The sequence below is a fragment of the Oreochromis niloticus genome, linkage group LG23, assembly GCF_001858045.2.
Source record: "Oreochromis niloticus isolate F11D_XX linkage group LG23, O_niloticus_UMD_NMBU, whole genome shotgun sequence".
In the NCBI taxonomy this organism is placed as follows: Eukaryota; Metazoa; Chordata; class Actinopteri; order Cichliformes; family Cichlidae; genus Oreochromis; species Oreochromis niloticus.
In genome coordinates, this window is record NC_031986.2 from 8,899,525 (window position 1) to 8,971,613 (window position 72,089).

The 72,089-nt window shown below is 39.9% G+C and overlaps 1 protein-coding gene and 1 long non-coding RNA gene across 4 annotated transcripts; one reads left to right on the forward strand and one right to left on the reverse strand.

The window, feature by feature from the left end:
• Positions 1 to 586: 586 nt before the first annotated feature.
• On the forward strand, positions 587 to 18,127 carry LOC102081312 (uncharacterized). 3 transcript variants are annotated; one of them, XR_001223972.3, is made up of 5 exons: positions 587 to 740; positions 831 to 1,066; positions 2,242 to 2,367; positions 17,401 to 17,553; positions 17,632 to 18,127. It is a non-coding gene; the product is annotated as an uncharacterized LOC102081312 (long non-coding RNA). The 3 variants fall into 3 exon arrangements; XR_002058117.2 differs by lacking the exons at positions 17,401 to 17,553; positions 17,632 to 18,127 and adding exons at positions 3,420 to 3,583; positions 3,692 to 4,378; XR_003216189.1 differs by lacking the exons at positions 17,401 to 17,553; positions 17,632 to 18,127 and adding an exon at positions 3,692 to 4,378.
• Positions 18,128 to 33,309: 15,182 nt separating this feature from the next.
• slitrk6 (SLIT and NTRK-like family, member 6) lies at positions 33,310 to 54,341 on the reverse strand. The gene is made up of 2 exons (XM_005450006.4): positions 53,754 to 54,341; positions 33,310 to 37,521 (listed from the first exon to the last, which is right to left on the reverse strand). The coding sequence occupies exon 2, from the start codon at positions 37,504 to 37,506 to the stop codon at positions 34,969 to 34,971; it is 2,538 nt and encodes an 845-aa protein (XP_005450063.1). The 5' UTR covers positions 37,507 to 37,521; positions 53,754 to 54,341; the 3' UTR covers positions 33,310 to 34,968.
• Positions 54,342 to 72,089: the final 17,748 nt, after the last annotated feature.

A 72,089-nucleotide genomic window follows, 5' to 3' on the forward strand; every position in this document is an offset into this window, starting at 1 on the left:
ACCTTACAAGCTATCTTGGAATCAGATTCAGAATAGAAACCACCTTAAGCCAAAGACTGCGTATAAAAGATGGATGCAGGCATTTTGGTCATTTTATTTCATATATCTATAATTTTGGCAGGACAAAAAAACAGGAAAGCATAGAAAATTAAAAACTAAAATTTTGATGTAAAGCAGTGATTGCATCATAACCAGTCCCAAATGTCCTGCAGCAGCTTTAGTCAAAGCCACCAGTCCGTAGACAGCATCCACCTGTTAATGGAACCCAATGCAGCATTCTTCTACATATTAGATCTTGAGAATCAGACAAAATTTTATTTTACATCAGTGCTTGTATATGAGTAAAAGACGATGAAGCTGGAAGCAAACTATAATGGGCCCTTTAGTCTCACATCATTAGCTTTTTCCAGGTCCAGATGATTCCTCAGTTCCTTCAATTAAAGAAATAGAATGTAGTTTAGCTAGCAAGTTGGCATTCAATTCAAATTACTTTATTTATATAGCACCGAATCAGGGCACTTATATTGGAAGGTAAAGACAGAAACCTCCAACAATCAGACGACCCCCTATGAGCAAGCACTTGACAACAGTGGGAAACTCTTTGTGTGAGTGTGGGTGTGAATGGCCGGTAACCAATCACTTCCAGTTGTGATCATGGCCTCAAGAAACTTCAGGCAGGCACAGCTGTCATTAATCTACAATCAGCGCAGTATTCTTCACATGGTTGACCTGGACATGTGGTATAGTTGCTCAGGCCTTTTGATGCTCATCTGTTCATTTGAGCTTAGCTCTGCTTTTAACTTACTCGATTCTCTTCCCCTTCTCCTCAGAGAACCAGCTGGAAAGCCTGCCCGCAACTTGCTCGCTCACCTTCTTTGCCCACTCTCACCCCACATGCTGGAACGCTTACCTGCCTCACACAGCCAAGTGCTGCCACCATTAATCCTGTGGAGAGAAGGAGAAAGTGTTTGGTCTGGAAACTGGGCAATTTAGAAGTGGTTTCCAGAAGGAGCAGATCGGATTCTTTGTGAGCGGGAAAACAGAATCTTGTACTTGTTGTATACAGGTGAGAATTTAAAGAAAAGATATATGCAATTTGGAACATGTATCATTGTTAGCTATTTACACTGATTATCATACATAACTTTTCTGTCATTTGTAAACTCTGATCTATCTATAAATCATAAGCCTAAAAAGCTTAATTCTTGCTAAATTACTTACTACTACAGTCACCTCCACAGATTCAAACATACAGAGATCAAACATACAGTCATACATATGCTATGACCATCATAGTGTGATGAAGATGGTGATGATGACGTACATGATTTAAGATGACTAAGATGAGCCCATGCTCAAAGAGATTATTCATTTACATGTTGCTATGTGGTTGGGATTATGGCAAGAGCAAAAGCTAAATTCCTATATGAAAATCTTCCTTTGGTCTGAGGGTGATTATGTTCTGAATTATTAAAATATTTGGTGTGAAAGATACCAAAAACCCATGACCCTTTAATGATCATCAATCATTTTCAAACACTTAGCATTAATAAGAGGCTGAAGAGGCCTTAAATGACGAGTAATTCCAGTGAGAAATGAGAGGATCGACCCAGAATTGGGGTCGTTATGCAATCACTTAACAAATAGGTTAGGTCACTTGTACTAGCAAAGACAACTGCTAATTAGCACTAGTTAGTACCATTAAACAACACAGTTTCATTCAGTAAAACTTACAATGTACAATGAACTGCACACCAGCCTCTATTAGTTGTTAGATAACTGCATTAGAAGAGTCACCAGCATCACTAAGTCCAGAGTTCAGCGTTTTGAATTAGCTATCATGAACCCAGTCAAAGCTAGCATACAGCTGTAACTGCTGGCTGTCCCTAAGACGCCATAACTAAGTACCAGAGTGTAAATATTTTACAACAGTCACCTAAAGGTGCTTTATCCTGTAAGCAAAATATTATAATAAACTTAAAACTTAAAAAAATAAAGCTACAGCACGTCACTTTGGAATAAAGTAATTTCCCCAACAAAACATACAAGCTACTCTGTTGACTTTCATGTTGGACGTTAATAATTCCAGCTGCGGGAACTTGCCGGATTCTTTGAGCCAGTGTGTGCATATGTGCTTCCGCTCCATTAACACACAGCCTCCACCCGAGATACTGAGAGATTACGAAGGAGGACACCGTCCTGAAATATTTAATGAATTGCTCCTTTTGTTCCCTGTCTCAGACTTATAGGAAAGGACAGGGAGCTTTAGTCGGCCTTCCCGAGCAGCCGTGACTAAACTGGAAAAGAAACAGTGGAGGAAGACAAAATGCTCCCTCCCACCTCCGTAACCCGCTGTTCAGCCGAAAGGTACACAGTGTGAATAAGTCTTAAAATGGATTATGCACAGTGGACCTAGGAGCGGTTAAAGTTGGGAGTCAAAAACAAAATTATGTGCTTCCTTTGATCTGAGGCACATTTAGCAGGCAAAACGGATGTGTCACCCAGAATGTATTTCTACATTACAGTTGGTTGCTGCTCGCTTGCATGATCAAGCGACGACATCAAAGGAAATACAGAGGGCTACTGAAACCCCCTTTTTACCCCCGTTAGTTGCTATTTTATGGTCCAGAGCTGTTACACTGGAACTAATCCTAATTTTAACTTATGAAGTTGGAGAATTAACCCTCAGCACCACATCACTGGTGGTTATGTGAAGCAATCTGTGACAAAATCGTTAGGAAAGTGGAAACTGACAACGGGTTCAACCCCCCCACCCCCTTTACTTTATGCTAGTCTCCTCTTTATTCCTCTTGATCAGTGAAGCGGGAAATAGATCCCACAGAATCAGTGATGTAACTGAGTTATCTAATAGGCAACTGAAAATGGTCCAATTTACATCAAGCACAACTAGATGTAAATGACCTTCTCCATGGCACGCTCACCGCCGTCAAACATCCTGTTAGCGATACTGCCGCAATCAGCTCTGCACTTGGCCGTGTCACATTGATATGGCTCGCCACGTCTGAGGAAATCATGCGCGCGCACATACATGTACAAACACAATTCGTGCCACTCAGACCAAGGGTTGTGACAAGGTGTCGAGACAGCGCTACTTGGCCGATGGCTCTCTGGTCCTCTGGGGATGACTGGGGGAAAATACTGTCACCGATGGTGTGTATGTGTGTGCGCGTGTACACATGTGTGTCCTTAACTTGTGAGAGACGGTGGCTTGAGGACCATTACTGATATAACCCGTGACAGCCATGTAACAACACAAGGTCATTATATCCAAAATGCAGGCTTAATGATAGCTGCGCGTACAGTAGAAGGAGTGAGGATGATAATAATGAGCTCTTTTAGAGTGTTATTTCACTACTTGAGCTTTTTTTCGTGTGTGCGTGTGTTTTTCTTTTTTTCAGAGATCCTGAGTCATTAGTGGTTCGCCTCCAATGATAATTCAGTTCAGTTCAGCCAGATAATTTTGATTTAGATGAAAGCAATGAGCTGACAGAGGGCTCCTTTTTCCCCCCTGGTCTTGTATGTGTTCAAAAGGAAAAGAAAGCAAAAGAAATGAACCTCTAAGGTAGCTATAGCAATGCCCCATTTCTTTTCTTTTTTTGGTCTTTTTTTTGGTTCTCATCAAGAAAAGTTCTCAAATGAAGTTGTTGCTGTTTTCTCTGGCAACATCCAGATGATGGTGATGCAAAGGATCGGGTAATTGTTGGAGCCGTGTGGAGCTGCTGATGACAAAGGAAATGAAAATACAGGAGTTGTTTTCACACTGTAGACTGTACATAAAAGATGGATGCAACCACTCTAACATCACCCAGTGGATTCTGTCAGTAGTTGCTGATTGCTTAAAATCGGTTAACAGCATTGCACTTTATGGATACAGATTGTTAACTAATCTTGCTAGTGTTAGCACTTCCATCGAGGACTGTATATTAAAGATGGACATACCCACTATGACATCACCTGTTGGTTTCTTGAAAGGCCCAGTGTCAGCATTTTGGTTGTCAAAAGCCAGAAGTAACAATGTAGAGGCTGAAATGGTCCATCAATAAATCCAAAAATATTTCCTAATTAGCGCTAAATAACAGATAAAAACTATATTTAATAAGACAGCAGTCGGAATTTCCAAGTTCCCAGTCAGTCAGTTTAATCTGGAACAACCCATCAACTCAAATTTCCCTCTCAGAAAATCAGAGCAGCACCAGCAACTCCCGAGTTAACATGCCGTCCATGATGACTACTGCACTGAATGTAAACAGTAGTAAAACTGTAAAACCTTTTATCTGTACTGCCACTGTTGTGTATTTGTGACTCACTAAATAAGCCATACACAAAGCACCAGGCTATGCTGCAGCTGTGTTTTTAAGGATTTTTAAGTTATTATGCTGTATTGCTAGTGACACACAAATGTTTCTACCTTGCTAAGAACCCAAACAAATCCTGCTTTTCCTCGCTTTTCCGGAACGCTCTGATGTTGGAACTAAGGGTTGACGTCACTCCCAACTTACGAAATCTGAGTGAAAATATTAAGTTTAGACAACTTTGTCTTGTCATTTACATCCGAGTTCAGAGGTATCTGGAACGTGGCAAAGAGACACGAGGAGTTCTTGAAACCTCATCCTGACCATTTTCACCATCTCCATCTTTGCTCATTGACCGAGATTAATGAGAACCATAACTTAGAAAATTATGTTCACTTGAAACTAGCAAATGAGCCCATTAGGAAAGCGTTAATTGTAGAATTAAAGCAAGGGTGCAGAGAGATCATTTTCCCATAGACTTCTAGACAACTAGAAGTGGTTTTGCAGCTGCAAAAGTTGATTGTGGGGTGCTGGGCATTTGAAAGACAAGTCAAAGGAAAGTCTATTTGGTAGTGGCCAGCTAGCAGTCTGGATGATTGGCAGTAGAATTTCCACTTATGGTACAATGACTTCAACAACTTCTGGTATGATCTAAATAGAGGATCTTGGCTGTTTTATCGTTCAGACTGTTTTATTTATGTTCACCGGATATAACTGAACTACCCAAGTTTGCAGGAATGCCATTTAGTGTGTTTAGTTAAAGAATGGATTTAGTATGTAGCTGTGGGCCTACTAACAGCTTGAGAGTTGTTTTTTAAACAAGATGTACATGAACTCTGCACGGCAGCCCTCATCGCCCACATTTCTTCCCTTTCCCCCGAGGCTGTATTACTCTCTGCTCTGCACCGTACAGCAGATTGTATGAATCACATGTTAACGGTCCACGGCCTGAGTCCGCACAATTCACACTTGCTTTCTCCCACTCATGAGAGAAATCTTTAAAAATCAGTTGAGAAGTGACACATCATTGCTATGATGCCATGGAACTTTCCTTTTTCCTTTTTGACTGTGCGTGGCACTCAGTACAAACTGTTAAGTCACAATTGGTTCACTGCAATGAAAAGATACATTTTAAAGTTTCACTGTTGAAACGATCACAGATTTTTAAACACACACCCACACACATATATAATATGATTGTTAGCTAAAACATTATACATATATATACAGTTTTAGCTAACAACCAAAAGCTTTGCTGCTGCAAGGTGTTACACTCGGTTACATGATGATGTTAAATCCTGATGCAGTTGGGGGGGGGTATAGTAAAATCATACTTTCCATCTGCAAGAATAGTTCAAAAAGGAAGAAAATGTCACAGGTGTTCAATATTTCCCACATATTTCAGTTTTTCTCATTGAAATATTAAGTTCAAAGTGTGAACAGAAGGTCACTTGCACGAGGCAGATGTGAAATTGGTCAGATCAGTATCCCTTACAATGCACATATGCGCTGATAATGACTTATCAGCCACAGGAGAATAATCTAGGGTATGCTCAGTGACCGAATTTAACTGTGAAAAGTGTGAAGTAAATGACAAGATAAAGTTGTGTGAAATTCACACAACTTTATCTTGTGATTTTGTAGCCTTTGAAAAAGTGGAGGCAATAATGTTAGGGATGGAGTCTGAAAAAATTAAATAATTAATTTTTTAAGCAAAATTTTTTAAGCACTTTGGCAACACTGGGAAGGAAAAACTCCCTTTTAACAGGAAGAGACCTCTGGCAGAACCAGGCTCAGGGAGGGGCGGGGCCATCTGCCATGACCAGTTGGAGTGAGAGAAGGAAGACAGGATAAAAGACATGCTGTGGAAGAGAGAGAAGTCTATTAACATATAGTGAGTGAGAAAGGTGGCTGAAGAAGAAATACAATCACAACAACAGTCACCTCAAGGTGCTTTATTTATATCGTAAGACAAAGACCCTAAAATAATACAGAGAAAACTACAACAATCAGACAACCCCAATGAGCAAGTTCTTGGTGACAGTGGGAAGGAAAAACTCCCTTTTAACAGGAAGACACCTCTGGCAGAACCAGGCTAAGGGAGTGATGCCATCTTCCATTGACCAGTATAGGGTGCGGGGAGGGACACATGCATTCACGTGTACTCACATGTGTCACAGTCACACTAGGGAAGCCAGTGGTCACAGACTAAAAGTACTGCAATTATGTGTCATGAACTTGCGATTTCATAGCCTTTGAAACAGTGGATGCAATAATGTTAGGGATGGAGTCTGACTGCAAGTGGTCATAAAGTAGCTTTTTTGCTTTAAGATGGCAAAAAATTGTGATAAGACAGAGTCAGTATGCTATTAGTCTGCTATTAGTTTACAGTTGCTCAAGCTGGCAGTTATATAAATCTGTTAGTGATAATATAGCAAATAAGTTTTCCAACATGCCCACTCTGCAATATAATTGAGAGCATATCAAGATAATATGAGACACGGAATAGAAATTTATACTGAAAATTATTTGTTTCACTTGATGAAATTGATTATTATTATTATTATTTAAAATATGACAATTTTGCAGATTAAGTACACACTACTTGAATTTTTCAATTGTGACAGTTTTTAAGTTGATTTGGAAAAATAAAAGTTTACACTGGTTGATCTGTTGAATTACTTTTGCACATCTCTTCAAAAATACAATATTTTAATACAACTTTAATTCCTTGTTGTATTTCCCATGATTTCTCACTTTCTACCTGGTAAACATGAAATAAATGTCTATTTAAAACTGAACCAGAACCTGAAAACCTGTTAGAGCAGCTGGCAGGATACCCCTAGCCATTATGGCAGATGGGAAGCTACCAAACACTGTTATCTGTGAGGGCTGATCAATTCCTACAAATAAATGTTTACTTCAGAATTTTAAGCCTTTCAGAACTCATTGTTACGAGACAAAAAAATCCCAGTTTTACTTGTTCTTTACCAAAGTTTCTGTTCAGGAGTGATTTTATTGTTTGTGTTCATTAAAGGCTAACACAATGTTGGTCATGCCAAGCATGTTCTGAGCTCCGGTGAAGATATTTATCACCTAACTGCTCCCATGAGGTTACTTTATCTATTTGTTGCCTTGTTATCAACAGATCTTTTTCAAATCAAGAATCCCCCTCCAGGGAGATCACTCAGATCACGTTGTGTGGAGGGGGTTGGGTGTCCTCAGAAAACCCTCGCTGGGTTCTTCACAAGTCTTTTAGGTAAATCTCGAGAGCAAAACTGATCTCTAACAAAGACGCTTGCTCACCATAAATGGTTCTTCTCCGTGAGGTCTTGATTCAAAGGGTAATCGTCCTCTAACTACCTACATTTAATCTCGAGGACGTCATTTAGGAGCCCATTAATAAATTTACCCTCCTTTTTGTTTACTTTAACAATATTTTTCCAGATTCAAAACTGTAAGCCCATGATTGTGGGACAGAGTCACTCTGAGTTGCAAAGCATGGAATTAATAACAAAAAAATAAAAAAAATCAATCATGGAGTTTGCAGGCTTAAAGGATTTTTCCCCTCCAGATATCCAGGTTTGTTTTCTTCCCTTCAGAATAAGCTATTTGCTGCCACTCAGTTCTTTACTCGAAACAACTTGAAAATTGCCTTGAAAATCCATCAAAGTAAACATAAAGCCTTCATTTCTGTTTTGTCAGTTTGTTTAATCGGTGTTTCATTGTGCCACGGCTGAGTGTCTTCATATCAGTGCTGCATTACGTTACACTCTGCTTACTGCCAATCACCTGACACCAATGGGAAGGGATGAACGAACGTGTAAGGGAATAATCCAGAAAAATGTGTCAGCATGGTCACATCCAGGTTTTTCTATGGAAAATCTCTTTTAAAGCCAGGACAGCATTTCATTTGATCATAAATTGGGGAGGGATAATTAAATGAGATCTTTGCACAGCGGTTTTGCACAACAACCACCAGCATAAAGCAGACTTGGACTGTGACAAACTGCACCTAAACACTGTGGTGCAGTTGTTCAGTGTTGCAGTACTTTAGATGATCTGTTCATGGGTTTGTTACAAATACTTTGTATTTCAGCCAGATAGCTTTGAACATCTTTTTTCCTCTAAAGAATACATGCTGTAATTATTCTTTAAAATCCATACAGGCAATTTGCAAGACTTGGACAAATATTCATGTTGCTGCACATGCAGGATCACATGGATAGATTTACAGCCCTACCACTTTTAAATTTTCTAGCAAGGCTGCAAGTTTTTATTAGAACATTTCAAAGAAATCTAACATAGATTGCAGCTATATTACAATGCCAAAAGTACTGGAAGTGAATCAGATGATGAAGCCATACAAAATACAATTTAGAAACTAATGAGCAAGAAATGACACAAATAACAAAATAACTTTGCAGCACAAATAAGGTTTGGTAAAAAAACAAAAACCCAATCACATGAGGCATGTCATATGATAAAAATTTTTGATTTACATTTATTGTTGGATTATTTATTTATTTATTTTTTATATTTTGCTCCAGTAGGAACTAAGCTGTGATAAGAAGAAACAAGCAATAGAGCAAAAGCTGTGACAATTATATATATTCCACATATTTCATATCTTGCAATCTGTTTTTAAATCCTGGTCCCTACAAGTTTAAGAACTTATATAACAAAGACCTACAGTAAAAGAAAACATTCAAAATTGGTTTCTGTTGATAAGTTTCTTTATTCTGTTTATTGATTTGAAGCCTCGACATTTTTGCTGCAGCCAGAAGAGCTGAAGTACCAGAACTACTGATATGTGGACAGGAGGGTGAAGATATCAGCTAATGTTAACAGCGTTGATTGCTGCATCTGTACACAGTAGTGGAGAAACGTGCAGAAACAGATTCTTGCAAATTAGGGTTATGCAAAAGGTGATTAAAATAGAAGAATTTAACTCACCAGATTTCGTGAGATGATGGGTGGTGTCCTGGGGGATCTCCTCCAGTTCTGGACCAGGGCATTACTGAGCTCCTGGACCGTCTGATCCTCCTCCAGGAACTGGAACAGGTGGTCAGGCATTGTCATGCACCAAGAAGACACCAGGACCCACTGCACCAGTTGAGTCTGACAGTGGGTCCAAGGATTTCCAATACCTAATGACAGTCAGGGTGCAGTTGCCTAGCCTGTAGAGGTCTAGTCATCCTTGTGGATTTGTCTCCCCAAACCATCACTGATCCACCACCAAACCGTTAATGCTGGACGATGTTGCAGGCAGTACAACAATCTCCATGCTTCTCAGACCCTTTCACACCTGTCACATGTGCTCAGGGCGAACCTGCTCTCATCTGTGAAAAGCACAGTGATACATCTGGCATTCGCCATAGAATACAAAAATTGCCAATCAGGCTCCACAGTGCTCATCCTGTTCCTCCTCACACAAAGGAGAAGATACCGGTTATGCTGATGGGTTTAGGGCCTTATATGGTAAATGGCCTGTATTTATATAGCGCTTTTATGGTCCCTAAGGACCCCAAAGCGCTTTACATATCCAGTCATTCACCCATTCACGCACACATTCACACACTGGTGATGGCAAGCTACGTTGTAGCCACAGCCACCCTGGGGCGCACTGACAGAGGCTGATTAGCTCTCCTAGAGTAACTTCCTGTCTCTTGGAATCTCCTCCATGCTCTTGAGACTGTGTTGGGAGACCCAGCAAACCTTCTGGCAATGAAACGTATTGATGCACCATCCTGGAAGAGTTGGACTACCTGTGCAACCTCTGTAGGGTCCAGGTATCGCCTCATGCTACCAGCAGTGACACAGACATTAGCCAAATGCAAAACTAGTGAAAAAGCAGACAGAAGAGATGAGAAGGAGGGAAAAATTCCAGTGGCCTCCAACTGTAAAACCGTTCCTGTTTTGGGAGGTGTCTCATTGTTGCCCCACTAGTGCTCCTGCTCATTAACACCAAAGCAGCTGAAACAGATTAACAACCCCCTCTGCTGCTTAGCTGACCAGATCAATATCCCACAAATTGAACTGATTTGACGCTGTACTCTGATTAAAAAGCGTTCCATTCATTTTTTTTGAACAACTTCTAAATCTTTTGAACCAAATTCTTGCAATAAAACTGCTGAAGTATAGCAGGCATCTGGATCCACACATTCTTTTAGAAGCCAAAAGTAGTACAGCAGTGACTGAACTGCTCCAAACGCCTGTTCAGGCAGATTTTTATTTAAAATGGCAGCCAGCTAAGGTGTCACAACCTCAGAGGCTGAACATTACAGCCCCTTCTTAGGACACCGTGGTTCACACGCTTCCCAATTCCATTCAATCTTTCATTTTACATTTTGGCACAGAACACTGAAGCTCTTAATTGTATATTACAGTGCAGCTGGCTTCCCTCTCCCCTCATCTCACTGACTAACTGTGTACTGAGTGCACAGCAAGGGAACCTGGTAACACCAATATTTCATTCATTTGTCTCTAATTGACAGCTGACATTTTCACGCACTGGCACAAAGTTTTATAGCCCTTGAAAGACGAACCAGAGAGTCACCTTAAGCACGGCCTTATAACCCAGCTTTCTTTATGAAGTCAGAATAATAGGAAAACACCCTCTGTGTTATTAAAGTAATCCTATGCATAACCTTGCAGTGCCTCATTATCTTGACACAAAAGGGAATGGGGCTCGTCACTGTACCGTTCCATTTTATCCATGATTTAGCACAAAGCCACCTAGAAGTCACAGTGACTGCTCTTTACCTGTAGCTTGTGTTCTTGTGTAATAAACTTTAAATGATGTAATCCTCCACGTGCCTTTGTGACAGTGACAATGTCTCAATGACAGAGTCCTTGAGAAGCATGATAAAGGAGAAAAAAGTAGCAACTAAGCTCATTTTTGCATGTTCTGAACTGCACTTGAAAATAGCCATTAAGAGGGAATCTTCCCTTCCTCAAAGCCATTACCCACAGACAACTTTTTTATAGGCAATATCTCTGTTATTGGGATGTAATGCCGGCCATTTTTATGAGATTCTCCTTCAGTTTTGTCCACAATCAAAGCCCCTAAAGAAGCATTTTGCTGATTCATTTTAAGTCTGGTGGGCTTTTTGATGAGGTAGCCTCAGCCACGACAGTTTAAAACCTCTAATAATTTACAATTTGACATGATTGAAATGGTAAACAAATCGACAGAGAGCCATTACACAATGTTAGGTAGGTTACTTTTGAAATACAAGCTCCACCTATATTTAAATGTGCAACATTAATTAAGATTGTTTCAGTACAAATTTCACATCATCGGTGTAATGTGACTTCATTTGATAACTGTTCCGACAAATGCCTCATGTTTCAAAAGGAAATTATTGTTGGATTTCTCGCACTGAAAGGTGTTTTTGTCCAACGACATGGCCACCCACTTCGGCACTGTCGGCTGGTCGCAGGCCTGGCAGACTCCATGCATTAATTAGGCTGGTAGAGAGAGGCAGTGCACGCTGCCAAATGAATGGAGCCTGTCTAGAGACAGCTCCTTGTAAGCTATTCTACCCTTGATAGTGTTGCACTCAAATTTGTCTCAGTGGCTTCGCTGACCTGGGTTGTCCAGAAACTGTCGCCAAATGAAAGACGCAAAAAGCAACAGAATCAATGTTGCATTCTAGATGTAAGCTTTTTATATTGAGATAAAAATAAGAAGAAGAAGATGTGACCTTTTTGCAATCAGAATTTTCATTTTTAGCTTTAATTCAATAACCCTTTTCCTCTTACTAATTACAAATAAGCATATTTTCATAACCTAATATGATTTTACTTTCTACCTTAATATTCTGAATAGAAGTAGCATGTGCATCATTACAATTAGCCATTACCATGTTGAAGATTGTTTGCTACCATTGCACTTATGGATCGAAACATGGACAGATTATCATGAATATGGGCTCTGGTCATAAACTTGCATGTACGGCACAACATGATATGGTCAATAATAGACATCGTCAAGAAACCCATTGAGGGTCAAAGTGAGCATCAGAATGGGAAAGAAAGGTGATTTAAGTGACTTTGGCACAGTTGTTGGTGTCATACAGGCTTGTTGGGTAATTCACAATCTTCTGATCTGCTGGGATTTTCTTTAGTGTTTACAGAGAACAGCCCAAGGAAGAGAAGATGACCAAGCCAAGTCCACTCTCGTCAAATAAGAACAGGAAAAGGAGGCTACCTAACTGGACAAAATAAGACTGGATGAACAATGCCTTGTCTGATGACCATCTGGACCATCTAAATATCTGCAGTAACATTTAGAGGGGAAGGTCAGATTTTGTCATAAACATTAAAGCATGTCAAACTATGATTCATCCTGCCTTGGATCAACAGTTCAGGCTGCTGCTGGTAGTGTAAATTTCTTCTTGGCATACCTTTCTCCCTCAGTGGTATTTAAACACTACAGACTACCTGAGTGTTGTTGCTGACCATGTTGCTGACCATATCCCTTATGACCACAGTGCACCCATTTCCTGGCTTCCACCAGGATGATGATTTGAGCTTTGTGACAAACTGGAATGTCAACTTATGGCAATGAGTCCACTGTACTCAAAAGGCCACCCCTGTCATCAGATCACAGTCCAATAGAGCACCTTTGGGATGTTGTAGAACAAGAGATTCACATCATGGATGTGCAGCTGATTAATCTGCAGCAAGTGCACAATACTATCATGTCATTATGGACCAAAATCTCTGGGGACCAGAAAGTTCTGCCTGTTGTAGAAAAGTTATCAATCAGTTGAAATTAAAACGCAATTAATAACTTGTTTCCCTCATAGGAAATATAATTAGGTGCAGAAAACCTCCCTTACCAAACTGTGCACTGTCAGTGTAAGTTGTTTCAGTGCTGAAGTCCTTTTGTGGACCTGACCTAGCAGGATTAGTACATCTATGAAGTCTACAGGAAGCAGGACTTTAGCACTAGTACTGCTAGCAAGTCAGCAAAGAATAAATAAACAATTTTTTTTAGACTTTCTGCTTTCTCCAAGTTGAATATCTGATTGTTTACTTGTAGACTGAGTCAAAATGAGGCGGCAAGTAAATCTAAAACAAATTTAGCAATGCTTACCACTGAAAAGTGCTACATGTTAGGCTAGCATATCATTAGCAAGGAGTACCATTTCCATCAAGATCATATGTCGATATTAGCATTGTTCTTGCACATGCTAGCATATTAGTTATTAGACTGGTCTCCAATTTTAGTATTTTTTTCTTTGCATGATTAAATTTACATACTGAAGTTTATCATTTACAAACTATTGTATGTTACTTTTTTAACAGTATATACAGATTTGTGTATGTTAGCAAAAAAACCATTTTGTCTTACTTTTGAGAAACACTGCTATACCACCTTTAGAAACCCCAAGCAGGCTTGAACCAGTTTTATTCCTACTTTTTACATCACTGGGCAATTATTTTCTTTTATCCCCAACAACAGAAGTCAACAATCGTCTGTTGGGCAGGCCTCAACCAAGATGCCTTAAAATATCTAGCTTGTTATAGTGTGGGTACGGAATGAACAGAATGTTAATGTGATATATCTTTTTGTTTTCCTCGTTTGTGCACTCTGCGTGTGTTTGCGATTCTAGGTCACTGGATTCATTCATTGAAATCCACCCATGAAGTCGGCCTATGCAAATTCTTTTGCGCGAGGCTCGTACTTTTTCTGAGGCAAACGAGGTGAGCGTACCCAAAAATACATAATGCTGAGGAGCTTGAGCAGCATTAAATAAAAGTGAGACAGCAACAAAAGGTCATCCTCTCATTCATGCCCTCAGGTGCTGGCACCCCTGCGACACATGTTAAAAAACAGACAGATGCCTGGGCGTGTAATAAAAACAGCACGGCTAAGAGAGAGAATGTCCTAAACCCTTCCCTCTGGGTTAACGAGCAGACTCCGCTTTTTAACAGTGATTGACAGCAAAGAGATAAGAGGACATAGTTTAAATGCCTGGCTGATTTCAGTGCCTTAATGCACAAAGAAAAACAAGTGTGAACCAAGTGAGAGGAGCTGGAGACCTGGACAACGCAGAGGTACAACGGTCACATTATCCTGATGAAGATTTGGGGACCCGCTCTGCGGCATAAGCTCACTGTATCAAAGAGAGATTTACTCCTCTCGTCTAAGTTTCCGAGGGGTGATGCACGCCGCATAATAAGATTCCTGTTAAGTTGGAGGAGGCTCCGGCTCATTTGTGTAGGTGCAGCAAGGCGGCTAAAAATAGCCGCGTAGGGTGACGGAGCAAAAAAGAGGCTGCATGTGAGATGTGCTTGTAACTCGGAAGAAGCGCGGGACAGATAGTGGCACGCCACTGCATTCTGTGTTAAGACGGGAGGCGAGCGAGCAGGGAGGTTGCGTGGAAGTAGAAAAAGAGATGAGGGATAAAGAGTGATGGGGGGGGGGGGCAGGATCGAGAAACCCAGAGTGGAGAAGGCGGGGGCAGTGGTGAGGAGAATTGGGAAGAATCCGGCAGAGGAGAGGAAAGAAGAGGCCAAACTCCGGGGGCTCGCCGCCTCTTTTCTCCCAACTGACAGCAGGATCGAGCTCCTGCCGAGAAAAAGTGTGTGTATCCCGTTACACAAATCCCCCTGTGTGCTTGTGCACCTTTTTTGGATGTGTGTGTGCGCGGGGAGGGCAAAGCGTGCGACCTCGCTCACAGCGGATATGACCGGAGCTGGAGCCCACTAGTGCCAGGGTACGTGACAGTGCAGTGTTAAAAGCCCGAACAGTGTCCTGCTCACCCCTTGAACACATCATGTAGCCCACTAAAAAGAAAGAAAGAAAAAAGCTCCAAGGGATTTAGCCATGATTCACCATGTCACTTAGACTCACATTTGTATGTTTGTGTGTGGTGTGTCGGTGTGTGTGTGCATTTGGAGTGCTGGGGAGGGTCTGCATGCAACGTGTGCAAAGTTCACACGTGTCTGATGGATGATTCACGGAGGCAGAAGCCCTGCATTCACACTGATTATTGATCTGTGGCAGCTGAGCTGGTGACTGCAAACGCGTCGCGCAGGACCGCATTCTGATGACACACCCCGACTGAACGCTTAAAAAGCCAGCGGAGTGCACGCGTGTCTGTGAATGTGGGCATGTAGGAGTGTGTGACGTCGTCATCAGGAACAAATTAGCCACGGCTGTAAAATTTGGCGGTGGGTGGTATCAAAAAAGCACATGCTGGCTTCAATAGGCATGGAAACAGCAAACTCTAATGGGGGTGCAGAGGGAGGCCTACACACACGCACACACACACACACACACACACACACACACGCTTATATAGAGACAGACAGACACACCAACACAATCCTGTATTTGTGCCATATGCAACCATGTGTACTGGGCCATGTAGCGTCAAGTCGTAGCAATGATTCCAAAACAAGCTGAGACTTGTATGCATGTGTGTGTATGTCTGTTTGTGTGTGTGTGTGTGTGTGCATGTGTGAGTGGTTTGATATGAGCATTGTGTGATACAAAGGTCTACACTAAGCATGTGGATCTGAGTTTCAGCTGAGCAACAGCAACATAAACTAAAAACCACAGACCTCACTCATGTTTCTGATTGTGTGTCTATGTGTGAGTGTGTGTGTACATATATATGTGGCTTCAGTATCCATAGGTGGTGATTTCAGGGGGGAAGCAGGGGACAAGTTCCCTTCCCCTATATAAAAACACATGCTTTTCTCTTCTGGTACAAAACATGAAAGAAGCAGAGAAATTACTTGGAACAACTGTTGGAACTTTTGTGGTGAACCTCACTGTCCCAGCCTCACAAACACAATGCTGTGATCTCTGTTAGCAACAGCAGCACAGCCTCCTCTTTCTCCTATAGTGCAGTCGGCATGTCAGCAAGTTGATAGCATAAAACATGGGCATAGCTTCTGGATCATAAATGAAGCCAGTTTGGAAGTGCCTTAAAGCTGCATTTTATCTGAAGGCCACAGATGGCGATAGCTGTGGTTGCAAAACGCCTACAGGTCCTATAGAAGTCTATGGGAAAATGGCTTTCTGTCTTCAACTCTGTAAACACTTTCCTGATGAATTTATGGGTTCAGTTACACAATGTAGGTATATTCCTTCAGTCTAGGTCACATCATGTTTCAAAATGGTGGTCTGTGGTTTAAAACCGCTTGGTCATTGGCCAATCACTTGACTTGATCTTTGTAACCAAGATGGCGAGAGTGGAAGTGCTTCACTTTTGGCTTCAAAACAGGACATCAGAGACTAATGAGTCAAAGTAGCGACCTCTATATTTTTTACTGGTGATAGCCAAGGAGGAACCAGAAGGAAAAAGGACGAGGCAGTTTGACTCACAAGTTTCCTAAGATCGCTTTTATTACATTAAATTGTCATCACTTTTACTAAAGTGAAGCAACCTTTCCTTAAGATCACCACAGATATGTGCAGTGCCTTTTAAATATACAGATATTTTTCAACATGATCTTTAAAAAAAGCACAAAAATAAATTGTGACTTATGTAAAAATGAATGGCCTGCTTATATGTAGACCAAAGTGTTCTGCAAGATGAGCATCATTAGCTAAAACTAGCTTCCTTCTGGCTAATGTTAACTAATGCTAACGCTATGGCAAATTGCATAAATAGTATAAACGGTGGATGTAGCTACCATGATGTCACCTCATACAAAAAAAACCCCAAACAAACAAAAAACTGACATGCTTATTGGCTAATGACTTGAAGTGAGAAGTTGTTAGCTAATAGCATAAAGTGCCATAGCATAAGTAAAGCTACATTTTGAGACATGGTATGACCAAGATTTAGTAAATGGCTTAATAAAAGGTTTTTGTCATGGTCCGCGGCCTGGTGCCTGAGGAGCGGATGGGATGCCCATGCCTACGGGTGTGGCTGTCGTCTCCACACCTGCATCCCATTCCAGGCGATCATCAGGAGGACTATTTAACCCCGCACGGCCGGCTGCTCCACGCCAGTCCGTTAGTCACCACTCAGCGGTAACTTGGCTCCCACATGAAGGTGGATATGGAATTTCTGGTTTCTTTTCAACTATGTTAATCCTTATACTGTGTGCCCAGGTTATTATTCAGCATGTTTGAGCCTACACCTGCCCGTCCTCCTGCCCGCCTGGAGTTCAGATTAGCCACCGGTCATCATCTCCTCCACCTTCCTGTAGCCCTCTCCCGCGGACCCTCACCCCTCCCTCCGGTTCCCACGGCCAAGCCCTGATTGTAAGATAAATAGCTCTACCCCGTTGTATGCCATTATCTCCCTGCTCCCCAGTAACTCCCTTCCCTTCTCTGTTGCAGCCTCCCACGGTCCCGATCACGGCGTTCCCGAGTTGTTATCTCCCGGTCCCTTGGCTCTAATATTACACTGCGTGTTTTCCTTTGATCATTCCGGGACACCCTTAGTTTGAGAAATAAAGTTGTTCTGTGTGCATCCCGGTGTATTGTGTTTGCTTCTGGGTCCAGCTTGCATGCTAGAACTACGGTTCATGACAGCTTTATTTTATTTATTTATTTATTTAAGTAAGTATGACCCAAAATAATTGACTGAGCCCATAAACTAGTGGTTAGTAATTAGTCCAGTCCTCAACAATAGTTCCAGTTTCTATTTAGGCCCCTTGGGAAAATTAGTTGCCTACTCCTGCTGTCAATTCAGCACGAAAATGCTTACAGAGGTCAAAGCAGGAAGTTGTTTTACCATAGACCTCTATTGGACAGGGAATCTTTTTGTAACCACAGCTATCACCATCTATGAACATTGCTGGATAGCCTAGCCAACACAACAGCGTTCTAGCTTGCTTTCTAAAATTTTCGCTAGCAAAATGCTATCCGAAGTTTTTTGTTATTATGTAGAATGTGTGTTAAGAATAAGTGCTGCGCTGGAAACCATCTGTGTTGAAGTTTGTTCTGTTTGTATTTTTTAGCAAACTCCTTTTCTATGTCACTGTTAGCTAGTGCTACTCTCCATTGCAGCTAGCGTTAAAAGTGAACCATTCAGGCAGGCCTGCATGGTCAGAGATGGCCTCATTTTTCATGTTATGTCACAGTATGTTCAGACATTAGGAATATTTTCATGCATTTTTATTGCCAAAGTGGACATAAGAAGTTTAGTTCTTCAAACAAAAGAAACAAAAGCTGCCTAATATCAGTAAGAACTATGTGACACATCTGGAACTATTGAAACACAAAAGAACCCAGACATGTGTGTTAGGTATAATACTAAATGAGAAAAGCTGAGAATAATTTATGTTGATATAAAAAGTCCGACATCCCCACTGCATTATATTCCACCATATGTTCAACTATCTTGTGCTTTTGTGGTTACTTTACATAAAAACTAATGCATTGCAGTGCATCAAAAATTCACCAGAACGTAAGTGTCTGATGCTCAAAATTTACTGTGCCAGCCTACCCACCTCCCTAGTATCCTCCCCTAATGCTCAAACAAAGTCTAAAGGCATGTCAACATCTCACTATTTACTTTGCTCTCATGAGGACGCTGACATTTATTGCAGATGTAGGAACAACAATCACTGTAGTTGATTACATGCTGAAAACCCCTGGAGGCCTGAGAAATAAAGAAGAAGTAAAAGAAAGAAACATGAGTGTGCTCTGTTTAAAAAAAAAATAATAAAAAAAATACATACATATATATACACATACACATAGCGCTGCTTAAAACAATCGCTAATGAGGGTTTGTTTTAAACCAACCCCAACATGGATTCTAAAACCACAGCAGGAATAAATATTTAATATGTCCCAGATCTTCATGAAAAAACAAAAAGGCTACAAAATGTGCCTATGTGCCTTATGCGTGTGAAAATATGCATGCGTGCGTTTAAATTTGCCTCCTCTTTCAGCTCTCGCAGCCCCTATATTGCGCAAGCCTATGGGTGAAGGGTGACTTAATTGTTTTGACTTCTAGCGTCAAGAATACAACAGCAGGAACACATGCAGCCCAAAGCCAAGGATGCTCAAATGTTCTTGTATGGATTTAAAACCTTGCTGAAGCAAAAAAAAGAAAGAAAGAAAGAAAGAAAGAAATCCTGCAGTTCATGGGAGAGGCATGCTAAATTTGCACTCCTTAAGTTAAGAGATGAAAGTGGTTCAAGTTCAAAGATGGTAGGTGAAAGCTGGGATAGGTTGGTCTAGCAGATTTCATGTATGAGCACTGCTTCCTTTTTCATGAAAAAAAGAGTTAAAAATAACTTAATAGGACGATGTTTTCTAGAGTCTTCATAAAAGGAATCATCCTGAAATGCATTTTCCTTACAATGTGCAGTATTTTCTTTTTCTTCGAGAGCACTCTGCTTGTCTTAAATCCATAAGATTAAGGACAGGCTATAATTCCAAATAAGAGGCTTCAGAAATCCACATAAAAGTCTTCAGGGAATTAATGATTTCACCAGGGGGTGGCCTTAAGCCCCAAACACTCGGTAGAAGTGGGTCTCTAACGCTGAGACAGTAGGGAACTCCAGACTGTTGGGGGGTGTAGTCAGTGAGTCACATATGATTCGTGTTGGTGGATGGACCTTTGGGTCAGGCTTTTTCATTGCTTATTTGGCACATTGTTGATTGTTTTATGGCTGTTTTAACAGATCTACTTACCGTGATTCTGGTGCTATATTAGATTTCAATTATTTTCGCATTTTATCAAATATAAACCAGGGTTGACCCAAGTCTTGGGAACCCAAAAGACAGTGATGTTGGCACACACAAAAAATACCATACCCCAATGTTTCACTCATTCTCTGTTAGCAACACATTATTTGGGATTTTGAGGCTAACAAGCCAACTTGATTGATAACCATTAAATTCATGTCTCCCAGAGGGCAAATTGTCAATGATGTTTTCTTCATAGTTTTTCTTTTGGCATCATCACCAGGTCAGGCTTTATGAATGTTACTGTCATACCAAAGTACTGGGTGTAATAGGCTGTATATAAAAGATGGATGTAGCCACCACAACAACATCAGTCAACAAAACAACATTAGTCCGAACTTCTGTTTTAAAAACTTTAAGCGTAGATCATGGCCATCTCCATAAGGGTGTCATGTTTTGTTTTAATACTATCCCTGCCAGTGAAAAACTATTCCATCAATCAGTGTTTTCAGTTAGCAATTTAGATAGATATCTGCTATTAGTGCTAAAGTTGTTACCAAAAGTGGAGCATAAATTTCTTGTATGGGTGGATGGTGCAGTTAACCACAAGTCGTGCCTCAGCACTGCAGCTAAAATGATTCAAAAGGCATAAATTTTAATTTGAAGGTTAACTGTCTCAATTTCCAATTACTGTCACACTTTACATCATTCCTTTACAGTTCAGGGAGCAGTGTTTGCCAGCCATTCGGGGTCTCCCATGCTACTATGGGCAACTGCTGCAATCTGCTAGTGACCAAAGCTATCCAATGGAGGTTTTCGCCAACTTGTTAGGGAATGTTCGTTTCTCCCCAGAGACCATGAGCTGTCAGTTAGTTGAAGACTCTACTACCAATCTCTAGGTCTTTGTGATTGGGACCTTATTTGCTTAATTTTACATTATCACATGTCCGAAATGTTGGACAAGTTAACATCGCATGGTTTGTGCTAGCACGACTGTAAAATCAGAGTTAAAAAAACGGTTATTTATACAAGCTTATAAACATGTTTATTTGGGCTCAGCAGTCTATATGGATTGACTCACTTTGGGAGACAACCTCAAGTGGCCGTTCAGGGAACTGCATTTATTTTTTTTAGCATTTCACATTTAGTTTAGTTTTGTGGCCTAGCTTTGCTTACCACTTGCTATGATGAGCCTTGGCAACATCAACTATTAACATGGTGAAAGTAAAAAATGGATGCAACAGTGGTTTTGATATAAATGATAGAATCATGGTGATATTTGGGAGGTTAGTACATAAGAAAATGTTTTCAATAAAACAGCTTTGGAAGTGAATCCACTGAAGCCCCTGGTATTTATGGTCACATATGAAATTGTGGCAATAGTGGAACAGTGAAACCAACAAACACTTTTTTTTACATTTAAATTTGGGAACAACTTTGAATTCCCTTGAATTGATAATGTAGTTATCCAGATGTGCAGCTGCAAGTTGTCATTCTGCTGCAAAGCCTTAGTAGTCTCTTAATTGCCCATCTGTGTGTCCTGTCCAAACCCTTTTAAGATATCTTTATCTACATTGTCTTCTTTCTGTTAAAAATAAATAACTTTTGCTTATGTTGAAGCACTGTCAGTTTGTAAACCAAGTTAATGTTAGTATTGTGATAACTCCCAAATAAACGCTTTCCTAATGTACAGTCAAAGGGTAAATATGTATATTTGGTTGTTTTGAGTCCCAAAAGTGCTAGCGTGTTACTCTTGACTTTACATATGTGTACAATAGCAACATGGTTAAAGCTCATAGCCCTTCACGCACCTTGTCTTTAAGTATATGTTGCATATGTTCCACGAAGGTCAAAAGCACTTGCTTTGCCCCTTGGCGCGTTTGAGCAGTGAGTCTTCTACGTTCTTTAAGGCCTAAGATTGATGTTCATGTAGATATAATGAGCATGAATTTATAGTTAAACACTACATGCTTAATCACACGTGTAGTAGGGGTCCAGATCTTTTCATACATTGTCTTCTGTAATTACATTCGTCTTGTTTATCCCAACAAATTTGTACATTTCTAGATGTATTTTTACCTCCTTTTTTGTCTTGCGCGTTACCTAACTATCCGCTTTTGATCACAGACTCTCTGACTGCATACCTTCTTCTCTCGGAATTCTTCAAAGGAACAAAGGCGAAAAATTGTGATCTTTTCAGCACTGTTATTTCAAGTGCTGGTGTTTTGCAGCACTCTTGAATTCATTATGTTGTGATGGGGGAAAAAAGCATCCTGACTGATAATCCATTTGTTTCACAACAGGTTTTCACCAGACTGGTCTTTACATCCACACCTTATGAAGCGCACGAGACAAAAAGAAGCAAAGAGGGGAAAGATTTCGGCGAATTGAGATTGAGATAATTCCATGGACCAAGGTTTATGTCTCCTCCTCTGTTTAACTTAATTGTGCTTTTTCCAGGGCAGACACAAAGGACAGAAAGTTAGACAAAGTTAAAACAAGGCAAACAGAGGAAAACAGAATAGGGAGAAATAGGAAATAGGCTTACATCTCATCTCTTTGTGCTTTGCATGACAGCTCTTTGAGGAAAAAGAACAAGATAGCTGGAAGCCACTGCGGTGGTAGCACTGACGCTGGCACACTATGAAACATTTAATTGCACCATCATTCAGTGGAGGAAGGAAACGATGGCTTGTGCTGCTCTGACTGCACGTCTTCTCAAGCCGTGAAAGCCCATCAGTGATCCTGTTCAATGTTCCAAGTGGGCCGGGCAAGGCACTTTTTTTTTTCCCGAAATGGATCATTAGCTTGTAATATTATTAGAAACACTTTGGGCCACCATCTCATATTTCTGCAGTGTGATCACATGAGGAAATTTGTTCTAATGCGGCGAGCACAAGTGTGACTTGTGACTCTCTCTCTGTCTCTGAGGGTATTGCTCTCTCTCTCTGTCTGCTGTATCGCAGTCAGTCCTATCAGGCACGACCTCGCTTCATGCTCAACGAGCTCGAGCCGTGTTTCCAAGACAAACCCGGCAGCATTCTCTTATGGGACATGCAAACACGCAGCATACATATTACATTTGCATGAATGGGGTTTTCCTCTGCCTGTGAAGTCCACTTCATTGAATCCATACAGAGGGAACAACCCACACCAGGGATGAAGTTCACAGACCTTTTCTTTTTAGAGTGTTTTTTTTTCTCATGGTGCTGCATAGACATGGACTCTCACATGTGTTACATCTGTGTCTCAGTTCATTTTCGGCTTGTGGCAACTTGCCAGCTGGGCAGAATGAACATATACCATGTAAGAGCAAAAAGGAAAGAAACGTTGAAGGTAGAATTTATGTATTCTTGTGCATAAAAACTTGAATTTGTACTGATGGTGTGCAGTAGTAAACTTGATATATCACTATGAATAGAAACAGGCACAGTATTTGGATCTGTTTTAACATCTGCATCTGATGACCTCAGATATTCAGGCGTAAGTCATACTGGATTGCCTCAGGGTCCTACAGAAACATGAAATTTGCCACAGCTCAGAGGATTTTAGATCTGAGACACCAAACTAAATTTCAGTACCTTAAAATGGCAAGAACCAGGATAGAAAGGGCAAAAAGAGAGAGTGAGATATGCCACACTTGCATCTATGCACTGGATTATATATTAAGCTTTTAACTGTACAATCAGTGCTTTTTACTCTGAAGCATTCATAATTCTTCAGCAATTCCTCTAATACAACCAGAATCATTAGCCACTTTTAATTTTTACTGATTTACTTTAGTTCTTAATTGTTGAAGCAATTGCCAGCTACAGAGCTGAAAAACGCAGCCAGTGCAGAAGTGCCAAAAACTTCAGTTCCTCTAGTGGCCACTCGAGGCTGGCTCCAAAAGTGAGTCAATGCCCATAGACTCCCATGTTAAAATTTCCAACTTCAGAGCAGAAATAAACATCTTTGCAGCATAGCAAGAAAAAAAAGAAGAAGAAAAAATAAGTCATACTCTTTATAACCTTTTTTAGCCTACTAGCTGTAGGCTAGGTGTTACATTGGGTAGTTAGTTACTAAACTGGCCCTCTCAGCTGTATTTTTGATGTAAGTACCTTCTGGGACAAATTTGATTGTACCACTCATGCACTGATTTTGACAAGTGAAAATCTAGTATTTGTTCACCACTTAGCATTAACTAGCTAGTGTCTATGCATACAGGCTAGTAAGCCTGTTAGAAAGATGCACACATAGTGTTAGATAACTTGTTCAAAAGCCCTGATGGCAGTGGGTGTAGTGCTAAATGCAAGGCTTTAGAACCAAAGATTATAAACATATTGATGGACGTCTATCGGTTAAAGTGAGAGATCATAGTTAAAGCCACTGAAAACTTACTTTGAAACCAAATATACAAATTACAGCATCGCGTCAGCAGGCAGCCTGTTTCAGCAGCTCCTACTCAGTACTGAGTTTTTCTCTTTTTAATTTGTGTGTTTCTGTTTATTCCGGTTGGCTTGTACACACAATGGAGTGGACCTTTTTTTGGACAACTTTGTTTTTATTTTATTTTTTTAATGGTTCTTGTGCTCGGAGGCTGTGTGAGCAGCCATGCTCCCATTATTTACTAGGGATCAGCCGTCAGCTCTCTATAACTCTGCTGCATCCCACAGAGTGGCCTGATGTTTCCCACGAGCTGAGGAGGAAGAGACTTGGCATCCATGCCACCATTGGAGGTCGAAACTGGAGGAGAACAGGGTACAGACCCGTGATCACGTCCGTCATCATCGGGAATGTGAAATCCCTTTACAACAAAGTGGATGAATCCCAGGCTGTAGGGGATTTACAGTAGGAGAATCTGAACCAGCTGTTCAACAGGTTTGACTAGACACTCACCCCTCCCCCACCCTAATCACCTCTGCTGCAAACCCCCCTACCTTTGACCAGTGCCAGTTTTTTTTCCTACAACTTCAAACCTCTCAGCCCTCAGCAATAACCCACCCCCTCTGCTTCCTCTGCTTCAAAAGACTTCATCCCAAAGCCTTCCTCCCCCACCATCATCCTGTCTCTCAGCACTTCAGGTGAGTAACAAGCTGCAAAAGATCAAGGTGTGAAAGGCTGCAGGTCCGGATGGCATCAGCTTTAGTCTGCTGCAATGCTACACAAACCAACTGTGTAGCATCATGGGATACATGTTCAACATAAGCCTGAAGCTGGGAAAAGTACCACACATCCGAAGGACTATAGCAGCTACAGGCCGGTAGCACTGACCTCGCTTCTGATGAAGACCCTCAAGAGGCTTGTTCCTCAAACATCCCCGCTCGAGCTGCTGTTTACCTACCAGCCTGGCATCAGGCAGGTTGGCATCAGGTAGATGATGATGCCATCCTGTACGTCCTGCACCGAGCTCTGACCCATCTGGAGAAACCTGAAAGCACTGTGAGGATTGTGATCTTTGATTTCTCCAGTGCTTTTAATATCATCCAGCCCAGACTTCTGAGGGACAAGCTGGACCCGTCAGGAGTGGAACACCACCTATTCCAATGAACCCTGGACTACCTCACTGGCCGCCCACAGTATGTAAAAACATACTGGTCTGGCCTGCAGTATAGAGGCCCCGAAGGGAACTGTGTGGAACCATTCTTGCTCACCTGCAGTGTAAAACTGCAGATTTCTCCATCAACTACCCAGGATGCCATCTACAAAAGTTCTCTGATGTCTCTGCCATAGTTAGCCTCATCACAGGTAAGTGCAACTTGGAGTGCAGACAGTAGCTTCAGGACTTTGTGGACTGCTGCCAGCTGAACCTTATTCTGATCAATGCATGGAAAACCAAAGACGTGGTGGTGGATTTCTGCAGGCGCAAAGACCCACCACTTCTGAGAAATCTTTTGGAGTGCAAGGGGCACTCTCAAAGACCTTTTTTGAGTCTGTGGTGGCGTCAGCCATCTTCTATGGTGTTGTCTGTTGGAACACCAGCTTATCTACAGCTGAGAGGGAGCAGTTAGATAAGTTTATCAGGAAGGTCAGCTCTGTTCTAGGATGCCCCCTCGAACCAGTGCACATGGTAAGAGAAAGAACAACTCTGGCAAAAATAATATCACTCTTGGACAGTGTCTCCCACCAAATGCATGGAGCTGTTGCAGAACTGGAGAGCTCCTTCAGTGACAGACTGCTACCTCCTAGGTGCATAAAGGAAGTTTATGTCGGTCCTTCCTCCCAGCAGGTGTTAGACTGTATAACCATCATTACTCCCAACAAACACAATAAGTTGTTTACATCCCTGCTGTTATTTGCACAGTTTTTCCATTTTCTGTAAATAGTCTGTTGTTGTGTTTTTTAAGCAATTTTTAAAAATGTATACAACTTAAAAAATGTATACTACTTTTGTTGTAAATTTGCCCTGTACAGTCTCAGTTTTTATTTTATATTCTTTACTTTTGTGTGAATTTGCATGCTCCATCTGCCTGTCACTTTGCTCCTGGAACACCTGAATTTTCCCAATGAGGGACAATAAAGAATATCTCTATTCTATTCTGATCTATTCTGTTCCCTTACAAAATCCTTGATATTGGCATAGTGCTTGCAATGTATCTATCTGAGCTTTTCTTTTTTTATATAAACAACAAAAAGCACAAAAGTCCTCAAAAGATAAAATGTGTGTTACAACAAGTATACACTTAAAGAAAAAAATGGGGACTTATCAGGTAGCTTAAATTTTGAACATATGTGTATATTTAAAATACAGTTTCTTGACATTCACCCACACATATATTATACATTCCCAAACAAATTAAAAATTCAATAAGTGTGCATTTGATTTATTCACTGGTGCTTTTAAGTTGTATCATAAAAAAGAAGCATGATAATAAAAAAATATTTATGAAGTAAAGGATTTTTTTGTAGCCTAAGAATCTAACACAGTGCAGTCCAATCAATCTACACCACCTCTTTAAAGATCTGTAAGAATTTACAGAGCCTAATCAATAAGAGATAATGGCTGTACTTTGAATGTACTGTACTTCATGAAAGACTGTTTCCCAATTGATTTAAAATGAAAAAGGTCCTTTCAAGAGAAGAGAACAAATCAATGCTCATAAAACACTATATATTTCTGTTCTTGTCCCAACGTCACCCACCATTTAATCCATCAATTGGTCACACGGTACATTTTCTTCCATTACTACTTTCCATCTCTCTCTCGTTTTTTTATTTTGCTTTGCTGCGTTATGTGATGCCTAATAAAATCCTGCGCACAATCCATTAAAAGTAGAAATCCACCCTTAGATTCGTTTACTCTTACATATCATCAATCTGGGATGTGTAGCACATTCCAGGAGCTATTAGGTGATGAAGTGTCGCAATTTCCTTTTTTCAGGCCCCTACTTTTTCTCAGATTTGTTGGTTACTAGTTGACATGGTGACTACATTTCCCAGAATGCTGGAGAAAATACTAAAATATCCAGCTGTGACATTTGCATTATGAGAAAAATACTAGCAATAAATGTGATACAAGGTTATGAGACTTTTTTTCCCATGTTTGGAAGAAATGAGGCCCTTGAAAGTTATTTTCTTTCAGTGCTGCACTGCATTTCTTTCTATTGAGGTTATGGGTGGTAGGGAAACCATTGTTTCCACACAGCAAGAAACAGTCCTCTGCAACAAACAAACAACAAAACAGACCCAGTTAATTCAGAAATATATTGTCAGTGGATGGTTTTGGTGTTTGGTTTGAGGGAGTTCTCTTTTCATATACATTTTTATTCTCTTTACCTGAGAGGCTGCCCACAACAAAAGATTTAATACAATGCATCCCATGACTCAATACTTCATGCAAAATTGGGTCACCGGAGTGTTTAAACTGTGTGCCAAGTGAACAACAGGATAGTGGTTCAATGTCCATAGCTTCATAGCAAGCTGCTCTGCTTGGCAGGCAGCATCATAAGATCACCCCCAGGGTAAAGCTCTGCAACAGAGTACAGAACAGTCAGGAATTGGAAAGACAAAGTCATCCCTTATTATGGGGTTTCATTCATGATTGGGGCTACTGTAATACACCATGTGGACACTTGATCGGTATTAATGTCACCGAAGTGCATTTAACGCATTCCCTTTTATATCTGCTTTTTCAATTTTAGAGTTTTTGATTTCTGAATATGTATTTCAGCTGTGCCAGAAATGTTTATTGAATACTGAATGCATCACCTGGCAGTAATTACAGCATCAATTGACATTTTAATGGACAAATCTTTCTGCTCCAACATTCTCAGTCTCTATCACTTTACATAAACAAGTGCATTTCACGCACGTCTGCCTTCCATTACCCTAGTGCATGCTGGGATAGACTCCGGCCCCCTGTCACGACCCTGACAAGCAAAAAGTGGGTAGAGAAAATGGATGGTTGTGTGGATCGATAGACATGGGCTTCATTCTAAATCTTGGGCCATTAATTAAAAAGACCACATGTGGACTCAAACCAAATGATAGAGACGTTATGGGGAGAATTTTAATGCACCTAAAGTCAAGTTTATTTACTGTTCACAAAATTCCCCAATAAATCACAGCAAAATCCTGGCAGCTAAATTTCCATACAAACTTTCTTGATTTTCCACAATAATAATGGCTGTACTTTGAATGTACTGTACTTCATGAAAGACTGTTTCCCAGTTGATCTTAAATAAAAAAGGTCCCTTCAAGAGACGAGAACAAATAATAATAACAATAATACTAACTGAGTTAAACTAACTTACTTTGAGTATGTAACAAATTGCATGAACTACTTAAACATAGAAAATCATAAAAACAACTTTATCCCTGCTGGATTGTTTACATGTATTGTTTACATGTATAGTATTTACTAGTGGGGTTTTTTCACATTATATTCTTGGTAATGGAGAATCCTCACCAGCTGACTGTGCTGACAGTTCTACTGCCCAGAGCAAGGCCTGCAATCCCAGTGGAGCTATTGAGGAAAGGACAGGGTTTCAGTGCAGGAGCTGTTCCAGCAATCATCATAGGGAATGTGAAGTGTTTGGGCAATAATAACTGAGTAGGCAGATTAAAACTCAGAGGGAACACAGTCTAGTGCATCATAGAGTATCACAGCAAGATGTTGCCATACTCACACTTCCTGGACCTCAGTTTGAGTGTGCCTAGCTTCAGGACTGTTTGAGTGGACAGGGATGTTAACTTGAGTGGTAAGATAAAACGTAGAGGAATGTAAATAGCTATGACTGAAAAGTGGTGTAGTCCCAGACAATATTGTGAAACAACATTTTTGTTGCCTGAACATCTCTATATCACTTACTGAGGGGCTCTGCCAATGCTGTTGATGTTAGAATCCAGTAAAAATCAGTACACTGTTTGGATTCCTGATCCTTTTTACAGAAAACCTTTTCAACACAATACACACACGCTTATTAGATTTATCATATTTAGATTTTACTTTATTGAGCTCTTTTTCTTATTTATAATTTTGATTTTATATGAACCCCTTCTTTAGTATATTTTTTGACCTAGCTATATTCTGTGATATTGTATTAAGTTGTTTTGGCTGCTGTAACACAACTTCTTTGATAAATAATTTTAACAATAAACTATTAACATTTTCAATAAATATACACAGAAATTGTTACTATATATGGCAAACAATATCAAGATTACGTCTCTCAATACATAGTTATTTCATCAGGAAAATTGATTGTCCTACTGTCGGACCAAGACCTGCAGTCCCAGCGGAGCTATTTAGGAAAGTACAGCATTTCAGTGCAGGAGCTGCTCCAGCAATCCTCATGGGGAATGTGAAGTGTTTTGGCAATAATAACTCAACAATAACTTGGCAGATGAGGTTAAGTTTACTTCTCTCGATACATAGTTACCTGATGTGTTAACAGACAGATGTTAGTTCTTGTGCCCTAGACACCGCACAATTATAGAAACACTATAAACAACCTTAAAAATGATTAGTGGCTAAAAGTCACACATCGCTACAACACAGTGGCATGTAAAAACATTGCTCTTGGCTAAAGTCTCAATAAATAATTGTAGAAAAATCACAATACTAGTAAATGAATGACTTTTCCACTTGATATTGTAGAAATGTATGCAAAAAGTGCATATAAGTTAAGGAAAGTAATCAAACAAAACAACACAAAATAACTTAAATGTGGTAATTTAAATGAGATAAGGACACTGTTTACACAAACAGTGTAAAGACATTTGCCATACTGAAAAGGTATTCAATGATGTGAGAGTGCACAGATGAACTATGTCAGGCTACCAGCTTTTGTCTCAATGCTCTACTCCTTGCACTATTATGAGACATCTGCTTTGTTCAACATTTTAACAAATACCCCCAAGATAAATGCTGCCTCAAAGTGATTAATTTATTACAGAAGGCTCAGTCATGGTGCTCCATTGATAACTAAACCTTAACATAATTCTTAGACATGCAAGCACTGCAAAATAAATTACCTTTCCCCAACAGAGACAAATCGCAAATCAACTGAAATAACCTTCACGAATAAATTTTCATTCCCACATTAGCATGCTTTTAATTTGTTTTCCTCAATGGCATTGCTATTTATGGTATTAAGTTCTATTTAAAAAAGAACAGTAAACTATTATATTGTTTTAAAAAAAGCATGTCTAATACACTGTATTGCTTTTTTAATCTTTTTTCATACAGTACTTAACATCTTCACATTTTAACCAGATTCATGAGTTGTTTTGCATCTAAAACAATTTATGCTCAGTTTTGATATTTAGGATTTAAATGCATGTGCCTTCATTGAATCATTGCATAGTTTCTCAGTACATTTTCCACCCCTGAGGAACAGGAGCTAATTTCTCCTATATCCTATATCCTTTCACCTCTTGCTTTTTAAAACCATTTTGGTCCTCCAGCAATTATATCCAACTGTGTGATAGTTCTGTATATCTGCCACTTACTGTTCATTAAATGTCAGTAGGAATTAAAGGCAAGAAAGCCCTGCAGGATGAATAATGTAATGTGTGAGGCATTAATTGACTGGTGTTCACTACAAAGAACCTGGTGAATCTCTTGGATGCAGAAGAGCGATCGATATTGTTGCCCAGAAGAGATGTTCTGTTGTTGTGCTCTCAGATATGAATATTAATGACTTGTGGTTGGAGGCACGATGTAACAGATCGACCGTTTTATAAATAATAACTGGGTGAGATGATATGGATTTTTCAAGCCTCTCTTAGAAACGTTTTGCTAATAAAACTAATATATCATCTGCAGTACAAATGAGACGGTGGACACTCCGGTAAGACCACCTAACTGAGCTGTGTTAATGGATGAACACAAATACTAATATTGCACTCACACACAGTGATATTCTGTGTATTAAAAGCAGTATTTCCACATTTTCGGCTATGTTTTGGCTGTAAAAAGACCTTACTGCCGGTTGCATCTGAGGTCACAAGATGTTATTCTTTTCCGGCTGTGATGCAAAACAAACATATGCACTGTTCAAAATGAATTGCAAATAGTCACAGCTGGTTACTGGTGTATTATTCAAGTTCAGGTCTGCGTTTGCTTGCCTCCACGAGTCTAGCCTATGTGTGCTTTATGTGTGTAAGCCTGTAAATAATGCATTTCATGTTTAACTTTTACCACTGCTTCCCGTTCCATTTTCCAGCCTTATTCCGAGTCCGACAGCTGGCTTCATTGTTCGTGCTTCCACATAATTGCGTTACATGTGATTACACTTGTGTGAACAGCAGTGTTACTTCGCAGGCGTTCCATCTAAACATGAACATCCACAGTCATTAGAGCTAGGTTAGCTTATACTGATGCAAGAGGTACTTAGCCCTAATGTACCACCATTTTCATCATTATTGTGCAAATTTATGCAGCTAAGTGCAGCAAAAAGTCCTCTCATCACCTACACTGGGAGGAACCTGATTGTGATGTAAGGTTTTCCACATATTGTTGTTCTTGAATGCACAGAGCCTCAGAGGAAGATGGTATGTTATACAGGATATGTAAAACATTTATTGAAACAAATGTCTGCAACTGAGTTGTTGTTCTGCTCAGTGTTCTCTTTAAAATACTCTATATTTTTCTAGGGTTTTTTTTGGTATACTGCAATGTCCTGGCACCTGGGTAAATTAGAGAAGACTTTGAATACTTTAATTTTATGCTGCCTGTAGAGTGTAAAACAGGGGTGTTAAACATAAGGCCTGAGGGCCAGAATCAGCCTGCTCCATTCTAGCCCACTGGGCAGCTTTTGAAAATGTGAAGATGAGCATAAATTTTGGGCTTTTAACTGCATTGTCATAAATTTTGCATCTTTACAATGTGGGCAATGAGATACAAAACTTTTTCTGTCATTTTACACGTTTGTTTCTTACAATTTAAGCCCAAAGAATCATACAGGTAGATTCCGACAGCATTTCTTTACCCCGTAGAAAAACTGTATTGTTGACATTGCACTTGTATTTCTTATATTAAAATAATCTCAGGGATTAAATGTGTTGTTAAATTTCTTTACACTGGCACAAAGAAGAATTTCGGTGATCATTTTACAATGTAAAATGTGTTTGACATCCCTGGTTTGCACGTGGCTGTGAGCCAAATGTTATACACGTCATAAACCTTTGTCTGAGATTTTGTTTTGTTTACCTCGCCTACTAGCTATTCCATTGTGTTACTGGTGCCTTGGTGAGCTTTACTCACATAACTGGACTCATTTATTTGAAGTCGTACCCTGAAATAAAGCATCCTGAACAGTTTTGCACTTTGCTAATGTCTCACCTTTAGAGGAGCATATTGCTTATGAGTCTCATAGGATCAAGCAGCAGAAGATCATTTGTCTTCCCCGCTGTGTGCATGTCTGTGTGTGCCTCTGAGAGTTTTCATACCTTAAATGATGTGCGTGCATGCAGAGTTTATGTATTTAGCTGTCAGTGGCAGTCTTTGTTACGTGTGTATTCTTGGAAAGCAGCGTTGGATACATCAGTTATGATAGAAAATAGAGGAATTACAGAGGATCCACTGTTTCCCCAAGTGGAAAGAAAAAAAAAAGTCATGCAGTAGAGCATGGCTGGAGAAAAAGCCCGCCGCCACTGTTGTGTGATTAAGGACAAGGTCTGAGCCATTGAGGGGGGGGGGGGGTAAATTATTCACACAGCTGGAAAAAAAACCCCAAATGTTGTTTACACAAGTACATCCTCACACATGTATGCTGTGCAGGACTGATAGCAAAATGAGAGAAAATGTCATTCTTTTTCGAGTGCCTGATGTGGCAATTAGCGCAGAGAGTGTGCGGTGTTGAAAAGCAGCAGCTTTGAATTCTTTTATCTTGAAAGTAAAACAGGCTGGATGTATACATGAGTTAGCCATAAATTACTTACGAACCATATGTATACTGCAATTCTTTATTTCCTCTTTCAATTACAAGTTCTGTTTATAGTCTGTACAGCACTGAAGGCACACAAAAAAACAATAGATATAATGGAACATAAGTATATACAAAATATACAGAATAAATAATTAACTCTAGTTAAGTAGAAAAGCTACAGAGTGTGTGCTTACATGAACCGTTCCAAATGTTGAGTTTCCAAGAGTATGAAGAGCAAATAGTATAAATCCAGAATAACGACAATGTCTACATTGCACATGTCACTCGCCAACTCGTCAGCTGTTTATAACGTGAGCTGGGAAACAGAGAGAAGTCGGCTGGAGTCTGTTTTCTATCAGGCTGTCTGTGGAAAACTGGACCTTCACTCGCTTTCGGGCAATGTTTCGTTCCAGGAAGTTAATAAATGTGAGCACGAGGAACGAACAATGTTCCCAAATGCTGTTGTCAGACAGAAAATAGTGGCACACGTCTCACATACAGACACTCAGACACACACAGATCAATGATATTCCACAAAAGGTTAAAAAAAACCCAAAACAAAACAAAAAATTTCAGCAGGACTCTGATTGTCATGCACCATCTTATGGCATTTGATTAGTGCAATGCATTTTTACAACATTACAGTGGTGTATATACTTTACTTGAAGTGCTCTACTTACTGACTCAAGAAATAAAGAAGTAGCTTGTACAAAAATAAATAAAGTTCCTATGTCGTGTCAAATAACTGACAGAAGGATAGCTTTCAAACTGCACTCCTATCCCTGTATTTTTTTTAATATTTATTTTTTTATGTACATGTTGGCAATTTGCTGACTCTACGGCACAATGAGCATTCTGGTTGCGGCAATCCAGCTGGATTGACAGAGGATGTAATCAGGTCATACCCAGAGTCAGGGTAAACTGATTAAACAGCATTTCTGGGTCAAGTGATGATTGAAATTCACTCACTTCTTCCCAAACATCTGCTTTATTCCGTCAGGATGTTGGAGCGTGAGGGGGATGGGGAGGGTGCTATGTGGATCGATTCATTTGGCTGTAGTAACACAGCAGAGATTTAATCAATCATTAAAAAACCCCCAAAAAAGTTGGTTTCAACACAGGTCTGTTCAACAGACTGTGAGTTTTAACCTCTTAAACATCCAACAGGGTTCGTATTAGGGTCGGGGTTTAGGGTATTTTCAGAAAGCAGATGCTGATGCTGTTTAACTGATGCTCTGTAGTTTTCATCTAACAGTCTGTGTGTGAATGGTGTGTTCCCCTTAACCCTAATCCTGAACTCAACCCTAGACAGCACACACTCGTCTAGGGTTAGGTTCGGGTTTTGTTTTGGCCACAGCAAACTGAATCTTTGAAGATGATGTTACATTTCAAATGACGTCTCGGTGGTCCTGTGGAGATTAAGCGGTTAAGTTACATTTGGCCATAAATAATGACACCTTTTACCAGCTACATAACATGGCTGTCAACAGATGAAACGTAACAAAAGAGTCAACCAATTACATTCTGTGCTACAATTTAAGAGATGTGCCCATCATATATCTATATTTATATTTCACACTGTGGAAAGTACAAGAGGGCAAAAAGGACAAGGCACTTAGATCAAACATTTCATATATATACATATATATATATATATGTATATTTATCATAACTTCATAAGCTCAGTTAAATGCAGTTTGATGCTCCAGAACTTCCAAATAGTCTGGTTCAGTATGCAGGTTAGCTTTGAGTTCAAAGTACTCGTTTTTTGTTTGCTCAAGCATGACCTTGTGCGGTCTTGAGTACATAATCGTCTCCATTAGTTTCACCTCCTCCTGGTGCCCTGGGACCTGCATGTCTACAGTGGGCTGAAGCTGAGGCATGTTTTTCCTCAGGTATTCCGTTATTCCGAGCTGCTGCAGCTCCTTCTCCCTCTCCAGAATGTTCCTGTACAAGGAGTTGGGGTTGCTGAGAGTGACGAACTCCGCGGGGCACTCTCCGGGCATGGATCTGAACTTTGAGCTGGGGTTTCCCGTGAGGGGCGATGTGTTCTCCTTCTCCATGATGCTCCGGCAGAGGTGATGCTTGGAGCTGGGCTCGTCGAGGTTATAATCCATATCGGCGTCGTGCTCCTTGTGCTGAGAGCAGTAGGTGGGGTTGCGGCAGATCTGCACGATGGGACTGTGCGACCTGTCCTCGTACAGAGTGGCGGACCCCGTCCTCTGTGTCAGAGTGTGGTGAGTGGTTTTCTGCCCATACATGCTGTAATGCAAGTGAATGGGGGAGCTACCGCTGGTGTTTTCTCGCGGCTGCTCCTCTGCTGCTTTTTTCTTCGCCCTCCGCCGCCGCCGATGCACGACGAACACCACCAGCCCAGCCGAGCAGAATATAACCATGAGGACAAAAACAAGAAGGCTTAAAATGAGCACAGACAGTGGGATGGTGTCTGTGAGTGAGATGAGGAGACTCCTGTCATCGCTGTTGGGCCCCAGGGAGGCTGTCACACTCTCTTCATTTGAGGGCAATGGGTGGTAGGTCCCTAAACCAGGACAAAGCACCTCATGATGAAGGCTTCTCAGGTCGGTCTGCATCACTTTCTTTGGCATGTGACACAAAATGGAGCCCACCACTGTGTCCTTTCTCAGTTTCTCTACCCATTGTTTGAGGCTGAGCAAGTCACAGCTGCAGTCCCAGGGGTTGTCCTCTAAATAAATCTGCTCCAGCGAGTCGAGTTGATCGAGCACGTTGCTCACTGGCAGGTGCATAAGCAGGTTTTTTCTCAGGTTTAATTTGGCGAGAGGCACGTTGCGAAATATCTGCGCTGGAAGAGAGCTGAGCAGGTTGTTATTTAATGACAGCAGCTTCAGGTTTGGCAGGGGATTAAATGTGCCTGGAGCAATCTCTTTGATGAGGTTGTATTCCAGATATAGGTATTCAAGGTTGTGCAGTCCTACAAACATGGTAGAGAACAGCTTTTCAATTCTGTTGCCATTTAAGTAGAGCTTTTTCAAGCTGCTCAAGCTGAGGAAAGTTTCATTATCAATGTAATCGATTCTGTTGTTCGCCAAGTTGAGCAATTCTAAACTATCATATGTGACAAAGTCGTACTTCAGAAGTTTCTGAATCATATTTCCCGTCATAACGAGCTTAGTTGGGCTTTCCTTAAGTATTCCAATATCTGACACCTTTTGAATTCCTCGGTCTTGACAATGCATCAAAAACCCAGCCACGGGGTGATTGTGACAAGAACAGTGCTCCACACAAGGACTGCTGGGAATGTGAGATGCTGTCGGGATTCTGCCGTCATCCTTGGCATTGACCAACTTGGGAATCTGAGCTACTTTGGATGAGGGAGTAACAACCATATCCAGTGATTTTGACGGCTCCTCTAAGGGAATATTGGCGTGGGATGGACAGAGGATGTCCCGCTTCACCTTTGCCAGAATGGACCCCTTGAGGTCATGTGGTGTGGTGCAGATCACATCGCTGATTGATGATTGGGCTCTCATATTCTCCATCCAGATTTTTAAATGTAAAATGTCACAGTTACAGACCCAGTCATTGTCTTCCAGGAGGAGTTCCATTATGCGCCCGATATGCTCCAAAAAGCCGACATAGGGCAGTGTCTGGAGCTTGTTGCCACGTAGGTCCAGGTGGGTGAGTGGTACAAAACGGAAAATGTTGCTGGGTAAAAACTCGATGGAATTGTCATTGAGGATGAGGACCTTGAGGCGGATCAGTTTGTTGAAGGCCCCTGGCTCGATGACCCGTATGAAATTTGTGTCAGCTTGGAGAAATTCCAAATTCACCAGGCCTTGAAAAGTGTCCTCTTTCAGTGTGACGAGGAAATTGCTATTTATATGGAGTTTTTTCAGCGATCCGAGAGTGCTAAAGACCCCTGGCTCCAGCTCTTGTATACTATTACCCCCGATGTGCAGTGAAAGGGCACTCTTAAGCCCTTCCATTTCCTCAGCACGGAGCTCAACCAAGTCATTCTTGTAAAGGTTCAGGTGGAAGGGCACACCTGCTGGGACTTTGATTTGGGAGATTTTGCTGATGTTTCTCTGCTCGCAGTTAAGATGAAAGATGCCGTCTTTTCTCTCGCAGGAGCACAAGGAGTCACAAGACTCACTAATGGAGGATGATGCCTCTGAGGGATGGATATCTTGGGATTGGACCGCAGCGAGAAACAAGCCGATGAAAATGACACAGGGCGGCATTTCGGCCTGAGAAATCTGTGAAGAAAGGATGGGCAGAAGGAGTGGGGAGGAAAAAAGAAAAGTGTTAAGCATCTATGTTGCAGGAGGTCAAACTCAAACACGCTGTCCTAAATAACTGTGCCACTTCCGCGTAGCATTAAAATTATATTCAGTCTCATTCTCAGTGATCCAAATGTCATTTAAGTTTCATATGTTACAACAGCCAAAGTTTATGTTATTTATGTGTAAAAGTGTAAAATGATATTTATGAGTGCATCATATGCATGAAGAGTAACACAGTTCTTGGATCAAAGCCTTTATGTAGTGTAGAACTGTCCTTGCACAGCCTTAATTGCATAAAACATACATAAGACTAGAAAACAATGCTAACAGTGTCCAATATTCTCTACACATTGTGGTCAATTTTAATGAAACTCTCATTAGTTTTAATAGAATTTCCCACTCCCTCTTATAGTCAACATGTTTTACATATATTTAGATTTATACTTGCACACTCTGATTTATTTACGAAACAGAATTTTCTCTTATGCAACACGCTTGATTTATTGACTTCTTAATGTATGACTATGCTGCAGTACGAAAGAGACCATCTTTGTGAGTAAATTATATCGTATTAATTTCTTATGAGATATACAATACATGAATGCATTTCACGCAAACTTGTGAGGCAAACAGGACAAAGAGCACAAACGGATCTCTGTTGATCGTCCGTGGCCATCACAAAATCCAACATCTACTATACAGCAAATGTACATATTGTGAGATTTTAGTGGAATTGGAAGCAGCTACACACACACTTTATTTTTCCTGTATAAAAATCTTGGAGCTTCATGTTCTCATCATTTTTTCTTTCACTTTAGTGTGTAATGAATGCACAGTAGTGGTCTTATTTTTTGCAGGCTGTGTGTGTGTGTGTGATCTGAAAACACTGTGTGGTTACTGAGCTCCGACAAAGCTGTTTTGACGCGACTGGTTTTGCCAGCATTCTCAGAGGTTTAGTAAGGTGTTGTTAACAGTTTTACAGAAAGGGGTGGAAATGTCCTACCAACTGTGAGAAACTCTATGAAGTATTCTCTTCTTTCTGAATGTTTACACCTATGTTGTCTTTACTCAGTGTATGTAGCATCATCTCTAGCTAATGGCACGCCTATTCATCCAATATAAAACTTCAGAATTAAGACTACCTCCCTGGGCACTGCATTTTACCGATGAGTAAATAAATTCCACAGGGTGAGGACTGAGATCAGACAGCAACTCTTCCCAATGACTCAGTGGGATAATGGTACATTATTAAAAAAAAGAAAAAAAGAGGGAGAGCGAGAGAGAGAGAAGGACTCATTTGACTGATTTCTCTGCCCTTTATATGCAGGCTCGTCTGAACAAAGACGTAGTGTGAGTCATGCAAATGTAGAAGTCACTTCAATCCATGTCAAAGCAACATTTAGAACAAGCATTCTACATTTAGAACGTGAAATAAATGACCCCGTTTTATTGCAAAACCAGCTAACTCACATGAGGCTGGACTCAAAGAGAATTAAATCTGAGCCAACCCTGTATTCATAAATCTGAATTCTTTCAAATACTCTTGACTGTATTATTTTACAAACTATATCAAAGCAATAAACCGAAGCGTGTAGAGGGGCAGCCCGGTCCACTGAAAACAAAATCAAACTCCACTGTGAGCAGGATTTATGTTGAATGACAAGGGAAAAGCTGAAATCTGATTTTAATGATGAGCAGCCTGTGCACCACATCGAAATCCATTACATTAAGTCGAAAAATCCCGATGGATCAAAGGCTACATCACTCTCGGGGGACTGGTGCAGAAGTGTAGACATCTTCCCTAGATCAAGAATCATCTAGATATTCACTGTTAACGAATGGGATTCTTCAAAGAGGAAAGACGTGAGAGATGACAGCCGTTCTTGTTAACGAATGCGATTAGTAACTGGAAAGCTTCATTCTGGCAAGACGGGGCAAGCCAATCCAGCCTGTGTTTGTCAGAGAGTGAAAGCTATGACTCAAGATATCTATCGAAATGATACTCAACCGTCTCTCTTTACAAAGCTGAGGAAATATTTCCCCTTTACTCAAAGTCAGAGAGATGTGGGGCATATTTTCTGGGGGTGTTTGCAGTTGCCTGTGCCCTAAAGCAGTAATAGAAAAAATATTTTTTTGGTGTGCAGACTAGAGATACACCCTGTGAAGTCATCATCAAAAACCACTCTACTGTTTCGGGGAAAACAACAAAAAGACTTACAAAAAATGTTAAGTTTTTGATGTGTCAGTTTGAATGCTTGTTTTTTTTGTCCTCTAATTGGAGAACAGTTTGTTAAGTTTTAAAAAATTACATTTTCTATATAGCCTAGAGATAGAGACCAGGGGACCAGAAGGCATTCATGTACCAATTAGCTTAATTACTGTTCTGAAACACATCGGACATTCAGATTTTAAATGCTTACTACAGTCTGACTATAAATATAACAATTATTCTGTTTACCAAGTCAAGCAATCCTCACACAACACACACCTTACCCAGGGAGACAACAGAGAGAAGATATCAGCTCCATGAAGCTAAAACACCTCTGAAGTTATTCCCCAACCCTCTCCTCTTCTTTCCTTCTTTCAACTTTTTGCCTCCCTCACCATGCCTCCATACATTTTTTGTGCCAGAGGGTAAAGTCAACAGTATTGATGAAAACCAAGACAACTCCATCTTTAACATCTTTGAAGGTTCAGGCATATACCCCAAGGTCATTCTCCACATATCTGCAATAACCGATGGAGACATTGCACTCCTCACTCCATGGACCCGAGAAACACTGAATAGCGAGAACTCTAAGAAATATAAAAACCCTAAGACACTCGTTACATTACCAAAGTAATACATCACTGGTAATGTCACTGAACTCTTACCTAACTCAGACGGCATATCCATTTGGACGAGTTTCTGTTTCAGACTGCAAAATCTGGCCTGGGGAGTATTTAAATTAAAGCACATAATGTAATGTTATTACAGTAGTTGAGCATGTCCTCAGCTGCAGCATTTTGCACTTTACTGTAACGCTTGCAACCATGAGCAGGCCAGAACACAAAGTGTGCCGGTGAAAGAAAAGTTTCTTCAGATGTCTTCATTTTTTGGGGGGAATAAAAGGAAAAGTAATACACTGACTGCCAAGGAATGGTATTCTTACATTGCTTTGGAAAAAGAAAAACAATTCAATAAAAGGCACAGAAAATTTGCAACACCTATAATTCCTGCAGTGCTTAATCAAGACAAAAGTTTACAACGTTTGGGGGAGGGAGGTGAAAAACCCCCCATCAACCCACCAAGCAGAAAAACGTAGTCTACACGAACACAGATATTGGGTGTCAAGTTTTTAACTGATGGTATTTTTTTGCGACTGAGTGATTTCTGTTGTTTTAATTATAGTAAAAGTGCAACTGCTGAATAGCGGTTAGCCACGAGTGGAAATTTTTGATATATCACCAAACTCAAGCGGCATACAGGTGAGACAACCATAGTAGTCCACAAACGTTTCTCCTCAGGTCATTTTAAAAATTTCCTCCATGGAGCACGCTTTCTTGCTAATGTATGCACCTCACCCACAATGCTGTTACAGGTGTCCCTTTAGTGAGCAGGTTGCACGTGGGAGATGCTGAAGGGGAAAAAAAAGATGGCTGGATGGATATTACATTCCTCCAATAACACCTCTGATTCTACCACAGAAAACAGCTTCTTCTTCACTGCTTCCCTGCCATGCTGATTACTGAGAGAAACAGATGCTCTCAAACCCATGCTAATAACATATTCGTCAGATTGCAGGTAACAAACCGCACCTGCATCGTTAGCCAATTCCTCACACCCTCATCTGTTCTGCTCATCCGTGACCCTACACAAGTTTCTGAATTGGATATTACTGAAATACACTGTCTGTTTCTGTGTTAGTAGATCAACAGCAGACCTTCAAACTCCTGTTGTTCTCCGATTACAGTCTCCTGTTAATTTGACCTGCTTAGTAAATCTGGTCCTAAATGCACTAATAATCTCCTGATCCCCTCCCTTACTCATTTCTACAGGGAATCACCACAACATCAGGCAGAATGCACGGGAATAATTAGTTGTATGTTCTTGCCTCGAGGGAAATCTGGCGCTCTGAATCTGCCTGGACAGGAGTACAACAATAAGGAGACCAACCACTCTTTGAGAAAGACAAGTAACTCATTATAGATCACTCACTGAGCTGTTTAGATACACAAAGAATGAAAATGTCTCTCAAACAGTGATGATGTCTTTTAAACTGTAGACTATTCTGCATTTATGCTCCTGTCATCTATCCGGTATGTCGTACAGAATTGAAAATGTCAGATTATTATTTCCCTTTTGTCCAACCAACAATCCACAAAGCAAAGAGATTTAAATACCGTGTTGTAGTTTTAAACTTTTTAATAGTTGAATGCCGTTTATAAAATCCCAAATATAACACATCATTCTGGGGTTCTGCAGTCTACGTTTTACTTAGTGTGATCTTAATAATCTATGTGTATGTTTCTATGATTTCCCCTCCTATGATTCTTGATCAAATGAGGTGAGAAGGAAGAAAACTGAGGAAGAATTAAGGACTTTATGGATTGGAGTGAATTTGAGAGAGTCTGGCAGGTGGTGGACAGAAGAATGCTCTTGTAGCTGAAATCAGTTATGATCAACCCGGCACACACACTCCATGCCCCAGAGGTTATCAACACTAGCACCTTCAGTCAAAGGGACTGCACCAAAATGTTAGTTATGTTAGTTATTGGCTGTTTTATGTATTTATATAGGAGAACTTTATTAGGAATAGTTATTGTTTTGCTATTTCGGATATGTGGTGTTATATCTGTGTTGAAACTGCCAGGTCAATGTAATTTCCTGTAAAGGATTAATCATGGATGTATCTGTTTATGTTTCTAATTAACATCACTTTGGCAGGTCTTCAAAACACTATAGTCAAGCGGTCACTAAATAAATAAAAACGTAGATTAAGAATCAATAGACATTTATCATTTAATGGTCTCTGCAATAATTTATCTTTACAGATGGCTAAGCAAACTCATTAAAAGAGGAGGTAATGTGATGGAAGAGAGGTATCAGAATTGGCTAGAGGCCACCAAATTTAAGCTTTCACAGCCAAAATTTTCTCTGAGTGGTGGAATTGCCCTTAGACCTTTCCAGCTGCTTGCTTTTCCCCCGTCCATGTGGAAAGGCAGACACGGAAGGAAGACATTTATTTTGGTTTATTTAGAAATCAGTCTTTCGCTTCTGAATTCTTATTGCAAAAAGCAACAAGAATAAAAGAAAACATTCGAATCAACTTTTTAAAGTCTGTATTTGAAAAGACATACTCACATATTTCATATGTGAAAAGATGATATGAATGTAAAATCAAACATTGGCAAAATTTCTAAGCTGTGAACAACTTCCACATTTATAGAGTTAGACATCACTGGGATTTAGGCAATAATCATTTTCAAGTATTTCTATGCAGAACACTGAGAAATGTGACTATGTACTCATGTTTAGCAATTAAAGATAATGTGACAAACCAAAATGAGACACAAAAATCTCATTTGTCAAACCTTTGAATAATATTCAGACAACATCTCCCAAATCTGGTGCTGAATAATAACTGCAGCATTTCCCTTTTTATTATTTATATACATTTGATTGTTCAGGAGTCTGGTGCAAGTCATGGGACCCAAGGCGCTCACCTTTGTGACCCTAATGGCTTGTAGGATAATATGAAATGGAAAACAAAGACTATTAACAGATGTTATCGCGTACTGCATGATAACACTGCAGAGAGCAGATATGGAACAGCAGTAGTTTGATGCACTCTTCCTACTGGATTTCAAACAGACTCCTCTTAACTGATCCATTTTTCAAGCAATCAATGTTGCATGGAAGTCGGTGTGATGGGCGCAGGAGATGAAACACTCTTCCAGTGCCAGTCTTCTGCTGCACTCTCTTTTTTTTACACATTCAAATGTTCATCTCGTGCTGTTCAGACAATTCAATTAGAGATCTACTGAAGCCCTATGAGATCGCTCCTCATGCATGCAAGCGAAGCCAACTCATCACCCAAAATCGAATCAGATGAGTGAAAAAAAAAGAAAAAAGGAAAAGCAGCATGGAGCGGAGGAGAGCGAGACATCAGAGAGAAAGTGAGGAAAAAGTCTGTTGATGGAATATTAATCATAGGCCAGGTTCTTTACCATCGCTGGAACATACGCAGGAGGCTTTGTCCATTTATAAAACCAATAAACACCCTGTTAATGCTTCTGCTGGACCGGTTATAAATTGTATTGTTCCAGTGCAGTGAAACACTCCATAATATCACGGAACACCCACAGTGAGTCCACTGCCCCCCGTGGGTATAATATGTCAGAGTGACAAGGCCTCTTCTATGTGACTGTGCGAGCACTATCACACAGAAAGCCATGAATACACAAATGCTCATCTTCCACACAGACTTTTACAGCACTGCTGTAAATAAATGTTGTCTTTTTATATGTTCATTAGTGTGTCCATTCAGACAAGTGCACACATGATATCTGAGATGATGTAAGCAGCCAAATGACTTTAAATGACCAAAGACAAGTGTATCCAAAAACTTTTTGCATGCATTTTCAATATGAAACTCACTTTTGCGTGTGTTATGAATGAAGCGTACCCCTTTGTTTTACACAGGAGCATTTTCATCTTGACCTTTAGTAATCTTTCTAATCGGTGTAAAGGAAGTTGTAAAAAGCCTGTGGAATGATCACTGAGGTCTGCCTGCAGCTGCAGCTTTCAGTGGTGCTCGGCAGAGGTGCCGGTTATTTGTTGGTCTTAGTTCTCCATTGTTTCCCCGTAGCTACTGCACAGGTCACCTAAAGCACACAACAGCCCCTTGTTTCCCCCATAGACATCCTCCAATGGAGGCTGTGAGCCAGGACGTCTGGCTGCCCTTGCGAAACTGGGTTTATGGTCAAAAACACCCGCTAGTGTACGCCTAACTCCATAAAGGACAACCATGCATCACCCTCACTGAACCTCTTTCAACTCCTGTTCTTCAAGTTTATTAATTCTTCTTCATTTGAATCATGTTAAAAAAATTCCTCTCCTTATATGAAATTTGCTTCAACTTTAAAGTTTAATACATGCAGCATGTTTGATCAGGTGACCAATAATTGTGTTAAATCATCAAGATTTCAATAATTGAGCTAAATGATATGGTTGCCATAATCACGCAGCCCTAGAAACACCGCAATCAAGTTTTATTCTTATCAACATTTCTGTAGGTCAAGTCACTTTCGAGCAGGCAGATGAGTCCAGAATTCATTACTTTGTAATCTAATGCATCACATAAGTAGTGTGAGAAAGCAATGGAGCTGCGCAGACCTTTGCAAAAGTCACCAAAAATCCACACTGCTGTGGATTCTGACAAAGACATCTTATTGCTGACAGCATTTCAGTATGAATGGACCGAATGTGGCTTTATCACAGCTTGACTGTGACAAACTTTAAAATGACAACTGTATTGGGCATTCATTTGCAAAGCCAGGGTTCATACTAAGCATGCCATCCTTACTGAAAAGCTCGTGTGCCCTTGCTTGCCATTGATTTTTGCACGCTTTACGCCCCTGACAGGGCACTGCAGCACCACTTATTTTACCATCTGTACATTTGTCATAGTTTCTAGTGGATTGAAAAAGACACACACACACACTATAGATACAGTATATGACAACAAAACAAGGACCTGGATTTGCACTGTACTAAGTATGAATGCACCCCATCCAGTTGACAGTTCCGAACATTATTTTTAGATAATATGAACACAGTCATAGTCGTGTTCTGTCCTCATCACTGTCAAAGTAAGTAAAGCACGCTAGAGCCACAAATAGCCCATAAGGCATAATTCCTTCTTCTGTTGCAGGAGGCAACTTGATGTAGCATGAAAGACTTGTTATCCCTAGTGGCACCCCGATGGATAGAGCCATTCTCTTAGGTCGTTCAAGAGTGATAAAAGTCACTCCAAATTGGTGTTTTGGACATTTCACCGAGATGTCTTGTGGATATCTCATAATATTATTGGCTTTTCACTTGCTCTTAAAAGCATTAGTCACCTCGGTTCTTAGCATTTTATGACCTTAGTCCTCCTCATTGCTAGGCTACCTGCAGCTGTGATGATTAATGGATCCTGACAACAAGGTGGTTGAAAGAGTAGAGTTTAATTCACTGAAGTCTGAAGTTCTCTGACAGTTTAATCCACCCGTTCACCACCCGCAGCAATAATGTAAATATAATCTGTCCCAACACCGTGAGACTGAAATCCAAGCAGGTTTAGGATTAGGATTCTACAAAACAATTGTAGACATTGTATTGTTCTGCGTATGGTTAATGAGGATTCACATGTACAAGTATCAGGTTTCAGAGCTCTTGCCTGTCAAGTCCCTGTGAATGGAGCGATATCACGTGTTTCCCAATGGAATTGTTGATCTATTGCTTCATTTTGCTTGCAGTGCTTGTGCTGAAACGTTTATCAAAACTTTCTGTGTGCCAGCGCAAGTGAAAGTGACTGAATTGCATTTATTCAAATTTGAATCAAACATGCATGAAAACAAATCCAAAAACCAATGTTAAAGACATTTCAGCTGTTTATATTTAGTTGGATTTTAGTTTTGTAAGTGCAGTAGGTATGACTGATTTAGATTTTAATTTAAAAAATAAAAGTTTATAGAGTTTTTTTAGCTCCTAGTTTTAGTTTTAGTTAACTAAAGTACGTCCACCTGTTAAGGGTCTGTAAACATCTATTTTATACAATATATATGGATTAACACTGACTGAACTTTCTGGCCCTTTGTTTCAGCGTGGTGGAGGTTTTAGTGGAAGTACTGTGCTTTCAAACAGGCCGGCAAAGATCATTTCAGCTGAGCTGGAAGCACACAGCCTTGGTGATCAGGGGAGTGAGGCTGATAGCACACGCTCTGCTGGCTGCTACAAGGATTGCATCTTTAGAAACATCATCAGTGTCCTGATGAAAAAAAGAAAAGAAAGAAATTCGATTGGCTCTCTGCTTTTCTCATGTTGTTCAGTAGTTCTAACAGCTGGCAGCACATCCCTATGGTAAGTCATAAGCAGATACTGAACTTCATCATGCATAGAAACCTAATACATCTTTATGACCATTAACTGACACAACTCCACAGTTTTGCTTACTCACTACCTTGTGTAACTGCATAGCTTCCTCACTTTCTGCTCTCTGCTGGTGGGCCTTAATTTCTGATAGAGAACATATGCATGATAGAACTAATAATAGAAACACAAAGGCAGTGTGGGATAGGGAGGGAAGAGGGGGTGGCTCAGCTCCCCTGGCAAGCTTGATTTAGAAGGCTTGCATTTCAAATGGTCTGTTTAACTAATGTGCAGTAATTAGTTCTCCTGAAATGAGCAGGCGAGTTACCCCACTGTATAGTAGGATCAAGGTATGTTTTGTAAGAAGACTCATCTGCACCAAACAGATGTATGTTTCTGTATACATTACTGTCGCTTTAAAAAAAAAAATTAAAAAAAAAGAAGGACACTTTCTATTCAGGAGTGACTCACCAGCAGGACTGGCAAAGTGTAGATACATTTGTTCACTATACTCAATCTAGTTTCAGTCCTACCTGGAAAGTCAGGCAACTGAAAAGCAAAGCCAATACTCTAAATAAAGTAGAACACAGTTTTAATAGAGATTGTTGTGTTATATCATTATGAGATAGCTCTTTGATAATATGCAGTGAGTGTTTCATATCTTTCTATCTCCAGTGTAACCATCCTTAGTCTTTTCAGCCTTTCAGTTGTTTCTAATGTCGATTTTAAAGCATGCCCTCCGTAAAAAAGGGCCACAGGGTAATGGTAATGACGGTCTTATGATTCGCTCCATAAATAGGTGTAGATCCGCCACTTGGAAAAAAACAAAAACTTCATTCTCAAAGGAGTCACATATTATAGGTAGACAGGCCTGGCTACTGAGAATAAACAAAAGAAAGGGCACCACCTAGAACATTCTGTCATGTCAGTTAATCACGGCTTGGTTTCTGTGGTCTACAAAAATGCAGGCGGGTTTATAGACAACCTGAAAATCTGAAAATAGAAACTTAAATTATATTAAATCTCTAAAAATACTAACTCGCAACAAAAAAAGATTTTTATATTATCATATGCATTCTAGTTAGATATGTGAAATATACCAATACTGGTCTATTTTGAAACTTTCAATTTGAATTCATAGAAACTTGGGACCTTCCAAAAAACCTACAAATACATAAAATGATTGTCAAACACACTCGAGCTGTAAGTACATTTTTCATATGACATGATGGAATGTCATGTACTGTGATCACGCTGGATATCTGGATAACCTAACTGTACTATTATGACTGGTATCATTCAAAAACTAGAGTCTTCAATGATTTTTAAAGCAAGGATTAAACAATATGTTTTCCTCACTGTTACCAGTTTCATAAAATTGATCGTTAGGATAGGAAAGCTCCATTAAGAAAGTTATTTTACCATTTTACACATAGAAGCAGTTTCAGAACATAAAAACATACCCATTTTCGCATTTATGTTTGAGATCCAACATATTCATGCAAATATTTAAAAACGCACAAAAGCCAGGAATTAAAGGGGGTCACCACACGCATTGCAGTAATGTTACAATTAGTTCACAGTCGTCCTCAAATTGGGCATGTGGTTATTTCTGGGAAATGTAAAATGATTTTTGAAAATCCGGTCCTGGCTGATTAATTCTTCTTGCAGTCAAACACAGAGCACCTTCCTGCTCTCTCATTTTGCTCCATTATTTCAAGAGTTTCATCACATCTGTCATACAGTCGGCCTTGGTAGTTGCCTTTTTTTTTAATGCATGCATTGCAGTTTTAACAGCTTTGATGATATTGGCATTAAATCTAATAATTTTTGTACAAATTTTTACACCTGCTATCTGATGTAAGCCTTTCAAAATACAACAATCGATGCATGTGCGCCTAAGTTCCCGAGTTAAAGGTACTTTTTTGTAAATACCTTCTGTAGAACCAACCTAAAGCACCAGCGGGTGGTGGTTTATCAGTAGGTGTTTTCAGATGTCTCTTGGTTCTTAACCTTTATATAACTTTTTTAGCTACCTCCCATTTTTTGCCCACCACCATAAATATGAATGTATTCATAATGACTTGCCTGGTTAAAATATTGTGCAAATGTTTATTGCACAACAGTACAGACTGGCCCAAGTTCAACTTCAGCTGATATCCTATCAGGACAAAACAAACATCTTTTGGATGTAGAATCAAAGCAGTTGTTTCTTCACATTTGGTTAGACTTTAGTTACTTGGAGAAGATATGAAACCATTTTTTTAAAACACAGCTTAAAAATATGTACTTGTAAGACAGATTTTCTCTGTATAACTCTACTACACGTTAGACAGCCAGTCACTGAGATCATTAGATCTTCGCACTAGTATGCTGTTTGCTGATTGGCTCTTTAACACTGATGAGATTTACTTCAAATATACTAAAATTTAGTGTCAAATAACGAGACATTATCCAACACTTGGAAGGATCTAATCAGTTTGATTTATCAGTTTGATATTCAGCCTTATGTACTACACTCTAGCTTACTGTTCTTCAGCACAACCATGATGAGTTTACCAACTGAACAAATTACTATAAAGTCATAAGCTGTTTTTTATGACCACATCTGCTAGTGGCTCTGTTCATTAGTAACAGCTGAATGGTATGTGATCAAGTGACAATTCATCAAGACGCCTACTAAAAGCAAAAAAAGAGGAAAAAAAAATGTACATGCCATATGTAAACGCGCCTGTATGTGTTTTATATTTACCTGACAGGACCTAGACTATGATTGTCATAAGTGACTGCACATTTTCACATATGGGTGCACACTTTGAGCCCATGCGTGTTCATGGGAGAAATGGAAAGATGGCGGCGCAGCTTTTTTAGCTACGTTAAAGGTAATAGGATTAGCACAAAGTCACAGATTTATCTTTTACTGTTTGGGAAACATGGAGATGGATCATACACACACACACCCCCACCACCAATTCTGATTCTCCCTCTGCTCTGCCCTTTCCCTGTTTATTCACCAGACGCCTCCATAATTCATTACTGTGTCATACTAGAATCAGTATAACTTGCTTTATGATGCAGAGCCAGTAGAACTAAAACTCCACCCCATCTGACACTTTGGCTGATGCAAATTTGCCTGAAGGAAATCCAGTCTATGGTCAAGGGAAATAAGAAGACTCATTGGAGCTGCCAGTATCAGACGCAGCAGCAGACTTAAGCAGTACACACAGACAGAGGCAGAGCTTACGGACCGATAGTCAAAAACATTTTCAGACTGGCTCCATTGAGCAGGAGTGCATGGTTAGATGATGAGAAGACTGATAGATGTTATGTCTGTTTGACTGCATCAATAACACCAAGGTGTAATGTCTTTTTAAAAGGAAGATAAAGCTGGTATATGTTTACATAATTCTTGTCTGGACACATAAGGCAGCAAATTCAATGCAGATTAAGTTCAAGGTGTCTTCCTTTCAGCCTGTGTACTTTTTTGTCAGTTAATTGAGTGTGTGACAACTTAACTGCAGAGTCTCGAGCTGACCTGCGCCGTCCAGCTAAACAAGACCTTTCAAGACCAATTAAGTGGGAGAGCCACAGCGGGAAGTTAAAGAAGCTGGACAGCATTCTAAGCTCCTGCTAAAACCTGTTATCAGAACAAAAGCTTCAAAGTCAAAAATAAGACTCAACGCCACCCATAATTCCCTGTTTGTTTTTGAGATGGATTACTCCGAGCCATCTGAAATTCCCAGAATCACAACAGAAACTGCAGATTAAATGCATATACAGGCAGCACAGCGCACGCTGCACGTCTGCCACAAGAAATGTGTACACATCACACGTGACGCTGCTGCAACAGAAGGGAGTGTTGCATTTCAAACAAAGGCGGGGGGGGGGGGGGGGGGGGGTGTTTATTGTCCTAAATAATCTGCTCGCTGAGCATTTCATCAGAATGCTAACCGCAGCCCATCAAGTTCTATGTGCTACTTTTCCAGCAGAAGGTTTTACAATATTCATAAAGTGCTTGGCAAGATAGAAAGATGGATAGGTAAAGGCTCAACAGCTGGCGTTAATATTTGGTGTCAAGACAATGAACAATGCTGAACTTGTAAAGGTTTTTGAGGTGTGTTGAAAATGTGCAGTAGCCAATAACCAGACTACGAGATATCTACGGGGACCAAGCTCCGTTCTCATATATATAAACATATTTTAGAGCATAAAATATGCTCTAATATAATTTAATCCCTGCCAGATATTAACATTTTCCCCAAAATGTGGCCAAAGTATGCACTTTTGTATTGCCCATATCTGGCGCTGACTGACTGCACTGGTCCACCTTAAACAATTCTTATATTAAGTGTCTTACAACATTTGGGCCACATCTGGCCCACACTACACTTCTTATAACCCACATTAACACCAAGCCTGGCCCAAACATCTGAGCCGTTAGTGCCAAAACTCTCCCAGATCAGACCCAGATGTGTTTGCTATGTGTAGCAAGAAGCACTTAAAAAAAAAAAGAAAATCCCTCTTTTCCTTCCCTCAGCCCCAACTGGTCCCAACAGATGGCTGCTCCTTCCTGCGCCTGGTTCTGCTGGAGGTTTCTACCTGTGAAAAGGGAGTTTTTCCTTCCTACTGTCGCCAAATGCTTCCTTATAGGGGGTCGTCTGATAGTTGGAGTTTTGTATATATTATGGCACAGTTTATAACTTACGATATAAAGCGTTTTAAAGGCAGCTATTGCTTTGATTTGGCGCTATATAAATAAAACTGAACTGAAGTGAATTTTACAGGTGTTTGTGCTCAGTCACTCCTTTGTTATGCTGTGGTTACTCAGGAATGTGCTACCCTGAACATGCACTTTAACTGCTCCTGATTGCTTTCTCTGACAATTACAAAGTATTTTAGGAACTTTTTATCATGTTATGACAAGTCCTGCCTGCTAATTTACACCTGCCTGCTGTGACACACGGCCATGAAAAGCCAGCAACCTTTCTCCACAGCAGGAAAAGAGAGCCTTGTTTACTTCCAGTCTTTTCTCCCCACTTCCCTTGAAGGTCTCCCACCAACAGTTGCGTGCGTCTACTAATACTTAAAAGTCAGGCTGCTTTTAGCCTGGGGGGCTGAAACAGAATGAGGTGGAGTTTGGGCCAGAGAATGCGAGACAGTTGACTTGTTGCGTCAGGCTAGAGGTTGTTTCATTTTAGCTTGACATGGGATAGCAGATTAGAGCCCCCCCACCCTAGCAGTCCATGGATTCAGAGTGCGTATGTGTTTCTGTGCTGCCTTGTTTATGCCCTCGCTCTGACCGTCTATCAACTTTCCCCGAGCGCCCCTGCAGTGTTCCCAGTCACCAATTACGCCAGGACTTGTCCCTTTCCTCCTCTGGATTGGAAGTGATGCGGCTTGCCCCTACAGGGTCGACACCACCACTACACCCACATATCAGTGAGAGATTCTGCCAGCGCCCGCGGCCCTCCTTCACCACAATCCTGGAGAAATGATAATTATGACATCCACCCACTCAACAGGCATGAGATAGTTCAACTCCCTTGCCCCTTGTTCCAGCCTTTTTTTTTCCTTTTTTTTTTTGACTGATTCAATATTACGTGGGCTCACGCTGCCTACTTCATCTCCGCTCTCTGATACATAACTGCAGGATTTCTCCATCTGACAAACAGCACACTAATAAAGTTTCACCCTGGCCCGAAGCCCTACTTTCGACCCTGAGCTGGCTCTGAAATCCGCAGACCACTCACACCTGTCAGGCCAATTTCCTTTTGGCTACTCATTACAGACAACACCTACCCTATTCAAACATATTTGTGTTTCCCCTTCACTGCAAACAGTTTGTTCAGTTGTAGGGGACTAACCACCACTGCACCACCTGATATCCACAAGTAAACATCAGCTCTTGTTTCCCCTCTCTCTATAATTCCCTGTGCCTGGGTGACTTTTTTAGGTATTATAGCAATGGAGCTACAAAGCTGGAGGGGAAAAAAGAAAAAAAAAAATCTCTTAACAATAGAGAGCCAGACAGGAAAGTTGTGATTAAAAAAATAAATAATCAAATATTATGCCATCCAGGGCCTATAACTGGGGCATTACCTTATTAACCATTATTCATCCAAGCAAAAAATTGGGGTCCAGACTCAATTAAGCAAACTTAAAGATAATCAGACAGTGCTTTCCCCATTAACTTGCACTTCCTCTAATTGAAGGGGGGGGAAGCTGATTAGAAGTAAGGCACAAATGCAGTGCAGATCTATTGAACTGTCTGTTATTACAGAGTGTGAACATGCACGCTATAACAGCGCCGTGTAAAACGTAACGAGATTAATTGGCGGGCTCTGCTTCCTGATTGGCTCGGTTCTGCCAGAATTCATGACGCAGCGCCCATTAAAAGACACCTGTGACCACTAACACTAATAAATATTCATACGCCACAGATATAATTAGTGATGGCCGAACGCCAGGAGGGAAGAGCGAAGTGTGAGGCGGCTTCAATCTGTTACCGCACAGAGCTCTGTTAAAAATGAGCCACTCACTGCAAAGTTTTGTCTTTTTTTTAAATATATTTTTTCCTTGTATGTAATAAGAAGCAGTGCATAGGCACACCAGTCCGAATTCCCATAGGGGAGAACAGCGCCGTAGGATACAGTAACTGTGTGTGGCAGACAGCCAGGTGTGCTCGAGGTAATGGAGCCCCCTCAGGAAAACTCACAGCTCCTTCTCTGTTCCTGTCAAGTCCAGGCACTATTTTTTATTTATTTTTTTCTTTAAAGCTGCTTTCTGCCTGTGCTTTCTGACAATCTACACCCTCTGTTTTATAGCAGTTTTTTAAGGGGGGATAAAACTGTATGGTTACTGCACTGCAACATTCTTTAGCTAGTTAGAACGTGCCCGTAATGGACGCAGATTCCTTATCATTTAAGCTAACCCCAATAAAAAGAAAAGAAAAAGAAAAAAAGGGGGGGGGGGGGGAGCATTTATTTAATTTGAATAAAACAGAAATAAACTTTCCATAAATCACATCTGATCCATAACTGACAGAACACTGACAGAAAAATATTTACATCCATCGTAAAGTGACACTTACCGGACAAAACTGTTGAAGAAAGACGATGTTTAAGTCCAAATTTCACTGTACTTGGTCCATCAGTTAATGCGGGTAACCCACCACCTTTAAAAAGAGGAGAGGGGGGACGCGCAGGCTAACAGTTTCTCTACGGTCCACCAAGCTCCTTATAAAACAGGCTGACACACTAGAAAACTTCACAGGTTCCCTCAGTCCTCTCCCTTTTCCTTTGCGGTTCCTCATACACACTCACACACACACTCTTAATTATTCCGATACACCAGGAGCCTTTGCGGTGAGGTTTCACTCCGGTCCCGGGATGATGAGCAGCCCGCAGCCTTCCTCCTTCCAGTCTCTCCACAGTCAATTAGGATTAAGTTGCAGGTTCGAGGCGACAGTGTTAAAACATTGTTGCCATTAAAGCGGGGCTATTCTTTCATCTCTCTTTTTTCTAATTATGCTTCTACGGTCAACTTAAAATAAAATAAAAATACAGTGACAGCGCGTGCCGTGCCCTGCTCTCGCGCTGCGCCGCGCTCTCTGTGTAGTTAACCAATCTGCGAAATATTGGAGTTGCTCGGTAATTTGCATGCTGTAGAGGTGGACTACAGGGAGGCAAGGCGGCGTCAAGGCGACCGCAGCACGCGGCTCTCCCGGAGACTTTCAGACTTTCAGAATAAAAGCCTGGAGTAAGATTTAAATGCATTTATTTATTTTTATTTTAAACCTCTTTAATATTTTGACCAATTTTACGCATTTTATCTATCACAAAACATCATTTAAATTACATTTAATCACTCTAAAGATGATCATACAAATATTTTTCCATTGCTTTCCAACAACTGCCATCCAACCCCCCCCCCCAAAAAAAACTTTTATTCGCGAAGGGATATCATGCAACTTCCGGTACTTCAGTGTCTATCTATCGGGCAGTTTTATGCATCTGGGAAAGCTCTGAAACGGTTATACAGAGCTCCTCCTCTTGGAGATTCTCACAATAGACCAAGAAAAAAAACCTCTTACACTGATGGGCTTTAAATAGCCTGGCTGCAGTACCAAGAGCAAAGGATGCCTATATCAGCCATATAAGGCAACTAAAATAGTAGCATAAATATATGCAAAGGTCTTGTATTCACATAAGTCAAGTATAGAATTTTTGACATAATAGTGTTGATTCTTATGTGTGAGCGAAAAGAATTTCCTGTGTGTGTGTGAGGGGATCTGCACAGTGGCAAACTAACACACCTTCCATCACACAGCAAACTGCAAGCTGGTCTTTGTGTGTGTGTGTGTGTGTGTGTGTAGGTGTGTGTGTGTGTAGGTGTGTGTGTGTGTGTGCGCGCGCCCTTGAACACGACGCTGAAGTGCTACCACTTCCAGATGAGTTGCGGCTGAGCTTGACCTTTAACCTCCCTGTGGTGCAAGAATTAATAGGGTATAAGATCATTATTATTCCAGATCATGCTCCTGTGTGATGAAAAAAAAAAGAAAAAGCCAAACAGTATGACAGATCAAAACCGCTGAAAATAACCTTGGAATGCCAACTGATCATCTGCATCAAACCCAGGGTTGTAATTCTCTGCAGCTTACTCGCTGATCACTTTCAGATGGGCTGCCCCCCATCCCGACGCAATCGGTTGTGTCTGTCTGCTGCATAAAGCCAAGTGGGTTTGTCACGGAGTTAGAGAACATTTTACTCCCATCTGGAACATCACAGACTTGAGCAGTCGTCTATTGCTTGACCTCTTCGGTGACCCATCCCAGACAGATAATCTCAAAGGACCTGGTCAGAGAATCAAAGATGCAGGAGTGACAAATTACAACCTTTAAAAAAATTACCCAAGAGCTTGTAATGTAGAGTTTAGTCATGAGATGTAAAACAGGAAGAAAAAAAAGTGTGATTCATTTACACAACTTAATGATACCTTGAAAGCACATTCACACATTTAGACAAAAACAAAATTAACATTAAACAGTGTGCTAATGGCAGTGACAGCAAGAAAGTACGGTGTATTTTAAAATGCAAAGTCACTCTCCAAATAACTCCCCAGCCTAATATTTCATTCTGGTAGAGTAAATATTCTATGTCCTGTTCGTAGAGCCCTGCTACAAAAAAACAAAACAAAAATCATTTACGTTCACTTAAAATCAAGTGACAACTGGGTAAAAAAGCTAATGCTAAAGCTAGTGTCAAAAACTGCAGTTCCTGTTAAGGCCACTTGAGGCTGGTTCCAAACCTGAGTTATATTTCTCAAATTTAGAGCATTAAAAAGCTTGTTTAGAACCTGATACAGAACCTTTTTTTGACACTTTGGACAGTGCCCCCACCACCCACTTCATAATAAATATATAGTAGTAAATATATAGTAAACATTTCAATTTAATGACCTTAAATTTAATGACAACATACCTTACCCCCAAATATTCAGAATTTATCTCAAGTGAGACAAAAACAGCACCGAGAGGACGCTATATGGTTAATAAACTGGCTGTAAGAACCAATAATACATATTACAGCATTACAGTCAAGAGATTAATATTGTGGAAATAATAACACAGAACTGATGAAAATCTGTTTCTCACTGAAAAAATATAAAAACAAACCAAAAAAATATATGAATATGAGCATGTAAATAAGTCGCCTGGCTTTTTTGTTTTGTTGAGTTTTCATTCTGGTCGTCTGGATAGCACTGTTTTCTATTTTTATTGTCATATGTACATATCTATAGCCATGTGAATGTAGATAGATAGATCTATCTATGTATGTTTCTATCTACAGTGGATCTATCTACAGTGGATCTATCTACAGTCACTCAAGTGCATTAATACGGCTCACTAAACCAGTCTGTTTGTGCCGAATGGAGTTCACTGGAACTGCTGTACATGCAGCAGTTCCAGTGTAAATGTCTATTCAAAGTATTTTTCATTAGAACTGCTTTACGTACAGCCCATTTCAAAAGGTCTGTGCTCCAGTTTTGATGAGTGAAATTCTACCTTTTCAGAATTCTATCAAATGTCAACACTAATATTAATATTGTGCATGGTCCCATTTCAAGCACATAAGTACATGAAAAAATAAATAAGCACATTATTTAGAGCCGATTAGCAGACATATGTGTCTATGGACTAGACTCCTATATTTTAGGAAATCAGCCTGACAATGGCATTTGCTAGCATTCGCTGATAATTTAGCACTCCAACCAACGGTTGGTACTGGAGTCCAGAAGACTAAATTTGAGGCTTCAAAATGCAGTTAAAATTTTTAATGCAACTAACCCATCTGGAGCGCAAAATAACACAAAATCCCTGAAAGGTCTCTGTCAATGCATTTTGGGCAGTTTGTCCAAAGTTTGTACATTCTGTGCTCCAGATGGGTTAAATGTGTTAAAAAATGTAATCGCTTTAATCATGATGACACGTTAACGCGTTAATGTTGACAGCCCTAATATAAACCATTTGTGTTTTCTTTTAAAGCCCAACTTTCTTTAAAAATAGAAAATAAAATCCTTTGAACAGCAAGTTGGTGGGGCTTCAGCACTTACAGCCAGAGCTGCATCACTGTGTTGACCATATTACCATATTAGGAACATCCCCTCTCAATGACATCATACAGAACCAAAAATGGAAAAAACCCAACTTTGAGCAGTCTAAAACCTGAGTTTATGGCTCACAGGAATTTCTTCTATATCTATTTCTAATTAAAACACTGACTGTGTTTAATATGAGGATCCACCATTGTAATAGCACAAGTGACAGAAAAATTAAGTAATTCATAAAACTGTACCTTTAATTCAAGCCACAAATCCATTATGTGCCTGTACCAAGAACCTCCTTTTTTACTCTTCCTAAGTAGTTCCACTGCTTTATTATATGGGTGATAATATCCAACAAAAACCGCGATAAGATGCGTATCTTTATTTGTATTAGTGGACTGAGACTGCAACACCAGACTAGGTGCTGACAGAGCTGTCATTTAAACAAGGGCACTGTGTGTTGAATTATTTACTTCTGTTTCACTGATCTGTTGTTTGATCACAGAATAAGGTACTTTTTGTTCATAATCAAATTAAATACGAGCCCCATCAAGCAGATGGGGCATCAGTCGGTGGCACGCTTTATGTAAAACCCCATTGAGTAAAATTAATGCTCTTTACGAAACTTCCACCTAACTTCCACTGAAATGTGAGAAGGCTGAGGGAGAGAACATGTGCGTGCCAGTGCCTACATGAATAAATTTATTCAACTGTACTATTCACTAAGCTAAGTTTACAATGCAAACAACACCTTGTGCTTGTGTTACAAATTTCACATTTGAACTCTGTGGTATAATTCTTATTTCATTAGTTTGTGTGTGTTGCTGTCAGGGTTTGTTTGAGGTTATAAACAATAAGTGCTCAAAATAAGTGAAACACTTTAACTGTAGTGCTAGTGATAGTTAGTTTGGATGCGAGTTGGCCAGTTTGGCTGTGATGTCTGCCTTCTCTTGAATATAATTAAAGTAAATAGCACTTCACTACGGTGCTGAAAATACTTCAGTTCCTTTCTGCTGCTGAAATCTGCCAAGCAGCTCATAGACTGTATAAAAAAAGATGGATGCAGCCACCATGATGTCATCAATTGACTCACTGTTGCCATCTTAGAATTTTCAAAACAAGATGTCGTGAGTGTGATGTAGATATGACTGAGGGACACTGCATCTTCTTAAGGTACTGACTTGTCAGTCACAAGGTAGCATACTCTGCTTTATTGTCTTTCTGCACCATAACTTAATGCCAAAACGAATGCCATCACATTCAGTAAGACTTGGAAGAAGACTTGGATCTAGTGATCAAGCTCATAAGCCCATTAGGAAAGTGTTTACTGAGGTTACACAGTAAAAGAAGCAGAGGGCTGTCTTCACGTAGACTTCTATACAATCAGACTTCCTTGGGGCAAACAGAGGGGTAAACCTCTAACATAAAGTAACAATCCTGGTTATTGCCTTCTATCCTAAGATGCAGAAGCTATGCTAATCATTTAAATACAATCTATATTTATGGTTCTATATGCAAAATTTCTACCTTCACCAAGGAAAACAAATTTATAGCTAGCTAACGTTCACAGTTCAGCTTGGAGATGACATTATTTCTATATATTTTCAAACTGTTACTAGTGTTGGGGTCATTACACAATAAAACAAAGCATTATACATCACTCTTACTTATCTTCAAAGTAGTACGTTACTTGATTACTTAATAAATATATTATCAAGTTAGGTTTGCTGTTAGCTAAATTTAGGTTATTCATGTTGGTTTGCTTATAATAGTTTTTTAATAGCATTAGCTAACTTCTGCTACAGTCAAAAGATGTTGATCCTAGACCAACATTATTATGATGATAAAGAAACAAAACTAACACAGGATACATATAAAAAAAATAATTTAATAAAAATAACGTCCACATTGCTACTCCTCCAAAGTTGTAGACCACCCAACTATTTTCCTCCTCTTTGCATGGAAACTGAAATCAGCTGCTTATAAAGTGTGTTTTATTTATTTATTTTTTTACATTACCGCATTACTGAAAAATGTAATTACAGTAACATGTTACTTTGGCTCGAGTAACACCCAACGCTGGCTGTCACTAGCATGAAGCTGTCACAGGTAATACGGTAAGCAGGTGTATTTTGGTTACTAGGACCTGGTGTCCACATATGTGGTCATCACATTTTTGGTTGTCTAGACTAAAATACTAAATTCTGCTCTACAAGGGCCTGATTTACACTTACGAGGACATTATGCTGCCACTGTTCTATTGAAATTTAAAACAAATGTCCTCTTATGTGGATCTAATTTTTCTCAGAAACAAAAATCAGGTAAAAAAAAAAAAATCATGTCAATTTTTCTTTGACTAAAGGCTTCAGTTCAGGAATTTTTTTTAATGGAATTTTTTTCAGCCATGTAAGTCCCAGCGGAGAAATGTTACTCTCTGATGGCTTCGTTAATACCAGGTTTCTGTCGTCACTTTCTTCTGCTAGATTATATAACTGCAGTATCTGTGTGTAGCAGTGTACAGAAGGCAATTAGTCGGTAGTACAGTAGTGTTTTCTGTCTGTAAACACTGTTGCACCAGCTAAATTAATTCCATTTCAGGGTTTCTTCTCTCCCTCTCCAAACATTGGTTTTCTTTTAAAGTTTGTTTTTATCACGGGTTGCCCAACATTTCCCCGCTGTAGAAGGTGCTCCAGACTCCAGTGTATGCATCCTGGTGTATCAGCTTGTGTACTGGAAACAATCGTTTAAAAACTTACAAACAGAAAAGTGGAGTGACTCTGGCAAAGGAAGCGTCTGCTGGCAAAACATCTGTCCTATTTTCATCATAGTCGTCATTTACTTAACACCGGAAAAAAGCTCCGCTGCATCCACAGCGGGCTCCTGTGTCCTCGCCTCCCCCGAGCTCTCCATCAGCAATAAGTGCAAAGCTACGTCTCCGTTACGTCTCTGCTACCACATTGACGGGGGACACATCCAACATAGTATCAATGCAATTACATACCTCCCACTAGTCTGATGGAGCAGCAGAGAATGTGAGCCGAAAGACAGCCCGGAGATATTTGAGGGCATGGCGGCATTAGCCAAAGGCAAAAGCAAGACTTCATTTGACTCTCCTGCATCGAACGTGGGTTGAAAATGTGGCTGAACACTAAATAAACGTGTTGGGTTTTTTTTTTAAAGGAAATTCAGTTATTTAGTGAATATCTGGCTGTTCGCTTCTAAGCTACAACGGTTCTTGTGCATAATTTAAGAGCTCTCAATTCACAGCTTTCTTGAGCTATTTTCTGAAACTTGAGTGTCTTCTGAAAAACCTTCCTTTGCTGAGCAGCACTTTTTTTTTAAATTTACACAATTTTTTTTATAATAGCTCTGTAACAAAATGCAAAATTATCTTCAATGTATTCTGCAGCTGTTTGTTTTCTCTACCCCCCACCCACCTCTTTTCTATCAAGGTCATATTTTCTGCTGCAATGTAGAAAACTCATATTATACGGTTGATGAATTCGTGGCTTTGTTTGGACCTAAAGGCATATATATTTTGTAGCAGGATATACCTTTTAGTACTTCTGATGTCACTGTTAGTCATCCTCATAGAGGGACCACAGTATCCAAGAAGCCAAGAGTAAAAAAAATCCCCGCCGCGTGACGAGATTCTAAAGACAGAGTGGCTTTTGCTTATCTGCAACGAGAATCTCTCCACAAATAATGAAGATCCTCTTGCATCTGTGTGTGTTTTTGCTTTGGCCCAAGGAGCTGGCCCACCCACAGTCCTCTGCTGCACAAATTGTGTGCTGCAGTCTGAGATGTCTCACATACTCTGCATCAGGAAAAGGAGGAGGAAAAAAAGAAGTCTTGCCAGGCCCAGACTGGGTAAATTTAGTCTCGCTCCTTGCTATTTCTCCTGTCAAAAAGGAGACCCATCAGAAACAGGCCTTCCAACCCAAAACTTCAGAATCCCATCGAGTCTTTTTCGCAGTTCACCTCAAGCTTTCAATCGTGAAAAACTGGTCATGTAAGCGAAAGTCTGCAGGCGAGAGCTGTGTGGGATTAGGGTCAGTAAACATTGCATGCTGTTGGAGCTCAAAACATCCATTTTAAAAGTTTCAGAAAATACAAATGGGACTTTTTTTATGTTCGAGAGTCATGTGCACTCGCCTTTGATTAAAACATCTACTTTTTCCCAAGAAAATTTGTACAGAAATAATCATATTCCAGCCTCTCTGACAGTATTACCTATTGTGCATTATCTTGCTCCACACTTCCACTTCTTAAATATCCTTGTGATATTTACACTCAGTAAAATAATCTTCAGGTTTGGCCTACACCCTGTAGTCAAACAGAAGTTTGTAGTTTTTCTTTTATGCTTGAAGTCTATGTTCTGTGTGATTAAACAATATGATGACTGACTTGCACATGGTCACGAAAAGTTTGTAGTTCACAGAAGATCCACTGGAAATAGCTTTGCTAGCTGCATGTAATGATAAGCAGAAGATAACTTAGTCTTTATTTAGCTTACATAATGTTGTCATTACTGCCCATCTTCACTGGCAACAGGAAGTCAATGTTGAAAACACCTGCAGCGAGTTAGCTAACGAGCTAGAGTTTTACATTCTCCTTGTGGTGTTTTAGTTGCTCCTTCGTTGCTGCACAATGTAACTTGATTGCAAACAGCTTGAACTTGGATTGCTAACGCTTTGCTGGAATATAAGCATGAGTTGTATAGTTCAAGTAGAAATGTCCAAAAAAGCCTCATAAGCCCACTTGTATGCCTTTCATAAGTATAACGTTACTCTAGGTAGGCCACTAAATCCAGGTCAGCCATTGATCCTGTTGAGTGAAATGACCAGTGCTACTTCCTGTTTTTGTCACTTTGCAACCCTACCGTCATCCAAACATGTAATGCTTTGTTCCATTCATGCTATTTCTAACTTAACTGATGTGATGTTCAGTCATGTCTATTATTGATAAAGCCTGCTCTGTTCCTTCAACAGGTCTTGCGACTGCTCTCCTCATGAAGAGAACAGAGGCTAAATATAATTTATTGTGGATGCAGAAGCAATCCTATTTTCATTACACAGTCTGAACTGTTACCTAGGCCCTAAGGTGACGCTTGCATATTTAATCAGTGAGGCAACTGAGTGCCCCAGAGTGCCCCTCTGACTAACCAGAAGAGTACTTGCAGAGCCGCTAGTCCGACGAAAGTGTCCTTGTTATCAGCCTGATTGCTACTTTGGCAGAACTACTCGACCGGAATCTTCCCAAAGCCAAGAGTCCTTTTGATAATCTCAAATGCTATTATGGTCTTCTCCTGATGTTAAAGATCCTGTCCTGTGATTCCTGGGGGAAAAAAGTGCTATAGAAATAAGGTGCCTCAGTCCAGACAAGAAGTCATTCTTTATACTTTGGATATTGCTGGTTGTCTCTTATCACTCAGCTGTTGTTAGCTTGAAGCATCAGAGCGTGGCGTGCCCAATGAACCCACAAACACATCGAGAGTTTTGCTCTTATCCCCTTAAAAAAGTATCCTTTCATGTTCATGGTCCTCTAACCAAAGCAAGTCATGTACTTTTCCATTAGTGGTTAGACTTGTTGGATGATGGAAACTTAGGGTAGAGACAGGAGGGAAGATAAATCAAGAATCAATGTGACTTCGTTCGGACATAAACAACTGGAGTGATATTTACATGGATTACATAATAAACAGGTCATCAATCAAAATGAAAACAGAATGGAGTTGAGGCCAAGTTGTGAAACTTGGTTTATATTTACACAGGCTGGCATATAAGCTGTCTGATGACAGGCCCTTTCATCACCTGAGTGCCCGTTCAGCTACTTTTGCCTTATGTTAGCATAATGACTTAGCAGTGTCACGAAAACGAATACTGCCCGAGTTCCAAACCCTGCCTTTTTGAAAAACAAGTACGAGGCTGTGCCGTGTAGACGAGAGCATGCTAATGTGTCTCAGGTCCAGGCTTGTAGGATGTTTGATTGCTATACTCTGGCAGTCCAACCTGTCTTTGTGGTGTTATGCAAGGAAGGACTAGAATGTTGTGAATGAAAGCTAAAAATAAAAAAGTCAGTTTTTACCCTGCAGCATCTCAATAGTTCAAGGGTTTGTGTTGGCTAACATTTAATTGAGTTGCATAGAGTCATTAAAGGTATGTTAACACTGATGGTGAATCAACTTTATTGACATGATAAGGAAAAAATTTTTTTTTGTTTCAGACAAGATTAGTCCATATCATACAAAAGAAGAAAAACATCAAAAAGCAAAACTATCACAGAATATACAGATACTTGTTCCGATGTTTATAAAAGCTTGACACATACGTTGTGTATACCATAACACCATAACTGTCAAAACTCTTGCAGTTGAAATTCTCGACTCATTCAAATGGCACATAAATTTGCACATATAGTTCCTCAATAAAGCGTAAAAAGTTGGAAAATTACTCGTCACAAACATTTGTTTACATCTAAATGCATTGTGAAAAGCCACCTGCAGTTTTTTTTTAATTATGGCTTTACTGTAATTGCACCATAAATGATCTGTGTAAAAAGAGGTACAATAGGCTTGAAAAATGTGCACATGTAAAATTTACGTGCCAACATATTAGCTTGCATGTACAGCTTATAGCACTTTTGCTTCACATCATTATCATCGTCACAAAGATCACTAATTACACCCAAGTATTTTACTATGCTCACCACATCCGATACTTGCTATGTTCCACAGCGTGTATTTTTGAAAATAAGCATGCCTCACCCTTCAGCATGCTATTGTTAAACTGTTGATGACGAGTTTGTTTTCTACCTCTCCAAGTGTTTAGCATGACTTACAGTCTGTAATGAGACACTTTGCTGCATACTAGAATTGTTTGCTTGAGTCACGTCCAAAAGAAAAGAATTTCAAAGACATAATAGAGCAACGCTGCAGGCCATTGAACCTCAACTGCTTTGAGCACAACGGGAATTAACCACTTGGTTTAATTTCAAGCCTCTTTGTTGTTCGTACTTTTATCATAGCTCCTGCTGTATCCTCTTATGTTAAATGTCACAGATGGTTTGGAAGCACAGCATGGTGGACTTACAAGTCATGGCTCGAGTGTAAACCTTTCTTAAAAGACGCTCCACACATTTCAGCATATACTTTCGAACAGTTTCATTCATTAATTCTGACAGGGCTCTGATATGTTCAGAGTATGTGTGGTGCTGTGTTTTCAGTTTTCAGTTTTACACCATTTGTGACAAGAGGGCAAAGGTGAATGCATGGCAGCCAGATGCAAAGGCATACCAGGATAGGGAACATGGCAGTTGTCGGATTTGGTCCCATTCCCCTTTGGGCGACACACTTCAAATGTATGACAGAGTGTAAGAAAACAGGTTCCAATGGCTACCTCGGTGAATATAAATATCTGACAGGAAAGGACAGAAACCCACGTTACATCATTTCCTATACGAACGTCAAGTGAAGCTTAAAAATGTTTTTCTTTACCACAACATTCTTATTTGCCTTAAAAAAAATCAACACTATAGTTCAAAACCTACAGTTTCTATATTGGTCACTATATATGGTATAAAACATGGATGTAGCTAAATCACATCACATCACCCACAGGTTTGTCACTGAGGTTGATGGCTAAAAGGTTTTGCAGGATATAGCTTAATTACCCATTCAATACAGCTGCGCAGATTTAAATATTCTAATAACTCACAAGTTTAAACTTTATTAAGCCTTAAACAAGATTTTTTTTTAAATATAATTAGTCAAAAACTTTGAACACCTGGGGTCTGCTTTTCACTGATAAATGTGTTGGGATATTTTTGGATGTATGCTGCTTATCTTTTAAGCCCTGCCCTCAAGTCTTCAAAAAGGCTTATTACACAAATTTACAGGGTGACTCTGGATCAACTTCAGTAGATATCTCTACAGTGCAGAGACATTTTGACATAGAGTCATAGTTTCTATACATTCTGTTAGCGTTGCTTAGTTTTGGAACAACCAGTTTGAGTAGGGTGCTGACAAGGTCATGATGCTGGCATTGTGATACAAGTACCCAACATTGGTACCCAATGCCATTTTTGATAAAACAGGGGAAATGAAAAAATTAAGAATGTATTATTTTACAAGAAACATAGCACTTTTTAGACATAAATAATTGTGTGATACAGTTAAATTAATACTATCTACTAACATTACAGAAAAGCAAGACTGATAATATTTGCTGCCTAGCTCCTTCAATAACATTATTATTTCGTTAACTAGCCAAAGCCATTAGCTGCTACTTAGTGATAACTTACTAGATGGCTAATGTGGTAGTTAGGTAATTGCTAAAAGTTACACAGCTAATGTTAACATATATGGCAGCTAGGCTAACAGTCATAATGACTGTTTAGTTCTTTGCTGTTATTGAAATGGGAACTTTGCTGACATAAAATTCATTAAATTTCACCTAAAAATCAGTCTGTTTGTGTGTTCAGCTGGTAGTAACGGGAGGTGCTGTGTGCCAGTCTGTTGGCTAAGACAGCAGTGTTTATATCTATACTGTTGCAAAGATGTATCTCAATTTTGAGAACACAAATCTGTATATACGCAGTCTGCAATTTATCTGACAAATAACAGGGCTTGCTATTTGGTTAACTATATTAACAGCTGTTCTAAGAGGTCTCTGCTCCAGTTTTGTGTTTGCACTTTGCTGCAGTCTAAAATTTATAGCAGGCGTATATCGCAAAGAAAGCTAGCATTTCTGTGACATTTGGTTAGCTAGCAGTTTTGTACAAAGTTTGAAAGAGTGACAGACAGGTGACTGTAAGCTATTTAGGACTACTTACAAGGATCTGTGTGATACATATCAGTTGTGCAGTTTGATCCCTTCCAAGCTTTTTTCTTTTTTAACAAGGAAAACGGTATCTACATGGGAATGTAACAGTGGGGCCTAATGGGTGCTTGCTATCCTGCTATGATAGCAAATCATAATCTATTTGAAGGAGGAATGAGCGGAGCTTCTGAAAACAGCAGCAGGGTACAAATAAGATGTGTTTTTGACATCCCTTTAACCTTCACGCACTAAGAATTTGATTAATTTGAATGAAGCCGACATACCCCGACATTCCACCATTAGATCTGTTTAACCATTTTAAATTACATCAACTACACCCTCATCATAAAATACACTGTGCATGGAAACCTTCTGTCCTTGAGTGGAAGACAAGCAAACTCATCTCCCACATGCATTACTCATGCTGCCTGAATCCCATTGATCTATTGAGCCAAAAAAAGAAAAAAAAAAATCTTATTAGCAATCCAATCTCATTTGTCATCCAGTGCCCTTCCCCTTAGCATCATGCCTCTCTTACCTGTCCTGCCTGAGTCATGAGTGCAATATGAAAGATCCTGATAACATTGACCTCGTAATTTTCCATCCTTTGAACACCTGTTTTGCTCTCCAGAGATGTTCATTTGACACTACTTTAGTCATCCTCATGTGCCCCCCCCCATTCCTCGCCAGCTCCTCCCCCAAACAAACTGCAACAAAAGATGACTACCTGGGCAATATCCTGCTTATTGTTCACCTGGGACAACTTTTAATTAAAACCTAACGCTGCTTTTGTGTTTTCAACAAAGGGACTGGCGCTCTTGTGATCGGGTCGGGGTGCACCTCTGCTTTTTGTGTCCAGAACTCTTCATCTCGCGTTTATTGACTGGTGATCTGTGAGACACTTTCAGGTAACGCAGCAAACCGTGAACCCGTCGTGACCCGTGAGCGCGGCTGACGTAAGTTCTAGTGAAAGAGGACAGCTTGTTTTGCTGATGAAGTAGCTCTGGGAGAGATTGGAAGAGCCTCGGGGCGCTAGCCTTCTGCCACATGGTCCCTCGGTCTATTGCTCTCTGATTTTCTGTTTTATTTCGCTTGCGGTGCCTGTCGCTCTGCATGTCTGCCCCTCTACACTCGCTCTCTTTCTGTGCGCGTGTGTGTGTGTCTGCTCTTGTCCTGAATTCCTGCCTGCGTTCTGCTGAAGCAACACAGAGACAGTTTGGGTCAACGTGTAATTGGTGGCCATTTTAGTTCAGGGGTCTCAGCAGCAGACGGTGAAAGTGAGTGGCAGTGTTTTTATTAATTGCTGAAACATGGATGCACAACATGGTTAGAATTTGAAATATATCGGGACACCCATGGCTGGATTCAAACCTCAGATGGTATAAAATGAGGGGAATGCAATTTGTTGACAAATTGAGCTGATATGTGTTTTTGTCTTGAGATTCTGGAACATTTCAGAGGGAAGAAATTTCATTTTCAATGTTTCCCAAAAGCCCAAATTAAACTTCAGTAGACCATTGCAGGCTGGGAGGGATGAGAGATGATAGTTGCCAATTATTGGGTTTTGTGGCCCTCTGCTGGTCATTTCACATAACAGCACTTGACTCAAAGAGGTCCTGCCACGTTATGAAATCATGTCGTTCTCAAGCACTGAATTCTTAGTGCTAAGTTAAATGGATTGCATTAAGCAGTCTTCTCAGAAAAAGAGAAATATTTGTTGAGAAATGGAGTTTGATATAGAGAGCATGCATACCTTAATATAAAATATGACATACTAAAAAGAACACATAAAAGGAGTGCAGTGGGTCCTGGCAGAAGCAATATATTTTGGTAGCAATGCTATGTGTGTGCATGCATTTCAGTTTTTCATTTGGATACTGTGCATTATGCACACCCTGCAGTGCTTTGCACCGCTGCTTTTTGGATTAAAAGCAGCAGCTCATTTTTCACCCCAAAACATTTTTATGACCGTCCTTGTGTCTCTCTCGCAGAACCTGGAAAAACTATAATCATGACAAAATGTAAATAATTAAATTCCACAAGCACCCCTGACCTTTGCTGATGCCTGTAATGGCCTCTTGAATACAAGCTCAGTCACTTTACTGCAGGGCTTCTTTTTTTTTGCATGCACAGTCACTCTACTGGCACTGCTGCTACTTCTTGGCTTTAGGGTTCAGACAATAGCAGTAACACCAAAGGAAAGGTTTAAGCAAAACTGCAAACAGCATTCGTGGTGGATTCGGTAACTGTGTATGCTAACGAAACTGACATTTATCCAGCCTTTAGGGTCCTGAACCACTAACTTAGAGTGTTTTATTCAGCATGTTTGTGGACTTTACTGTGATAACTACAAGTGCACAAAGTACACAATGTAAATAAAAACAGAATGTATTGATTTTCAAATCTCATAAAGCAATATTTTATTGACAATAGAGCATAGAAAAACAGGTTGTTTTAAATTTTATGGAAGCACTGTATCTTAAAAAAATTATAATAAGGCCATGTTTACTATTGTGCAGCATCATCTTTTCTTTTAACATGTGGGAACTTTTGACTACTTGACTATAAAAACCATGCTGTTGGAATAGAACTTAGCAGTTTCATCATTGTCTGTCTGGAATAAGTCTGAATGGGAGCTAAAGCCTTTGTTATTCTAAAACCTATCAGCACTAATAGAGTCTTTCCAGATGTGCCAGATGCCAGTTCCATAGACACTGGAACATGAATTGAGGACTGATAATAAGGTACATAGTCGAGAGGGCTGAATGGGAGAGAAAAAATCTGAACTACATTAGATGTAAGAATTTTTCTGGAATTGTGGTATTGTCTACATAAAGCATATTATTGTTTTGCCTAAGCAAAACATTAATATACTTCTTTATACTTATAATTTATTTATTATTCAGGTATAACTTTTATACATATAATATTTTATAATTTTTTTTTTTTACAATTTAATTATGGCTGCTAAAAAACTTGCTAATTTTTCTTTTCTTTTTTTTTTTTTACATTTTTAACTGTCTGAACACTGTCGTAACCATGAAATTAGAAGAGAAACTTGTTGCTAACAGGAAAGGTTTGACAACGTCGACAACACGTTTCTATGTGTCAGTTGGAATGATTATTGTCTTTGTTCCCTGAATACTAAGAGTTAGAATATGTAACTTTAGCTTTAATAAATTACTTTACTGATTGCATGAGGTTAAAATTAGTGTCAAAGTTAGGATTAGGATTAGGGTTGAAATGGAGTAAGTTGCAGTAACAGCAGAAGGAAATATTTTATTCAAGCCAACATGAAAAAAACCACTGGAAAGTGTTTAAACAGAAAATATCAACACATTGACAATTACACATCAACACACATATACGTCGTACGTTCGTTCACTACCAACTTCTTGGCTTTAAATATATTACACACATTACAATACTACACTTTGTATTATTGTAGGGTCCTTATCTTACAATATTAAGTTCCTTGAGGTGCCTGTTGTTGCGATTTGGTGCTATATAAATAAAATTGAATTGAATTTTTATTTTTATTTTTTTTATAGGGAAATAATAAGCATTGTGCTAATGCAGTAGGAATTGACATCAGTAACATAACTCACATACCTTATGTTATAAAGTTGCTGCCCTGATTATAACACTGTAATGTGAGCTTATATACGCACACTGTATAGAAAGATATGTGTTTATATATCAAAATGGTCAAAATAAAGGGAAGGTTGTAGTGTGCTGTAAAGTTCCAGTTTGTATTGATTATGTCCTCATTTAAGGGTTTTATTTTGCATGACAGACACAGAGAACATTTATAAAGGTGAATTATCTCTTCCTCTCACACCCAACCAGTCATGGCCGATGGCTGCCCTTCCCTGAGCCTGGTTTCTTCCTGTTAAAAGGGAGTTTTTCCTTCCCACGGTTGCCAAGTCCTCGCTCGTAGGGTGTCATGTGATTGTTGGTGTCTTTGTATGATTGTAATATAAAGCGCCTTGAGGCAACTGCTGTTGTGAGTTGGTGCTATATAAATAAAAGTGAACTAAATTATTAGCACTAGCGCTGCACAGCTGAAAATCTTACGTGTAGGAAATCACTGGCAATTCACCAATTCTGTCATTTAGGTGTGATGAGTATCGTGACAAAAGTAAGATACAGTTTTGTCATCTCGGCATAAATTGGATCCAATTTGCCAATAGAAAACCGTATATTCCCTAAATAAACCCAAACCTGATTACAAAAATGTAAATAAAGTAACTTATCAATCACTTATATTGTACGCCTGTAATGGAATTTTTTAGGTTTAGCTCCTCAATTTAGCACGGTCTCACTATTTACTAGCTTCCATATAACTTCTATCTGCTGGCTGGTGCCTGGTATTTTGGTTCTTTGATAAGCCTCAAGGAGCTGAGCTGCTTGTAGATAAGGAAAAATATTATATTTGTGCACTAGAGACCTGACACAGGAGAGAGTTTATGAAAGTTAGTTTGAACTTAGAGCTTCATGTAACGTGTATTCACTCATTCCTCTTGATATCATAATATTCTGTGATAAATATATCTATGTTTCATTATATCTTTCTGCATGAGGTCAAACCTGATCTGGACTGTTAAAATTACTTTTCAGATGTTTGCAGTAAATATAATAGAATTGTTTGCTTTGTTTTGAGGAGCATAAAAAAATAAAGAAATAAAAAAAAGTGCATGGAGCCTGCATTTCACTGCTAATTATAGCTTACTGAGCTCTGAAAACAAAAACAAATGTAATGATATGTGTAAGAAAACCAATTTTTTTTGTATGTAATTTTACTCATTTTTATAATATTATATTTATTTTTCCTATTCCTATAGTTTTTATTGTAAAAATATGAGCTTAAATCTTTCTCACTCCTTTTATTTTGGCCCTAAAATATAAGACGAGTAAAGAGACTTCAAGTGGAATGTTCAGGGCGTCCATGGAAGAGATGAAGTCAGCCGTGAAAACAGCTTTACACTGCGTTGACCTGTCCACGCCCACTTTGACCTTGTCAGTCTAACTGTCAGTACTGCACTGTGATGGCATTTACCATTTACCAAGAGTAGAAACTTTACTCCAAGTGTAGCAGCAGCAGCAAAGGCGTGTTACATTTCTGAAAGGTGAGCAATCAAACTCGATGCTGAAAACAGAAATATATTTGAGTTCATTATTGGCTGTGCAGTAATGATGAACTGTACACAGGTTCGTGGTCTAATTCAAGCACTGCATATTTGTGCATTTCTGCTTCCACGAAAGCTCTATTCCATTCACACATACACCAACACACCATCTCTGGGCCTCAGCTGCAGGTTGCCCTCCACTGGCAATTACTTTCATCCACAGACTGTGACCAGGAACTGTTACCCTTGGGTTTGAGGCACACATGCACTCACGCACGCACACACACACACACACACACACACACACCACTAACCTGCTGAATGCTGATTCTGGGCTTGTGCCTGTGCAGCTTTGGTTCTGACTCTGGTCTTGATCCCTTCCTACACAGTGACAATCCTCCTAAATGCACCCTGATGGCTTCGTGGTCACCGGTCAAATGCATAAAGACATGTACACACACACACGCATAGACAAGACCAACACATAGCATGACTGAGACCAAGCTTTTAGTACCTGGGAAACAGATATACACAAATGAGGTAATGATGCCAGGATACACCCATAGATAAGTAAATTTACTTATATACAACACACCCACATGGACAGATAGGGAAACAAACCTGAACGAGTCTTGGAGTGCTTTGAAGACAATTAGAGTGAAAGCAAATAGTGAATGAGGACCTCGGGGAGTGGGGATTAGGGCGGCAGTGTTTGGCTCCAAGGATTAGTTCAGGGGTGCAGGGTGCTTTAAAAGCAGGAGATAAGCTCTCCAACAACTAAAGGTCACTCACCAAACAGATTGAGTGCTTAGCAAGGATGAGAGGAGATCTTAGTGGGAGCCAGGTAGAGCTTAGGAAAGAGAAAGTGTATGTCCA

Excerpts from the sequence above, each read along its gene's own strand:
- slitrk6 (XM_005450006.4), bottom strand. The coding sequence starts at position 37,506 with ATGCCGCCCTGTGTCATTTTCATCGGCTTGTTTCTCGCTGCGGTCCAA.